At 39.4% G+C, this 72,089-nt stretch overlaps 1 protein-coding gene and 3 pseudogenes across 1 annotated transcript; 1 reads left to right on the top strand and 3 right to left on the bottom strand.

Moving 5' to 3' along the window:
- Positions 1-9,147: 9,147 nt before the first annotated feature.
- LOC137714844 (nucleolar GTP-binding protein 1 pseudogene) lies at positions 9,148-10,819 on the bottom strand (annotated as a pseudogene).
- A 13,112-nt stretch (positions 10,820-23,931) lies between these two features.
- LOC137714426 (uncharacterized) lies at positions 23,932-24,651 on the bottom strand. Its single transcript, XM_068453648.2, has one exon. It carries the CDS (start codon positions 24,649-24,651, stop codon positions 23,932-23,934), a length of 720 nt encoding a protein of 239 aa, XP_068309749.2.
- Positions 24,652-34,520: 9,869 nt separating this feature from the next.
- On the top strand, positions 34,521-35,344 carry LOC137728425 (cinnamoyl-CoA reductase 1 pseudogene; annotated as a pseudogene).
- A 15-nt stretch (positions 35,345-35,359) lies between these two features.
- On the bottom strand, positions 35,360-65,390 carry LOC148697917 (uncharacterized; annotated as a pseudogene).
- Between the last annotated feature and the right edge of the window lie 6,699 nt (positions 65,391-72,089).

Raw genomic sequence — 72,089 nt, 5'->3', positions numbered from 1 at the left:
TTGGGGTTGTATGCTAATAAGCAATATTTGTTTGAGAACAATCTTGTGGGATATCCTTAAATTAACCTTTGGATATCACTTCTATAAACCAACTAACAAATGTTATTTGTTAGGTAGTTCATTGTAATCCTACAATAGGATTTGCCTAAGATAGAGCAAATGAACGAGAGATAGAACTCAAAGAATGGGTTCTTTGAGAGACAAGATGATAATCAACAAATATAACAACCTAGTTCCTACTAGCTCCAAGGTAGTCGAGAAGGATTTATAAACTGTCTCAGTTGAATGGTTTGAATTTTATGACTATGTCATAGAGTTACACCTCTTAATTCAAAAGAAATAAGAATGAAAGTCCTTGTGACTACATTGAGTGTATATACGACATATACTCAAAGAAATGGTACAGTACCATTTGACCTGAAATAGTGAAATCTTCATAGCTAATTGGTAGCTTAAGGTGACTACAATCAACGCGATTGGTTGACTTGGAAGAAACCATCTTTGATGTAGTCTTGGTTTCTATTAATTTGAAGATTGCTAGCTACAACTAAAAAGTGATTCAATGTTTGGACATAATATGGGTTTCTGAAACCATTATCAAGATAGTCTTGATAATATATGTCTAAGACTAGGAATCTCAAGACGTATAAATTGTAAAGATCCATCCGTCATGAATCTTACCAAGCTAGTGGGAGCTATAAGCGTCTTATGAAATCGTTTGATTTCTCATAAAGATGTAAATGAATCTTTTTTTACTAGGTATACAAAAGATTAGTGGGAGTTAATCATATTCCTAAATTTGATCATATATATTATATATTAATTTTAGAAATGAAAGGAATTCTTCTTCGTTACAGTTATGACTTTAAACATTCTATAACGATAGAATGTATATGGGAGACATAGTCTATATACATAGGATGGAAATCTATAATGATAGATTTCAAGATATAATTGGATTATCTCAATCCCTATCGATAAATGATAGATGTAGGAAGTTTCTCGAATGATAAACTTCAAATGAAAAGACAATTCTTGTCAAACTAGGAGTTGCTCTTCTAAAAGGGAATGTACCCTTTTGACTCCCAAAGAAGCATAATGCACAAATAGAATCCTTTATGCATATGTAGAAAGGTGATTTACGTATTTCATATCATATGAAAAACATTGATATGAGTTGTGGCAAGATCAGTACAAGACGATATCAGTGCAAGTCCAGGATTAGAACCATGGCAACTATCAAGAATGAGGAAGAATTACAGTAACGCAATGGAAGTGTAAATGTATTAGATTATGAATCTAATATCGTATCCATCATTGGATGTCTCTTCATTTTGAATGAAGAGATAATAGGATATCTCTTTATTATGACTAAAGAGATATTTGGGTGGAAACGTTAAAAGTAATGACTTTAGTGTGTTCCATCATGAAAAATATATCGCCATATAGAAGCTTACAACAATGTTGTTTGGATGGGAAAGTTCATTTATGAACTCTCCATTTAGTTCCAACCAGAAAGTGTCTTTAGTGTACTGACACTACGACACTAATGGGGCGATAGCTCAAGCCAGGGAATTGATAGTCCGTTAAGATCAGTACGTGCTATGTCTTCTCTTAGGGAGAGTGACTACTCTCAAGTTATTGGTGTGACTAACACCAAGACAAGTATGTAGGTGCTCAATAAAGAATGAGTCCATTGAAGGCGATCAACAAAAAGTTCTCATACTCATGTCACATGAGAACTCATGGTTGAGATAATGCAAAGTAGTCTTTTGACCTGAGGCATCATAGTTGTCTTGTGGTTAGGTCATTGATATTTGACTATGAAAAAGTGACTCCATCAAAGGGTGTCCACAACATAGTTGGGGATAAGCCACTTAGCCATGAAGGCAAAGGAATGGACAACAAATGATCTCTAACTTTCAAACTGTTTGAGGAAGAATACTCTATGATATGATTAAGAATCTCTGGCCAGAGTATGAATGAGTTTTAGGAAGTCGTTCCAAATCACATTCAAGGTACTCAAATAAGTAAAATAATCACATTGGATAATAGACATGAATAAACTATCAAAGCAAACAATGTGGTCAAGAGTATTGTATTAGAGAAAGACCATATTGCATTTTAATCCTAAACTGAATAGGTTTTCCATCTCTTCTGATTAACTTGGGTTGCTATGATATATTGCTAGGTGTCACTTATGGTTTGTGGAAGCCCTAAAGGTGTATAATCACTAAAGCGATAATTGAAAGTATGTTTCGATTCACAATCGATTAGAAGAGTTCTAATCGCCCACTGCCTCGCTAAAAGGAACCTAATGGATCGTACACTGAGTAAGGTAGAGATTGAAGAAACAATAGAGATGAGTAAGGATAACTAAATGGTTTAATTATTTATGGCTAGGATTAATTAATATGTTAATCAATCAAACAAATAAGTTCGTTATAGACCTCGAGTTAGTTTTGGGCAGCAAAGCCCAATGGGATTTGAATGATAAGCCCATTAACTCAAGTTGTAAGACAACTTGAAAACACAAAGGGCCATAAAGCCCAATAAACCCATCAAGGCCAGCCATAGGTGAAGGGTAGGCAAACTTATGTTAATTGCAAGTTTGCCACTCTATTGTGAGGTGGTATAAAGGAAACTTTATAGCCATTTCATCCTTTAGGGTTTTCTAAGGGAAGAAAAGAGAACAAAAAGCTATCTCTTCTCTAATGAAGGCCGGCCAGCCTAGAGGTACATAGCTAGCAATCTTTCTTCCTCTAGGTCACTCATCTCTTCCTCAATGCTCTCCTTGGTGTGGAGACTTAGAGGTTTCCTATTTTGGGAACTTGGAGAATCCATTCTTTCATCTATATCTAAGAAGTCATGGAGTCAAGAAGCAAAGTTCCTCCATCCACATCCATGGAGCGAAGGAGCAAGAAGACTAAAGAAAGAAGGCCCTCACATGGGTGAATATCCTTTGCTAAGCAAAAAGGTGCTTCAAAGGTATAAAAGTTTCTCAACTATTTTCTTTAAGATTTGAGTTAAGTCTTGGTTCACCACAACTACTAGGCCTTCAATTTCATGGGTAAAGGTTTGTTTTTGAGTTCATACAAGCATGATTCCACCTTTTACTTGTTAATTGCATGCATACATGTTGCCTAAATGAACTAGTTTTCAAAAATATTTCCTTCAAAGTTCGCCATGGTGTAGTGCCTAAAATTGTTACAAAACGATGTTGAAATGGGTTTACAAAAGACTCTTGATCGACTCCTATTGGCCTTTTGGTTCAAATTGTCATGCACATGCTACACTTTGTAAAAGTGTGCTACCTCAGTATCTTTTTTTAATTTTTTTATTTTTTATTTTTTACCTTTTTTACTTTGGTCTGAATAACCAAAACTAAGATATTTGTTGAATAATTTGACACAATATTGATGCAACTGTAGCTCCTTAACGTTATATTCAAGTGTGCGGGACATGAGTATTGTACCATACACAGTAGGGTGTGATATAATATTTGTGCTAAAATGAGTTTACCAAGACAGGGGTGCTCATTTACTTAATCTATTATACTCCAACAATTCTTCACTTCTTACCAAATTTAATCTCTTATGTCATGTTTTCATTTTGATATAGTAAGAATAGTAATGCTTAAGAAATACGTTTGTCCATTTACTGCAGCATAATGAAGGCTAGTCGAGTTCATTTTCCTGTTTCTCGTTTCTTTTTCACCCAACGATAGTCCCTAAAATGACATGCGTGTTCTGTTCACGGTTTTCACAACCCTGTTGTAAACCTAAAATGACATGCGTGTTCCGTTCACAGTTTTCACAACCCTGTTGTAATAAACTAGTAAATGAATTAATTTGCAAACAAGTAATATCTGTGTGAACTAAGAAATAGCCATGTGATTTTTTAGATTAAAACAATTTATGGGAACTTGTAAGTTGCGTTTATGGTACCAAAATAAATACCAAATTGTCCTATTTAATACCTCACATCAGTAAATACTTTGCTGGAAAATGCGTTTTTCATTTTTCTAATGACTCGCACATTTGCCTCATCCCTTATAAGTGTAGAACTCCTTGAGTCAAAGTTCAACTGCATCTAAGGGGTCATTTTCCGAGAAGATCAAAAGTTAATCATTCTTTTCACCATTATGGCATGACTAAACATGTTTCTAATTGTGGTCATTTTGCTTTTGGTGAGTTATGCACTTCCAACGTTGGCGCATTTGGATGACTCGTTGGCCGTGATTGAGTGCAAAAAACATTTCAACATAAAGTATGCATTCGCCTTATACAACTATATTTTCAAAGGGAAGAAAATTGGTGACTTTAGTTTTCGGGCCCTTATGGCGTTGGGAAAACCGTGCCATAAATTTTTTCGTCAACAACACCTTTGCTTATGAACACACCGGGAACAAAGCTGCCATTCAAGCTAGGGCTAACCGAGTATTTAGTCATTGTATAATTGTAACTTCTGTCCCATCTCTTTCTTCACTATGTTAAATAGAGAAATAAACTTCTCTAGGGCAAACAAATTTGTGGGATGTTTCATGAGTTAGAATAAAATTTCAATGTATTTGCTCCGGATTCGGGGCTTAGCTTGTCTAGTGTCAGGCTGATTTCTACAAGCTCGGTTATGTAGATCATCTCTTTGGTAGGCCATCTGACTTTGAGTTTGCTAGGAATGACTTCGATACCTTTTCTATTTCTCTTGAAGAATTGCTTGCTTTCACTTTTAATGCTTCCATTGGTGAAGCAGTCGGAGAAGTTGGTGCCCAGGTTAGGGTAGCCAAGAGTGAATGTGGCAGCTGTTGAAGGTGTGGCGGATAAGTAGTCGTGGGATGTCCAAGCTGCTGAAGAGTTATCTTCTAGGTAGCCTTTAGGATTTTCTTTCTTTTCCTTGTTGCTTTTTACTTTGCTTGAACTCCATCGGCCTTTGTGTTTTGTTTATCAATTTTGCTAGAAAATTTAATAAACTTGCTTTCTTCGTTTTTCTTCATCTTTGCTTCTTTTGTTTACGCCTAACCTTTGACTTTTTGACCAGCAGCAGACGTGCTACTTTTCTATAAGTAGACATGGCCATGTAGCCTATACACCCATAGGTTTTGGTGTAGGACTTTTTCAAAGTTGTTAGCCATAGGATCAGCAGCTTGGCACCCTACTTACAAAAGCAAATAAGTTGTGTGACCACTTGGCTGTTGACTTTGGCTTTCTTTAATCTTTTGAGCTATGTGGCTTGCATCACAACATACTAAAGATTTTTGGGGCTTGAAATTCGCTAACGCTTCGTATCAAAAGTACGCGGTTGAATGGAATTTCGTGTGCAAAGGTCCGAGAGAACTCCTTGCACTTTACGTAACCAATTCTTGGGTTGCGTAGCAAGTATCACAACACTTTATAAATTAGTGTAGATCTGAACAACAATTCCACGCTTGGCAGAGATGAAGCTTATCGACTGCGTAGCATGTCGCAAATGGATAGTGCTTTGTATTTGCATGCTAACTGTTTAACCTTTACAAAAATGTACGGTTGTATAAGTTTAGCACAGCTGGAGACTATGGTTGGTCCTTAATGGGGTGCAATTCCTATGAGAGCGCAATCTTTATTTGAAGTGCCAGAATGATCAGTTATTGTAAGCATGCAGTCGTGTTGAGTTGTGAATAACTTCTGAATTCTTCATTGAAAAATGAGTGAAACGTATGAAAACTTAGCTGTAAGGTAGGAACTGCATAACAATTAGATAATCCTCAGCTTGCGAGGGGGTGCCCATTGAGCTGCTTGAGTCTTCGGGCATTAATGTAGTAGGAGGTCACGCATGGTACTTCCTCAAATTGTAGGCATTCCACTGATTTTCGATCTCTTTGTCGTTCATGGCGGCGAAGTTATAACTACCCTTGTTGTCTACTCTGTTGATCTTGTACGGACCCTCCCAGATGGGATCCATATTTTTAGAGCATTTTCTGAAGGCAGTGATGAAGGCTTTTCTTAGGACTAGATCTTCGGGCTGGAACTGTCAGATCTTTGCCCTTTTATTGCTGTTGAAGTGAGCTGCTGGATAGGCTGCGATGCGAGTGATGACCTTTTTGTGTTCCTCCTTTGCCAGAATAAACTAGTTAGTGAATTAATTTGCAAACAAGTAATATTTGTGCAAAATAAAAAATTGCTATGTGATTGTTGAGATTAATTAAACAATTTATGGGAACTTGTTAGTTGCGTTTATGGTACCAAAATAAATATCAAATTAGAAACTCTCGTATTTGATACCTTACATCAGTAAGTACGTTGCTAAAGTAGTTTTATAGGAAAATACGTTTTTCATTTTACGAATGACTCGCACCTTTGCCTCATCTCTCTAAAGCATCATTTTATGAGAAAATCAAAAGTTACTCATTCTTTCCACCATTATAGTCGGACTAAACATGTTTCCAATTGTGGTCATTTTGCTTTTGGCGAGTTGCGCACTTCCAACGTTGGCGCATTTGGATGACTCGTCAACTGTGGTTGAGTGCAAAAACAATTTCAGCATAAAGTATGCATTCAACGTGTACAACTATATTTTCAAGGGGAAGAAAATTGGTGACTTTAGTTGTAGGGCCTTTGTGGCTTTAGGAAGACGATGCCATAAAGTTTTCGTGAACAACACCTTTACTTATGAACACACCGGGAAAAGAACTGTCATTCAAGCCAGGGCTGACCGAGTATTTAATCATTGTATAATTGCAATTTCTATCCCACCTCTATCTTCGCTATCTTAAACAGAGAATTGAACTTCTCTAGGGCTAACAAATTTGTGGGATGTTTCATGAATTAGAGTAATTCTACGTATTTGCTTTGATGTCTTGTTATGACTTCACTTTGTTCCTTTGAGTTGTAAAGCATTTTCTAAATGATTGAGGAATGAACAAAAGTAATAAAAACTACCACGCCAATTTAAAAAACTTTGTGAAACATCATAAGTAGTAGAGATCAATTTTACATTTGTTCGCCTTTTACCCATGCATTACGTTTGGTTATTGCAGCTACATTGCATATTGATGTGTAATGCTTGTTTTTCTAAAAACTTATGTTGCTCGTCCCATTTCTAGCATGTACGGAACTATTGTCCGCTATATGGCTGCTCGTATGCTCGCAATCTTCCTGGTAACAGTCATACGTGTCCTCTTTATTATTTCCGGGTCCAAATTGAGAAAGATGAAAAGTTTGCAATGGCGTATTGCCCAAAATTCTTACAAAACGACGTTGAGATAGGCTTATGAAAGAGTCTTGATCAACTCCTATTGGCCTTTTGGTTCAAGTTGTTATGCACATGCTACATTTTGTAAAAGTGTGTTACCTCTGTATCTTTTATCTTTTTTTATTTGGTCTGAATAACGAAAACTAGGATATTTGTTGAATAATTTGACACTTATTATTGACGTAATTGTAGCTCGTCAATGTTATATTCAGGCGTGCGGGACATAAGTATTGTACCATAAGCAGTAGGGTGTGATATAATATTTGTGCTAAAATGAGTTTACCAAGAAAGGGGTGCTCATTTACTTAATCTATTGTTCTTCAACGATTCTTCGCTTCTTAACAAATTTAATATCTTACGTCATATTTTCATTTTGATATAGTAGTACTAATATACTCGAGAAATACGTTTGTCCATTTGCTGCAGAACAATTAAGGCTTGTCGCGTTCTTTTTTCTTGCTTGTAGTCTCTTTTTCACGCAACGATAGTCATGACATGCAAGTTCAGTTCACGGTTTTCATAACTCTATTGTGATAAACTAGTCAGTGAATTAATTTGCAAACACGTAATATTTGTGCGAAATAATAAATAGCTATGTAATTGTTGATATTAATTAAACAATTTATGGGAACTTCTAAGTTGCATTTATGGTACCAAATAAATACCAAATTAGAAACTCTCATATATGATACCTCACATCAGTAAATACGTTGCTAAAGTAGTTTTAAGGAAAATGCGTTTTTCATTTTACAAATGACTTGCACCTTTGTCTCATCCCTTATAAGTGTAGAACTCCTTGCATCAAAGTTCAACTGCATCTAAGGGATCATTTTATGAAAAAATCAAAAGTTATTCATCCTTTCCACCATTATGGCCAGACTAAACATGTTTCCAATTGTGGTCATTTTGCTTTTGGCGAGTTGCGCACTTCCAATGTTGGCACATTTGGATGACTCGCCGGCCGTGGTTGAGTGCAAAAAACATTTCAGCATAAAGTATGCATTCGACGTGTACAACTATATTTTCAAAGGGAAGAAAATTGGTGACTTTAGTTGTCGGGCCCTTGTGGCATTGGGAAGACCGTGCCATAATATTTTCGTGAACAACACCTTTACTTATGAACACACCGGGAACAGAACTACCATTCAAGCCAGATCTGACCGAGTATTTAATCATTGTATAATTGCAACTTCTGTCCCACCTCCTTCTTAGCTATCTTAAATAGAGAATCGAACTTTTGTAGGGCTAAAAAATTTGTGGGATGTTTCATGAGTTAGAATAAAATTTCGATGTATTTGCTTTGATGCCTTGTTACGACTTCACTTTGTTGCTTTCAGTTGTAAAGCATTTTCTAAATGATTGAGGAATGAACAATAGTAATAAAACATTTACCATGCCAATTTAAAAAACTTCCTGAAACATCGTAAGTAATAGAGATCAGTTTTACATTTGTTCGACCTTTACCCGTGCATTACATTCTGTTATTGCAACTACACTGAATATTGATGTGTAACGCTTGTTTTTCTAAAAACTTATGTTGCTTGTCCTATTTCAAGCATGTATAGAACTATTGTCTGGTATATGGCTACTCGTATAATCGCGATCTTCCATATAATAGTTATACATGTCTTCTTTATTGTTTTCGGGTTTAATTTGAGAGAGATGAAAAGCCATAGCGTTGACCAAAATTTATACAATGAAATAGGCTTATGAAAGACTCTTGATCGACTCATTTTGGCATTTTGGTTCAAGTTGTTATGCACATGCTATACTTCGTAAAAGTGGGTTCATTTTGCACACCTCCGTATCTTTTTTTTTTTATCTTTTTTTCCTTTGGTCTGAATAACCAAAACTAGAATATTTGTTGAATGATTTAAAGCTTATCATTGACACAACTAGCTCTTTTAATTGATTTGAAATTTATATGTCCATAGCAACGCCACCGTCAGTAACACCCCTGTCAACTGATCTCTCCCTTTTCCGACCCCTGGAGACAGATCTGCTTCGGGCGCTCGATAAATTGACATAGTAGGATAAATCCCCAACTTTGTAAGCTGCCTCCCCATTCTCTTTGTTGCGAACTCCCTATCCTTGTCGAATTTCCTTGGTACAGTTGGTCGACTCTCTGCCGTACTTTTCTTCATTCCATGTTGTTGAATGAGAATGCTTTTCTTTTTCCTTATCTCAGCCAACGTCTTCTGCTCTTCTGGAGTCAGTTCCAATCCATCTCAAAATCATCATCACCCTCCTCTTCCTGCCGGAGTCTTTCTTCTCGTTCCAACTCCTCAAGCCTATGCAAAATATCAGGATCAACAAAGTCATACACATTGTGCCCGTCAAGATTTTCTGGCATGACATCCTCTTTCCATTCATCATCAACTAAGATATAGTGCTTCTTCAAACTGGCAGAGTACTCACCAACACCGTCATTCTCATTCTCCAAATCTCTTTCTGTACTCCTCTTTTCCTTCTCCACCGCTTGCTTAGACTTAGCTTCTAAAACTACCTGAGGTATACATAGAGGCCTTTCCTTATTGTCACACGGCTTTCGCATTGCAACATGAAATTTAAGCAGTCATTTATTCTTTTGGATTTCATCTTCAGCTCAACTCTCTGATTCAACAACCTCTCACAAGCTGCATTCTTTACAGACATCACCCCCTCATCGATCAAAGTGCTCATGGTCAAGAGTACCCCCTCATCATTCGTAGCCTCACCTCCTTGACCAACCACTGTCTTCATGGCTTCATTTTTCATCTCTGCGACCAACTTTTTGTCTTCCTCGGATATACCGTCAAATGGCTGCAAATCAGTCTTATTGCAGACTATAATCAGTGGTTTGTTCATAAACAGAGACTTAATGCTGTGAAAAAGAGTTGTCTGTTGGGCATTGTTGTACCCACAAGACCCTGAGATGTCCAAGAAGAACAACGCCGCAGCACTCAAGTGGGCCAGAGCTGTGATGCGGCGCATCTCACTAATATTTGGTGGTGAAAGCATAGGGCTGGACATCCTCATCAGCCCTAGTAATCTGGTTAATGAATGAACTCTTTCCAACATTCGGATAGCCACAAATCAACACTGTCATGGTATTAGGGTCAATTGAAGGTAGCCTAGCCACGTGCTGCCTAATTTGTTCTAGGTAAGCTAAACTAGGATCAATCCTCTTTATAACCATGCACATGCCACCAAGAGCAACAACCTTGAGACATTCATATCAGTAAAGTGAATCCCCATACTTCAACAATTTCAGAGTCTTTAGAAATCTTTCCAATAAGGTTCCTTGCAGTATTGATTTGGCCAAGTGCAAGCTTGTAGTGGTCTTTGTTGTAGAGAACATGAAGAAGGTTGCCATAGAAAGGATGGATGTCATCAAGCCTAGGAAACTCATCGTTGATTCTGGAGAGCTTCTCATGAAAATTTTGCTGGGTATATTTCACCTTGCGCATATAGAGCTGACGAAGGCGGGAAATGGCATATAACCCTTGTGGACAACAGTTGGGGTCTGCCGCTGGGTGCGAGATAAGATAATGTCAATGAAGTCCTTCCCATTTGGCACAACAGTCATCTTCTTGAAGTTATATTGCACCATGTTTACTAATTGGTCTGCTTACAAAAAAGAATAAGATCAAGTTAATACCAAGGTCGATTACCATACACTCAAAGTAAAAGACATAAAGTATCCAATTCAGTCCTAATTCCGAAACTGGTTTTCACAGCACATAATTTGATTCGAAACGTGTAGCATACATTTGCATTAGTCTTTAATAATAAAGAAGCACAAAAATCCAACTGCTCAACCCAAAAATTTATAACCACCCCGCCAACACCATAACATCACCACCAGATAAAGGCTAATTACACGTAGTGAACCTATTCCACCGGAAACAACGAATCACTAATTTCATCACCAAAATCGTAACTTTCATGATGAAAGGGAAATTCATGTCAAAACTCAGCTGAATATTAAAACCTTGCTGCAGGTTTTTGTTTTCGAAATGTTTTGTGGTTAATTTTAAACCATCCTGAACCAAACCGAAGACCTTTATTAGGAGAACCAAAAAACAAAAAAACCAAACGCCTTTAAATTAATTTATATTGCACTTGAAAATCTTTAACCTGACCCGCTCCTACATTATTTCTCAATTTTTCTCAATTCTCTCAACGACACGAAAAATAACTGAAACCCCCTAAATAATATTTGTTGCTCAAATTCTCACCACGAAGTCCTTGAAAATTTTGGTAGAAGTCATATGTAAGCAGTGTTGTACCCCTCATTAGAGGCCCTAAACTTAGACTTCAGTACTAAAACACAAATCGGGTTCGGTATATACTCACCGAAGACCTTTTTAAACTTAATTATTGGAAACATAGCTTACTAACATGGTTAGCCTAATTGGCAAACGCATGGGCCGTATTTTGTACACCTCTTCGAGAGGGTATAGGAGGGCAGAATGAGATCCCTTCCGGATCCAAAGGAACTAAGTCTAATGATCAAATGATTCAAACCATTGAAATTTAATTCAACGACTATAATTATTATAACTTTTCGAGGGGCTCCATGTTTGTAGCCGTTGAATCAAATTTTAATGGCCCGAATTATTTGATCCTTAGGCTCAGATTTTTTGGGTCCGGAGGGAATCCGGTTCCTAGGAGGGGTTCTCTTAGTAATATTTGTGGGACCATTATTTTTTGAAATAGTGATTGTAACTTTGTTTTGAACAATTTAGAAAAATTAATATTACAATTTAGAAAAAAAGAAGATTTTTTTTTTTTTTTTTTTTTTCAGTTTTATAAACAGTGACACACCCCTATCCGGAATGACCACTTGGACTCTTAATCGAGATATGCTGGCGGACACCTGGAAGGTGACGAAACCATAAAATGTAGTGATATGGAAAATGTGAATAAATTTAAACCTAAAAGTGCCTAAATATAAGAGTACGCTTGTGAGCCGGAATGAACCCATTTTACAAGTGATGTCAGAGCATAATTAAAGTACAGTAGAGTAGGATGAGAATTATACCATTGAAGGTAATCTCCAATAATAAGATTTGCCAAGAATCCTCGCCTATACGAAAGTTCAGCTGCTACAACCTAGAGGGGTGAAAAACAAGGGTGAATGGCCTAAAAATAAACTTTTAAAAAAACGTTTTTGAAAACATTGTAACCCCTCGTCGTAAAACAAGTATAGTTTCCAAAATATATATACTACGTATAGTATAAAAATGCTTACTGTAGCTTGCAACACCTCAAGGATTCAATATGTCACAAAATTAGTAAATAGGCATATAACTTCCAGTAATCACAATATCTCGCAGAAATAAATATATCACGTTGAGTGCTCATCGACACATGTTTACACACAAGTTCATGTAGAGTTATTCTGACATGAATATGACTAGCTGTAATAATAATATACACTCTAGTATTACATTCACATGAAGATTGGCGATACGCGCAGCACGTACGAGTCCTAATTGCCTACACTAATCTAGGATAGGACTGGCACCTAGAATGGATCCAAAGTGAGCGTACAGTGCAATGTGTACATACACGTGAAAAACTGGCCCTGGCCCGAGCGAGTACTAACACCGGTGCAGCAACGATGACCAGATAACATAAATATAGTCATGCCACAGTGATTCAATAATTCTAATCAACATAACATTATTCACATCCATAAATATAATTAAGGCATCAATAATAATACGCATACATGTGCATCCCGTAGGATGTAGCATAACGTCATAATTTTTATTAATACGCTAACACTTATAAACGTCATGCTAATCTAGGCGTATTGTAGAAACTTTTTAGCAAATGTATAAATAGAAACTAACAAATATGTATATACTATATAAAATAAAAGACCCACTCACAAATCATGTTGTCGGGTCGAAGCCGTTCGAACTAAGAAAGCTGGAGTCATCGATAATAATCACACCTAAACATAATATTAGGACCCATTAGTAAAACTCCACCAAAACCAATAAATTTGGGAAAACGGAGTGCGAATTTGGAATCATGGTGTTGAAATACACTAAGGAGGTTCCTGACAAAATTTACATAAAGTCAATGGAAAAGTCAACGATCACCCTAAAAGTCAACTGAGACACCTCAATGGTCAACTATGTTAAAACTTCGAAATTTCACTAAATGGATGTCAAAAACGGACTCAGGATGTCAAAATTAGACTAGGAGGGTCTCCAATAAATTTTCGAAAAAGTCAACACCAGAATATTCCAAAGAATATTCTAAGCCCATTTCAAAATTGGGCCCAACTGGAATAGTGGCCCAAGGGTTTGGGCCAAGTTTGGATCAGGTTTTAGGCTGGATCTGGGCTTAAGACCCTTTTTTTTTTTCTCTTCTTTTTCTCCAGCAGGTCACCAGATTCTGGGGAAAATTTTGGACGGGAAACATTTCTGGCTCCAATCGCTTTGAAACTCAACCAAAACTAGCAATCTAATATACCAAATTAAAGCTCGAAAGGAGAGGAAGAGAAATATACTAACATGGGGTCCTGCCGTGGTTGAAATTGGCCGAAAAATGGCTCAAAGTCGCTGGATCTCTCGTTGAAAAACTGGTTACTTCCCCCGCGTCGTTTCTGCACCAAAACTTCTACCAAAATCTTAGAAAAAGCTAGAAACACAAACCAAAACGTGATCCACTAAGTCCTAGGTTGTTTTTTAGACTCACTGTCGACAGAAAAATTCCAACCCAGAATACTGGGCTTGGTATTCTAAGCGTGGTTCCAAATCGAAACTTTGCTCTTTCCTTGTTTTAAAGTCATGGTGAGGGACAAGGTGGTGTCGTTGAAGGTGTTTGGGTGTCAACAGGGTTCACCGGAGAGTGGCGACTAGTGATAGGGGTGTAGTGCACGACTACACTGAGGACTCATTAAAGCACGTTGGTTGTATGGGCTAGCAACGGTGATAGTGGTGTGGTGCGACGGAGGCGATGGAGCTAGCCGGAGCAGCGATATGTTTTGTGGTGGTGGTGTCACGGTGGTTCCCGGAGAATGAGGGTGAGTGAGAGAGGGAGTGATAGAAAGAGAGAGCTGAGAAAGAGAAATAAGGTGAGGTAGCAATCATCAGGTAGAGGAGTGAAATGACGAAGGTTTGAAAAATGAGAGAGTGTGTCCCAAGAGATAAGGAGACATGGAAAAGGTGAAGGAATGGGATGTAGACCCCACATGTCTCACAAAACAAGCCACAAAATATCTCCCAATTGAAATTACCAAATCGCCTTCACATTCGTAAGTCTGTAAAATCTCTATCGTGGCTCCAAATTCGATTATGCTTATGTTGCCACGTTCAAACTGTCGAGTACTACAAGGATACTCTAAAAGAATATTTCGTACGTCTCACTCTACGCTGGTCTATGAAGGTCAACACCCTCGCCTCTAAGGGCATTTTCGTCAATTCACACATTTAAAATTAATAAAGTCTTAAAAGCAGGGTCTGGTTGTCACAATCTACCCACCTTAAAAACTTTCGTCCCCAAAATTTCAAATAAATTGCTATACATAAAATACTCAAAGATAGATAGAAAATATATAAGGAAGAAATCAAGGTAAAGTGATTGCATAAAAGAGGATGTCATTCCGTCGCGATCAGATTGCAGTGATTCCTCTTTCATGCCTCCAAACTCTAACTTCCCTTCTCCTTCAGTATAATACTATAATATAATACCCTTTATCAAAACGTAAAGTTGAAAGTATTTATATATGTATAATAACAACTTATCAAAATACATTATATAATAACGTCAAGTTAAAATTTTTGTTCTGAAATTAAACTGAACATGGAATATTTTTCACCTACGCACTCATTGAGTCACGTACTCCGAAGGTATGTATGTAGTATCTTCAGGTCGAGCCCAAACAATAAATAGGTAAATTTATAATAAATAAGTATACTAACGTAAACGGACCTACCTATCCACTTGTTTAATGAATCCAACAAATAAATTATCAATATTACGGTCTGCAGCTTGTAATACCAACAATGCATTGTTGTCTCTATAAGCAAGTAATAAATCCCCGAGGGTACAATATTACCATCATGCCCCCATTGGGAACTACGCATAAGTCATCTAATTAACGCTTTGATTCGTGTTCACGCACTACCTTTTCAGGCGACAACGCAAATAGTACATAACTTTCTAAATTGTAATCATAATCATTCAAATACTTGTTCATAATACTCATCTGTCAATCACATATTGTGCATAAAATATTTATACCACGTCTCAAATGATGCCATACCCAAAACCAGAAATGTAACCGCAGTTACACATAACTCTAACAAAGGTAAGTGTCTAACATAACTGTCTAAAACTGTAAAACATACAAAAGCACTATGTTCTCTAAGGTCTGATAGTTCATTCAGACTAGCCATTAGTTTGAGGGTGAAATGTGGTATTGGACAAAAACTTAGTACCCATGGTTTTCAAGGAGACCTCCCAAGACTTGGAAGTGAAACGCGCATCACAATGAGATACAGTAGTGACATGCATTCCATGTAGTCGAACAATGTAATTTACCACACCTTAGCAAGTAGATTTACAGTGAATTTCTTTCGAATTGAGTAAAAAACTATGTCGACAAGGCTAAAAGAACAATCAAGAATTTGAGGGTCAAAACAAGTCCATCAATTCTATAATACAAGGTAACTGGAATTAATGCATGGCATCTCGCTACAACGGTAGCTTCTAGAAGATTTAATGACCAACAGTAAAATTCTTTCGGCAGAGTATTTGTTGGGTGATTGAAGCATTAATGGTCAAAACTAAAAATTAGATATCCAAGCGATTTTCCTTAGCGATTATTTGCTTCAAAACAATACAAAGTTCAGTAAGGTAGACATGTATTCAAGGTTGACCAGAAATGCTTTTTGGCACAAAGAGGTGAATATGGAATCATAGTCAGAATAGACACTGATCGAAACGTCAGAAAATCCAATAAATTCAAGAATGAGTAAATTTTACTAAGTGGTCTAAAATGTAGTCCCTCTGGACCAACGAAAGAGTGAGCTGACTTGTCAAGTCGGTCGATAATCAACATAACATCATCATAACTGCACATGTACACGATAGTTCATATAGAGAGCTTATGGCGATATTTCCCCATCTTCATTTGGATACAGGAAGTGATTATAACCACTTGAACGATTTCTTGATAATTAAAAAATAATGTCAAATCGATACTTGTGAACTCCAGCTTGAAAGGGATAGGAAAGGCTAGAAATGTTCAATGGTAGATATACCTTTTGTTTGGTAAATAGTAATTACGTTTGCACAACCGAGGTGATACACGATAGTGCAATCATAGACGTTGATTTGATTCTTCCATTGCTATTATCATAAATTTAGCTCATTATAATTGGAGATGTATTTAAGGGATCTAAGGTTGATAATGATTTTTGACACGTTTCTCCACAAAAAAAGTGTCATTCAATTTTCAAAAGAAGGTGACAACTATTGACTCTAGGTTATGAATAAGATGGTTCATTTCAAACGATTCTACACGTTGGGAAATATAAGCGATACTCCGCCATGCTGCCTCTACACAGCCGAAACATCCAAGGAAAATGTCACTATGGATTTTGAAATGATCAATGTCATCAAAAGGTGTAAAACAGAGGTAAGGTGAGATAACACTTCAGTTGTCAGAAACTTTAGTCATATTCTACATCCCAAACTAAACTAACTTTCCTCAGTCGTAAGTGAGGAAAGACACTATAGCCGAAAAATCGCTAACAAATTGTTGATAAATCGATAAGATCAAAGATATCTTGAATTTCACAACACTTTGTGAGAATTTCAACCTTCTTCCACTAAACCCTTTTTGGAAAAGAAAAGAATATCGTTTACTACGATCATGTCTCCCAAGAAAAATACCAATTTAATCAAGGTTAACATTTAAGGACTTTGGTATAAAGCTGATTGCCGGTGTTTAGAGAATTTGGTCTCACAGTCGAGGTAGATGAGAAAGTTGTCTATAAAACCACTATGAATTCGTTAAGCTATGGAACAAAATTCGGGTTACAAAGTTGGTCAGGTAGACCATTAATTTGAAGTAGGGGTTAACGATTTTTAATCGTCATAAGACTGAGTTGTTAAAATCTAGGTACAATCCTAAGGTTTAGTCTTTCACCTTCACATATAGGTTTGAGATTCCCTAGATAAAGTGTTTGGTTGGGTAAATTCCTAATCGGTAAGCTTTTGTAACCAAGTTCTCTCAATAAAGTATGAGTTGTTCGAAAAATATGAGGAAAATTGGTGTAGTACAAGAAAGTGGATCAGTGGTGTACCTTACTTCACCATTTGGTGATATCCCAGGTAAAATTTTTGAGAAATGACTCCAAAAGTATACGTCCTCAAAACGTACCATACTACATGATTTCACTACGCCACGTGCTAATAGGTCTTCACAGCTTTCTCAATATTTAATTCGCTCTTGCAGCGGAAACTAATTCGTGCTTCAAACTAATATTTGCTTGTGGAAATGATCAAAAAGATGGCTGATCGAAGTGGTTTTGGTTACCTAAGTGGGAAAATATGGTTAAAAAAACTACAAGTTTACAATCCTCCTACAAAGCTTGTTCTTAAGTTTCCATGATTTTACTTTCTTCGGCTCAGGTTGTCACTATTAATCAATCTATAAGTCACACCACTAATTAACACATTTATGATATTTTGATATTGTTCGTTACCTTGAAATCGTAAACCAGCGTTCTGGCATAAGGGTATCACTCTTAGATACTAGTACCTGTGTCTGGTATTAGAAATCATACCGCCTGAATACTAGGTGACAGTTTTTGGATATTGGATAGTATCGTCAATTAGTAGCACCACAACAAACTGATTACAGATTAAAGTCCGCTCAATTGGATGATTTCGAACGACTGGTAAGGAATTGGTCCTAGGAGGTGGTTTCATTAATTCTAGGGAAAATACTTACTACTTCAGGGATTTCTACTGACTATAAGTATAACAACTCATACACCTATGCCTATGCTTATCGAAATGACGAGTACAGCACCACAAGAATTTCTGGAAACTAGTATTGGTTGGCATGTCTAAAGGCCGGAAAAAGGAATTTGCTAATAATCTACTTTAGAATGGACTTAAACAGGAGTCGATCTTCCTCCTGAAGATCCGGAATGGTCGCTAGTGTGTTTGAAAAGATTAGAACTATTGGGGACCAAAAGTGACTGTCCCTCATATGTTCTCTCATCGAGTGCTACTCATTTAGCACCACATTGTCATTCGGGACATTTCTGGAAATTTCGACGAAAACTACAACTTCGTAGGAATTCTAATCGATGGTATACTTACAAATGCTGACAAGGCATCAGAACTATTCTTGGTTTCCTATCTCAGAAGGTTTGATAATGATGACGAGATAAAAATAGTGCAAAATATAAGTAAAGTCTTCAGTGGTACCTAATTCCCAGTATAATAGCCTTGCTTCAAGGCCACAAGCCCATCTCCGAATCAGGATTTTTCCTCGGCAGGCGATGTCTTCATTTAGTGTCTAAAGGTGTCCGCTAAAACAATGTTCTAGAATCTTGATAAGTCGTCTAAGTCACCCAAAACTTAAGAAAAGTGAACACATTTTTCATGCTCGACTATGTGGCAAGATTCAAAAATTAGGCTCAAAGATCGAGAATGTGTACATCATGTGTGTGATGAATGCAATACTGTCCAAACTTATGCTCTGATGCCAAACTAACACACCATGACCGGAATGTCCACTTGGACTCCGAATCGAGATGTATTGGACGACACTCGGAGGGTGACGAAGCCATAAAATGTAGTGATGTGGAAAATATGAATAAATTTAAAGCTAAAAGAGCCTAGATATAAGAGTGTGCTTGTGAGCTAGACTGAACAAATTTCAGGAGTGATGTCAGAGTATAAGTAAAGTACAGTAGAGTAGGATGAGAATTATACTATTAAAGGTACTCTCCAATAATAAGATTTGCCAAGAATCCTCGCCTATACAAAAGTTCAGCTGCTACAACCTGGAGGGGCGAAAAACAAGGGTGAGTGGGCCTAAAAATAAACTTTTATAAAAACCTTTTTGAAAACATTGTAACCCCTCGTCGTAAAACAAGTATAGTTTCCAAAATATACATACTACGTATAGTATAAAAATACTTACCGTAGCTTGCAACACCTCAAGGATTCAATATGTCACAAAATTAGTAAATAGGCATATAACTTCTAGTAATCACAATATCTCGCAGAAATAAATATATCACATCGAGTGCTCATCGACACATGTTGACACACTAGTTCATGCAGAGCTATTCTGACATGAACATGACTAGCTGTAACAATAATATACGCTCTAGTACTACAATGACGAGAAGATTGGCGCTATGTGTAGCACATACGAGTCCTAATTGCCTATAGCAATCTAGGACAGGACTGGCACCTACAATGGATCCAAAGTAAGCGTACGGTGCGATGTGCACATACACATGAAAAACTGGCCCTGGCCTGGGCAAGTACTAACGCCGGTGCAGCAACGATGAACACATAACATAAATATAGTCATGCCACAATGATTCGATAATTCTAATCAACATAACTTTATTCACGTCCATAAATATAATTAAGGCATCAATAATAATACGTATACCTGTGTATCCCGTAGGATGTAGCATAACGTCATAATTTCTATCAATGCGCTAACACTTATAAACGTCACACTAATCTAGGCGTATTGTAGAAACTTTTTTGGAAATGTATAAATGGAAACTAACAAATATGTGTATACTATATAAAAGAAAAGACCCACTCACAGATCATGTCGTCGGGTCGAAGCCGTTCGAACTAAGAAAGCTAGAATCACCGATAATAATCACACCTAAGCATAATATTATGACCCATTAGTAAAACTCCACTAAAACAAATAAATTTAGGAAAACGAAGTGCGAATTTGGAATCAGGGTGTCGAAATACGCTAAGGAAGGTTTCCGGCAAAATTTACAAAATGTCAATGGAAAAGTCAACGATCAACCCTAAAAGTCAATCAAGACACCCCAACGGTCAACTATGTTAAAACTTTGAAATTTCACTAAATAGATGTTAAAAATGGACTCAAGACGTCGAAATTAGCCTAGGAGGGTTTCCGAAAAATTTTCTAAAAAGTCAACACCAGAATTTTCCAAGAATATTCTAGAGAATATTAAGAGCCTTTTTCAGAATTAGGTCGAGCTGGAATAGTGGCCCAAAGGTTTGGGCCAGGTTTGGATCAGGTTTTGGGCTGGATCTAGGCTTAAGGCTTTCTTTTTTTTCTCTCTCTTCTTCTTCTCTAGCGGGTCATGGATTCTGGGTAAAAATTTGACCGAGAAATGTTTCCGGCTCTACTAGCTTCGAAACTCAACCAAAACTAGCAATCTAATATACCAATTTGAAGCTCGAAAGGAGAGGAAGAGAAATATACCAACATGGGGTCCTACTGTGGTAGGAATTGGCCAAAAAAATAGGTCGAAGCCGTCTGATCTCTCGCCAAAAAACCAGGTTATTTCCCCCACGTCGTTTCTGCACCAAAACTTATACCAAAACCTTAGAAAAAGCTAGAAATATAAACCAAAACGTGATCCACTAAGTTTTAGGTTGTTTTTGAGACTCACCGTCAATAGAAAAATTCCAACCTGAAATACTGAGCTCGGGTTTCTTAGAGTGGTTCTAAATCAGAGCTTCGCTCTTTTCCTTGTTTTAAAATCATGGAGAGGGACGAGGTGGTGTGGTTGATTGTGTTTGGGTGTCAACGGGGTTCAGCCAGAGAGTGGTGACTAGTGATGGGGGTGCAGTGCACAGCTGTACTGAGGACTTGTTGAAGCACGTTGGTTGTATGAGTTGGCGACAATGTTGATGGTGTGGTGCAACAGAAGTGATGGAGCTTGCCGAAGCAGCAAGCTGTTTATGTGGTGGTGGTGTCGCAATGGTTCTCGAAGAATGAAGGTGAGTGAGAGAATGAGTGATAGAGAGAGAGAGCTGAGAGAGAGAGAAAGAGAAAAGTGAGGTAAGGTGGCAGTCATCGAGTAGAAGAGTGAAATGAGGAAGGTTTGAAAAATGAGAGAGAGTGTGTGTCCCAAGAGATAAGGAGACACGAGAGAGGTAAAGGAATGGGGCATGGGCCCCACATGTCTCGCAAAACAAGCCATAAAATTTCTCCCAATTGAAATTACCGAATCGCCCCTTCACATTAGTAAGTCTGTAAAATCTTTATCATAGGTCCAAATTCGATTCCGCTTTGCCGACGCATTCATACTATCAAGTACTACAAGGATACTCTAAAAGAATATTTCGTACATTTCACTATATGCTGGTCCATGAAGGTCAACACCCTAGCCTCTAGGGGCATTTTTGTCAATTTGCACATTTAAAATTAATAAAGTCGTAAAAGCTGGGACGGGTTGTCACAAACAATGCCTATTTTAATGTTGAAATAGTGATTTTAACTTTAATTTGGACAATTTTTTTGAATTTGTGTCATGTTATTTGAGTTAAATAATACAATCATCCATCATTAAGAACAAATTAAGTATAATAAGAAAAAATTAAGTATAATATTACAATTCAAAAGAAAACTGTTGTTTTAACTTTAGTTCGGACAAAGTTTTTGAGTTTGTGTCATATCATCTATGTTAAATAATACAACCATTCTTCATTTAGAACTAAGTAATAATATTGCACTAAAATAATTAAGAAAACCTTTTTTTAGTTTTATAAGACTAACTCCAACCCTTGGAGTAAGTCCTATAATTTCCCTTCTATTCCCCCCCCCCCCCCGGGGAAATTCCATTCCAACCCTAGTTCTAATTGAAGTTAGAAGCTAAAATAGGAAGAAAAAAAAAAATGTCAGATTCAGGCCAGGAAACAGCCCAAAGAAACGTGTGAGGCCTACTAGTGAGAATGGAAATGGGCGCTTGAACGCCAGATGCAGAGGACGGACGCGCGCATGTTAGCGACGCGCCAAGGTTAGCTAACGGCATGGCCCCACCCACGCGGGCATGTTAGCCACTTGCGTCCACAGTTAATAAGTTGTAACGGCTGCTTTTTTTATCGAATGGTCAACTGGGCCGTTGGTTGATCCAATGGCCTACATTCAATTTTTTTTTTTAGTTTTATAATTATATATTTATTGAATCCAACGGCTGAGATCAAATATTATCAAATCTAACAGTAAAAGAAAAGATCTAACAACCCAAATTTAAATTCAAAAGCTAAAATAATTAAAAAAAATTATTTAACTCAAAATTCACTCAAAAACTCTATAAATACCTATGTATTTGTTCAAACATCCACACAAAATTCACTTCTCCTACAATTCATCCAATTTTTCTTTCTTCCATTTCTTCCCATTTCCAAAATTTTCAAGATGGCAAAAGATCATATTAGAGCTTGTAATTGGACCTTTGCGAAAGATGTTGCTTTATGCTTGGCATGAGTTTCTATTAGCGAAGATGGTGCCGTTTGCACGAATCAAAATAAAAAGGTTTTGTGGGGTAAAATCGTTGATAAGTTCAATGAAAACCTTTCAAGATGATGATTCATCTCAAGGTTGTGTCCCAAGTCCACCACCAAGTCAAGATGGTGGATATCATTATTAAGTTTATGTAGTTTATTAATTATCGATTGTATTAAGTTTATGTGGTTTATTTATTGTCATTTGTATTAAGTTTATGTAGTTTATTAATTGTTGTTTGTATTAAGTTTATGACTTATTAATTACCGTGTGTATTAAATTTATGGCTTATTAATTATTGTTTCTATTATTCTAGATGCCTTCAATAATTTTTGTACATATTATTGCAGATTTTCATGTACAATAGATGCCTTCAATAATTTTTGTACATATTATTGCAAACTTTTATGTACAATAGATGCCTTCAATAATTCCAACAACCTTTAATAATTTTTTTACAACGTACTAGACAAAAGACTTGTCACAAGAAGACACTTCAATTGATTATAGAAAATACCAACATAGTACACTTAAAATTATTACAAAAAATAACAACATAGCACACTTAAATTTGATACAAGAACACATTATCCATCATCAACGTTCTCCTTCTCGGCACCATATATGCTTAACCAAATCCTTGCAAAGTGTGTCATGACCTTGAGGAGTTTGAATTCTATTTAAACGTTTCATATACTCACTCAGTGTGACCCTATCCTGTCGGGTCTCGTATGTGGTTGTAGCAAAATATTCAACATCTCCTACCATAGCTCTCACATATGTTGGTTGGTCATCATCCACATCTTCATTAGAATCTTCTTCAATTTCTACGTACTCATCTTCCACAATCATGTTGTGCAAAATTATGCATGTCATCATGATTGAATGGGAGGTCTTCCACATTCCACAATCGTGCAGCCCCTCTAATAATTGCCTATCGAGCTTGTAGGATCCTGAACGCTCTCTCCACATCTTTCCTGTAAGACTCTCATTTCTATGAAAATAATTTCTTCTTCGCACTATCTGGATGAGAATAACTTTTCACAAAGGTATACCAACTAAGATAAATATCATCAGTTAAGTAGTAACCTACCTCATGCCTATTACCATGTACCTTGTACCTCCATTTCAATGCTTATCCATTGACAACATCATTGAATACACCAAAGAACGTTGATATCATTGTTTGATCCAGTAGTGCTGAAGAATGCATGTCAAATCCATGTGTCGTAAGACGCCACAACCATGAGCACAATGGTTGGCTTGTTGTGATGGCCTTTGAATTGACCAGCCCAAGCAGTAGGACAATTCTTCCACTCCCAATGCATACAATCGAGACTTCCTATCATAACATGGAAGCCTCTTTTGTCTGCCTTGCATAAAAGCCTTTTCAAGTCTTCATAATTTGGCTTGCAGAGGTATATGGCTTTATATATTGATTCAATTGCCTTACAGAAGTGCTTGAGGTTCTTAATAGTAGTACTCTTTGCAAGTCGACAACATTCGTCAATTGAGTTTACAGAGCACCCATTAGCTAGCATTTGAAATGCAAATGTGAGCTTCTGATAAGGTGATAAACTTTGTCGGCCTACAACATCTATCTTCCTTGCAAAGTAGTGGTTATGATCATTGAAGATGCTTTCAAAAAACTCTATCCTCATCCGATACCACCTCTGAAAATCATGAGGAGGATATCTCGGACGTTCGATGAAATAATCTTTCATCATCCGATCATGACACTCTTTTCTATCACGCTGCACAAATGAACACCCCGTGACAAAACCACGATAGCAGGATTCGGCATGGTGCTCATGTTGCATAAGCAAGTTTGCAAATTTGGCTTCTTCGTTGTTCATTTCTACATCCGCAGTTGCAAGGCTTGCTTGGTATTGTGCCATCTGCATTGCCAAGCTACGCCTTCTTCTAGCACCCATTGATGAGATATTAATTTTGAGGAAACGAAAACACTTTGAAAGTTGGATGATTAGTGAATATGTTGTGTGATGGTTAGATATTCAACCTATGCTTATATAGAGGATGATTGAAGGTTTGCATTTCATGTGTGTAGGTTTGTGTTTCATACGTTTCATGTGTTTTGTATGTATTTGGTATGTGTTTCGTGTATGTCATATGTTTCACATGTTTGGTGTGTTATACATCTCTATCATGTGTTTTGTATGTGCTTCATATGTGTTTTGTGTGTCTTGTGTGTTTTATGTATTTTGTGTATATACATCTTTATTATGTGTTTCATATTCTTCTATAGTGTTTCATGAGTTTCATGTATCGATTTAGTGATTTTTCAATATTTTTCAGAATTTAAATATTTTTAGGTTAAAATGTTCATAAAATTTATTTAGGATGGTCAACATAATTTTTTTTTAAAAAAGGTTAATTTAAAATATAAAAAAAAAAGCCTAAATTCATTCTTTAATAATCTAGGGCTAAAATTTTAGACCAGAAGGGTTGGAGTAGAAAAATTGTTTCTGGGTTAAAACCTAAATTTTCGAGGCTAAAAATTTTAGGTTTTACTCCAAGGGTTGGAGATGGTCTAAACAGTGCTTATTTTAATTTTGAAAAAAATATTTAAAGTTTAGTTTGGACAAATGTTTTGAGTTTGGATCATGTCATATGAGTTAAATAATACAACTATGCATCATTTAGGACAAACTAAGTAATAATATTACAAAGAAAAAAATTTCTTTTTCGTTTTATAAGCCATGCTTATTTTAATTTGCAAACAATGTTTTAGCTTTAGTTTGGAGAAATTTTATGTGTTTGTGTCTTGTCATCTGAGTTAAATAATACAACCATAGTTCATTTTCCAATTCATCAAACATGGCAATGGAAAAAATGTATTTCTTGCAGTGAATAGTCAATAACTTTTTTTTAGCCATTAAATTGAGGAAATGAGACTCAACCTTCTGCACTAACTGGTGGGACAAATAACTGCCAATTTGAATTCAAATCGGCAATCATTCACGGCTTCGACTTCTTTCTCCACCCATTCAATGGTATTCCTTGTATTATGAAAATCATTCCAACGCACATTAGTTTATTTAAGTTAATGTAGTGCCCCATGGACCAATAGGCACTCCCTTTTTTTCTCCTACGCAAAAAACATTTATATTACATATTCTTGCATCTTCTGCACAAAACAGCATAGAGCTGAAACCCAAGGTGATGGGACATGAGAGAAAAACATAAAGAGGAAAAAGAAGGAGAGATGAAGCTGTCTATTTTGGTTTTTCTTTTTTTTTTTGGGGGGGGGGGGGGGGGGTGTGGGTGGTGGAAAGAAAGAAGACAGGCCATGTGAAAGAGAGAAAGAAAGGTGCAGGTGAAGATAAGAGGGAAAGAAAGCTGATGGGAATTGGACACGCGCATGGTGTAGGCTGTGCGTCAGGTGCAAATCAGAGTCGGCCCTAAGGGTAGCCAAAGTAGGCGTCCGCCTAGGATTCTTATTTTGGAAGGGCCTCCAATTTTTAGGCAGAGCTAGGCGGGTCTGGATGGGACGGACATGAGCTATGCGGGCTTATATGTAAACGCTTGAATTTTGGAAATCTTTTGTTGCAGGATCGGCCTCGTGCGAAGAAAAAGACAAACATATTCCCAACATCATTTTAATTGCACAATTTTACTTAAGATGGTCCCAACATCTTTTTTTTATAGCAGCACGTCTTCTCCCTTTTAAATAGTCCCCACCATCTTATTTTTATGGGGTTTTATTACCCTATTTTAAGATCACACCACATATATCTTTATTATGTATCTAAAAGGCTAAAACTCTCACCTTTTTGAAAAATGACACTATTTAATGTTCAAATTAATTTGTTTATATAAATATAATAAATTATTCAAATCCGCTTCGTCCACCTAGGCACGTATACAAAATTTATTATCCTTTTCACTCTAGTATTTTTCCTAATTGTAAGATGTTGTCTTTGTAATCCAACCATTCATTCATTTATAGAATGTAATAAGTAACATTGTAACAATAGAAAAATGATTGGAATTTGGCATACTGGGTAGGGACTTCTCTTTCGGCTTGAATTGGTTGAAAAATTAGATTATGTAAACTTAATAAGTCAATTTGCATCTAAAAACGTGAGACGGGTAATATTGAGTAATGTTTGTACAGCTTTCTTCTTTTGATATTAATTTTTAATGATATTTGATGTAAAAATAGACTTTTCATGTATTTAGTGAATTTTTTTTTTACACATGTCAATGTACAAAGGGTCGAGAGTCAAAGAACTCTAGGGTCCCATTTCGAAGGCTCACCTAAGGCCCACAAATTCTCAAGGTCAACCCTGGCACAAATTCTCATGAGACCTTTGCGAAGGTTTTTTAATATTTTTTTTGTTCAAACTATTAAATAAAGTTAATTCGAATGTTTTGGGTTAAGTTATAAAGTTTTTTTTTTTTTTTTTGAACAAAATTTTTTAAAGTTTAAAAGTCCTTTTCCCTTTGATTCTATGCTTCAATGACAAATTTGATATTTAAGAAATGTTTTGTAAGATTAAAAGTATTTTAGAATTTTTCCTTAGTTTTTCTAAATTTTTAACTTATCAAATACTAAAATTTAAGAGACAATTATGAGATCCCACCTCGCTCGAGGGAGAGGAGGTGATGTACCTTATATGTACATGCTCACCTCCCTATAGCAAGATGAGTTTTGGGTGGAAACCCAAGAACAAATCCATGAGGGCTTGGCCCAAAGTGAACAATATCTTTATATGTGAACTGGGATGTTACAATTTGGTATCAAAACCACTCTCCAGCCGGAAGTGTGCCGACGAGGGCGTTAGGCCCCTAAGGGGGGTGGATTGTGAGATCCAACATCGCCCAGGGGAGAGAAGGTGATGTGCCTTATATGTACATGCTCACCTCCCTATAGCAAGACACGTTTTGGGTGGAAATCCAAGAACAAATCCGTGAAGGCGTAGCCTAAAGCGGACAATATCTTGCTATGCGGATTGGGATGTGACAACAATAGGTACGCATGACATTAAATGAGTGGGAAATAAAGTTGAAAAATGTAAAGAATGATAGGTAGCCCCATCTTTAGGGCTGGTTTGAGATTGTATTGCTTAAAAAAAAAAAAAAAAAAAAAAAAAAAAAAAAAAAAAAGTTGTTGGAGGATTCTTAGGTCAAGGTGGACTTGGGCTTTGAGAACGTCCTTTTGTCTTCCTTGGTTCAGTTTCGTACCAAGTCCTGAAATATCTTGAAAGAATTAGATCGTCTTAGGAAATATATTGGTTAGATTAGTGACTCGAAGATTAGCATGATTAAGCAAATAATGGCTTGCTCAAGTGAGGCATGGTGTGGAAGCTAAAAGTTCATCAGGTTAGCATGAGAGAGAGTTGGCATGGTTGCCTAGGCTGGATAATCTGGGTTTCCTAGGCTAGTAACAAGGTTTATGTTGGTTAGAATACTCAAAGGGAGGTTATGGAAAATACTTAGGTTGCAGAGTGATGCTTTCTAGGATTTGAAGTTGTTTCCACTAAGGGAGAGATTTCCCTAGCTTGGTACAATACAATCCTATGTTCTCCTATCAACCCCTATGTTATGATGTTCTGAGCCTCGTCTAATGGCTTCTGATACCTCTTTAATAGGCAAATGATTCATTTCTAGGGTTCATAAAGAATCTCTAATTATGGCTTGCTCTTCTCTTTCATTTCCCCTAGTTTTTCTGCCACCTCTCTTTTGGTGCAAGGCAGCTAAGCATTATTGGTCACATGAAGCTTGTGTTGGACCTTTTTCCAAAGGCATTGTTTTCCTGGGTCAGTCTTCCATAGACGTTACTTTTAGTAACGCATCATTTGGCTTTCAAGCGTTGATCTTCCGAGTGAGCTAGGAAAGGAAAGTCAGCCTTTCTCTTCATTAAATGCATGCTCTGCTGGGCTTTCATGTGACTTTAAGGCTTAAGGTTTGGTTTATTCCTAACTAAGTTGGTTAGCTTGCTAGGGAAATGAGGAAACTAGACTAGTTCCTTCTCAAACTTGCCTACGTGGAATACAAAGGTTATGGGCTTAGACTTTTGGGCTCCCAAGCAACCCAAACTCTTCCACAATCTTGACTTCACGTAGGCCTAATGAACTTTTGTAACCATCCACACCATAATCCACTTGATAAGCCCTGGACATGTGACTTGGGCTTATGTTAGCATGAATAGTGATTGTAGACATCGAAATTTCGGTGAAATGAATGTTAACCAATAATTAAAATTTCAACGCTCACGTGTCACATAAATTTTACATGTAGCGTGTGACTCAACGAAAAATCGAAATAAATTGGAAAAGTCATCAAATAGGATACGTGTCAATACCTGACAGAAATGATTTATTTCATCTGATTATTTAAATCCAAAAATCAAGTTTTGGAATTCTATAAATAGGAGGCCAAGGCATTCATTTTAAGGGAGAAAGAAGAGGAAGAAAAGAAAGAAAGGAATTTACATCACACCAAAACCTTGAAGCTTTGAAACTCTAAAGCTCTCAAGCAAATCCCGAAGGATCAAGAAAACACTCTTCGTTCTTCGTCAAATCCTCCTTCAAGGTCAAGCCCCGACGGCCCTTGAAGAACTTCCACCGACTCAAGATCAAGCCCCGACGGCCCTTGAAGAAAGTGTTCATCGTTCATCATCCGTTCATCCTAAAGATCAAGCCCCAACGGGCCTTTGGATCAACAACCTCAACAAATTCACACATCCAATCGTTCTTCAAGATTAAGCCCAAAAGCCCTTGAAGATCCGCTCATCCATCAACCTTCAAGATCAAGCCCAAAAGTCCTTGAAGAAATCCATACACCCAGTCTTCAAGATCAAGCCCAAAAGCCCTCGAAGATCCGTTCATCAACTGTTCATCCCTAGATCAAGCCCCGACGGCCCTTTGGATCAACAGCTCATCCACAAACCTACACCCTACGAAGATAGAATCAGATGATCAAATTACAAAGAGATTGTAACCCCAAAATCATTAAACATCAAAATATATTTTGTACACGGTATTCTTGTTTCAGGAATTTTTCGTGTTCACAAATTTGGCACGCCCAGTGGGACTATCTCTACCTCTCATCTCTGTCTCCGTTCAAGATATTCAAGCACAGTCCATGGCTTCAAACAAAGAACAAGTCATGACTATCGGCACTACCTCCATTGAAAAACAGCTGGTTCAGATGAAGGAAACAATTGCAAGGCTGATAAAGACTGCAGAGGAGAAAAACTTGCAAACCGCCGGACTCATCAACCGTCTGGAGGCGCAACATGGTGTCATAGTGAAACCAAGCTCTCTTCCAACTAAGAGGACCGAAGAAGGCTTCAACCCAAATGCCTACGAACTCATGTCAAAGGCTGGGCATGACTTTGCTTCCTCTTCAAATCTTGGAAAGAAGGTTTCAAACACCGTCAACGACAAAGATCGCGACCTCACCGAGACTCAAAAGAAGTTGAAGGAGCATGATTATGGAGTTGACAACAACAAGGCTGGACTTGGCTTCACACCAAATGCACCCGTGAAGATTTCAAGCAAAGTGAAGAAAGCTAGCGCTCAACACATCAGCGTGAGCATTGAACAAGACCAAGAAAAGCCTAAACCCTCCCCTCGGACGTCGGTTTTCGATAGGATGAGCCATTCAAGCTCCAGAACTTCAGTGCTTAATCGCATTGGTGGTCAAGACCGAACCTCTGTCTTCAAGAGGCTTAACGCGCCGACATCCCAAAGCTCTGTTTTTGAAAGGTTGTTAAAGCCTAAGAAACAAAGCAACACAACTATCTCTCTTCTGCGACGATCAGCTTCAGAAAGATTTGAAGATAATGGTAAGCCTTTTGGAAAGAGGAAGACAACACCAAAGGAAGAAAAGCTCGATGGGTTAGGAGAAAAAGACGACGCTCGAAGCTTGATTCCTTCAAGGATGAAGCGCCAAGCAATCCTAGAGGTCGACACAAAAGGACCACTGAAGGTAAGAAGGCGCATCATCGTCCACACTGGCAAATCTTCGTGCCAACAAACCCAAGAGAACGGCACTGAAGAGGAGATCCAAGATGTTTTCTACATCACGGTTCAAGAAGGTAAAGAAGACGAAAGCCCGAGGAAATACTCAGAGTCCCTACTCTCCGACGCTGATTCGAGCGGCAGTACAACCATGCAAGTCATGACCACTGGAGCAACTTCAATCGAGGAGCAGCTAGCTCAGATGAATGAAGCAATCGCAAAGCTCACACGGACTGTGGAAGAGAAGGACTTGCAGATTGCCGCACTTGTCAACCAACTAGATGCGCTGCCCGACGTGAAAGTCGACCCAAATGTTGGCCTATTAAAGAAAGAAGACGACGAAGAAGAGGAGCCACCAGAGGAGAAAGTTGAAGAGAAGCCGAAGCTAGACCAAGCAACGGCATTCATGGGATCTCTCTCTATCCAGCAGCTACAGGAGATGATCGCAAGCACTGTCAAGACACAGTACGAAGGAAGCTCGCATGACTCTGTACTGTACTCAAAGCCTTACTCCAAGAAGATTGATGCTTTGAAGATGCCAAGGGGTTATCAGCCCCCAAAATTCATGCAGTTCGATGGAAAAGGCAACCCGAAGCAACATATCGCCCATTTCATTGAAACTTGCAACAATGCTGGGACAGAGAGAGACTACCTCGTCAAACAGTTCGTGCGTTCGCTGAAAAGTAACGCTTTTGACTGGTACACTGACCTCGAACCTGAGTCTATCAATAGTTGGGACCAGCTAGAAAGGGAATTCCTCAACCGTTTCTACAGCACTCGTCGTACTGTAAGCATGCTAGAGCTGACCAGTACGAAACAGTGGAGAGATGAACCTGTCATCGACTACATAAATAGATGGCGTTCATTAAGCCTGGATTGCAAAGATCGACTTTCTGAAACCTCCGCCATTGAGATGTGCGTTCAAGGCATGCAGTGGGGACTACACTACATCCTTCAAGGCATCAAACCACGAACATTTGAGGAGTTAGCCACCCGCGCCCATGATATGGAGTTAAGCATCACCCGTCATGGGAAGAAAGAACAGATCGCCGACTACAAGAATGACAAAGTTTTGGGGCCAAAGGTGGATAAGGCTGCGTGGAAACCCACCAAGGAAGCAATGACGGTCAACACAACTCCAGTCAAAATCCATACACGAAGCAAGGCGATTCAAACCGAAGCTTTTCGTGATCAAGAGATACGTAGACGCACTTTGAAGGAGCTTAAGGAGAAGACTTATCCATTCCCCGACTCTGACGTGGTTGCCATGTTAGATGACTTGCTGGAAAAAAAGGTGATCGACCTACCTGAGTGTAAACGGCCGGAAGATATGAACCGTATTGACAGTCCAAGGTACTGTAAATTCCACCGCTTCATTAGTCATCCGACGGAAAAGTGCTTTGTGCTAAAAGATCTCATCATGAAGTTGGCTCAGAAAGGGATCATCGAGCTAGATCTTAATGATGTGGTGAAATCAAACTATACCTCCGTCACTTCTGGCTCTTTGAATTCAAAATCTTCGCCTCAACCGCTGGGGGCATGCTCCAAAACCATGTCAGTTAAGTCAAGTGAAGATGAAGGATGGACTTATATCACTCCAAAGAAAATGCACAAGAAACATAGGTCTCCTCCACAAGTTCACCAATCGGAAAGGGGGCAAAACAGCTACCGTCAACCTTCAAAGCTACATGAAAGTGTTGAGGATGATGAAATTATGACACAAAGATAGCCCGTTCATCACGATGCGCGATTTCTTCCCCAAAGACTTCTTCAATCACTCAGTCAAGACTCCTTGCTATGAAGATTGCAAGGAATGCCTCTCTAGGATCGTTTGACAAATTCAAAAGCTCCTTGTTCGCATGAGCCTAAAAGGCGACAACCAAAAGCTCCTTGTTCACACGAGCCTAAAAGGTGACAACAAACGCTCCTTGCCTGCACGAGCTGAAACTGCAAACGGCACCAAACGCTCCTGGCCCGCAAGAGCATAAACTGTGTACGGCAAAATCATCACCAAAATCATCACCAAAATCATCATCAAAACCATCATTCATTTGAACTACGTTATGACTTGATCTCTTCTTTGGAAGAGTACGTAGGCAACTTGAAACTTCAAAACTTCAAGTACAGTCACATCAAAATAAATAAATAAATGTTTCATTAAAGAAGGTTAATTTTATTACAAAAGAAAAGAAAAAAAAATACATATGTTACTATGTATTAGAAAAAAATATATATATATTCACATCATCAAAAAAAAAAAAAATATATATATATATATATATATATATATACATGTTAAAGTGGGTTTGCCTACACTTAAGACCCATGCCAACTCAAAGAAACAGAAGTTGGAGTCCACAAGAAGGAGCAACCCAAATGCCAGGCCCGAGCCCGGCTCTCAAAGCCCAAACTGCGCTTTTCCTATATGCGCTGAAAAAGCCTTAAGCTTTAAGCTCTTCTCCCTCCCATCAATCGATGGAATCCATGGCCATTCTCCCCAAATCCGAAATCCCATTCAAAACCCTAGATGGACCTGCTGAAGGAAGAAATCGCCAAGAAACGGCAGAGGCTCAAAGAAGACACCGGTGGCAAGCGATTCTTTAAGCGCTCCGAGATCGAGCAGAAGCAAACCCAGAAGCTTCGGGAGCAAGAGAAGCGCGAATTAGAAGCCATCCCTTCTGTCACCGACGCCAGCTTCTGGAGGTTCAACTTGACAACAGTATCAGCGAAGAGACGCGTGTCCTCCTCGGAATTCCCCTCGGGTACATCGTCGATATACTCTCTCGTCTGCCCGTCGCCCGCCTCCTCCGCTTCCGGTCGATTGCAAAACCATGGCGGTCGCTCATCGACAGCTCATACTTCGTCAATCTCCACCTCACGCAATCGGCAGAGTCCAAATCGCATCTCAGTTCGATTCTCAGAAAGGAATCTGACCTCTACTGCATCAGTTTCGACTCCTTAAATGACGCCGTCGAGCTCAATTATTCACTCGGTACTGCAGGTTTTTGCTTTTCGGTTTCGAAGAAGACGAGGTTGAATTGGGGATTGGGAACAATCAGAGAAAGCCCCGAAAAGGGTTGATTGCTCAGGAGATTGCGGAGACTTTTATAACGATTCCGAAGGACTTTTGCTGCCCCATATCATTGGATTTGATGAGAGAGCCAGTGATCATTTCGACAGGACAGCACTTTGATAATGCAACTTCTCCGTGATAACCTCACCCTGTGGACCTCTGACATGCAGGACGATGGGGCTGATGACATTAAAGAAGCAGCACTGAGCCCACCTCTGTTCTCGACACCAGAAGAAGCCCAAGCCCGCCTCACACACCGTCAAACACGGTGGTGTCCCCGACCTTGTCTATTCAGGAAGCACAGAGATTCACAGCATCGATTAGTGGAGCTTCAGCTTGTCGTCCGATTCCCCTGCTTCACCATGACTGGTACTCCGCCGTCTCTGTCCGCCATGGTTTCCCTGTGCAGGGGGAGTTGGGTGTCTTGATAAGTTCTCCTCGATCTCATCCTAAGTCGCCGTCTCACCACCTTCGTTGTAGCCAACTGAAAGGACCGGCGAGATTCAGGGATGTGTCGCGCCTCCATCGCCAAATCCATCATCAAATTTGCTAAAACGCCGCGTTTCTCACCATGTTCCTCATCACCGACGCCATTTGCTCCATTCGTATAATGTTTGGTCGGAATAAAGGGTAACAATTTCCTCTTTTCTTCGAGACCACCATCCGCTTCTCGCATCAGTTCCCAATTCATCTCTGGAATGAGTGATCGATGCTGACGGCGTGAGATTGAAGCCATAGCTTTGATCTGCGTTTATGGCGATTGAATTCGTTGATCGTATGATGGATGATGATTGATAAGGGAACACAGCGCCCTGCTCAAACCTTGCTTCTCCAACTTCAGTTTCTGGATCTCCTCCGTCTCTTCCAGGTCGACCTCTTCGACTACGACTCCATACTCGCCGCCGTCAATGGTTGCTCCGGCGTCTTCCACCTCGCCTCTCCCTGCATCGTCGATCAAGTCTACAACCCCGAGAAGGAGCTCCTGGACCCAGCGATCAAAGGAACGCTCAATGTTCTGACGGCGGCGAAGCAGGCTGGGGTCAGCCGTGTGGTGCTGACGTCATCCATCTCCGCCATCACTCCCAGCCCAAGCTGGCCGTCCGATAAGATCAAGGACGAGGATTGCTGGACAGACATTGACTACTGCAAGCAGAAGGGATTGTGGTATCCATTATCGAAAACACCAGTGGAGAAAGCTGCGTGGGAATTTGCCAAGGAGAAGGGGCTGGATGTGGTTATGGTGAATCCGGGCACGGTGATGGGCCCTGTTATCTCGCCCAGGCTCAATGCTAGCATGTTGATGCTCCTTCGCATTCTTGAGGGCTGCACTGAAACATATGAGGACCAGATCTGTGCGATGACTGAAACTATAGCCCGAATCAACGAGTTCGATGAAAGGTTGAAGTTGTCTGAGCTTGTGTGACTCGGTTGAATTGCTGAATGCGTTGAAGCTGTCGGAGGAATGGCATGCATAACGATGGCATGGGCTCGGTAAGAATTCACGAGGGGGAGTCCATTGGCTGTGCTTAGTGGCTGTGATCTGCCCTCTGCTCATCACTTAGCGCCACTGCAATTCCTTCACTTCAAACTCGACGCTTTACACTCTGCCTCAAGATCTGGCTGTTTCTGCACCTCCGCCATGGCTGCTGCCTTTGAATGTGATTGACAAAATCAAAGTTTGTCAACTCACACCCAAAGATCTCATCCGTCTGCTTGCCTCTGCTGCTGCCTTTGAATGTGATTGACAAAATCAAAGTTTGTCAACTCACACCCAAAGATCTCCTCCGTCTTCTCTCGGACTCGGCCTGGGTTTTCACCCACAAACTCAGCCTTGCAGATCACCATATAAAGAAAAAAAAATGATGGAATCCAGATGGACAGCACCATTCCAAAAAATAAAAAAATAAAAAAAAAAAAAAATATATATATATATATATATATATATAATAAAAGCAATGATGGTGCTTCTGGAACCATGTGCAAAAAGAAAAAAAATATATATATAATAAAAAGAAAGAAAAAAAAAATGATGGTGCTTCTGGTACCATCTGAAATATATATATATATATATATATATATATATATATATATATAAATAAATGGTGGATCAGTGCCACCGAAAGCAAAGAAAAGTAAAAAAAAAAAAAAAAAAAAAAAAAATATATATATATATATAATAATAAATAATAAAATAAAATAAAAAAGGAATGATGATGGACGGTGATGTATATGTTTTATCTGTATTTAGCACAATACACTGAATAAAATAAAGCATGTCCATTAATTTCCAAGAAATTACAAGTGTGTACAAAAAAAAAAAAAAAAAAAAAAAAAAAAAAAAAAGATGGAGCTTTCACAAAGGATGTTCACGTGAAGCCCCATTACTTGGCAAAACTCTAGAAGCGGAAGACATCGGAGCAGAAGGCATCGGAGCGGGAGGCATTGAAGCTAGAGCATTCCAGGCCTCAATACTGGGTGGAACGCTAGATGACCCAGGAAAAAGGTGCCTCTGGAAGAAAGTCGCAAGCCTGTGACGGTCACTTTGACGGTCACTTTGCATTCGACCATTGGATTCTTGCAGCTCATCAAGCTTCCTCTTCATGCCCGACGAATAGTTATTTGCAAGCACATGCAAACTTCTATTCTCGTACTTAAGCAGTTTGATCTCTTGCTTAAGACTTTCCACCTCCGCCATCAAGGATTCAACTTGGCGGGAGCGAGCAAGTAGGCGTTGGCCCATGTTGGACACAGAGCCTGCACACTGAACACTGAGAGCGAGGGACTCTTGAACGGCCAACTCATCGGACCGTCCTGAAAGCAGTCGACTATCTTCAGGAGTGAGGAGGTTCCTAGCTACTATCGTAGCTGTAGTTGCGTCCTTCATCACAGAGTCTTCACCTGTAAGAGGACCGTTAGAAGATAAAAAAGAAGGGCGCCATACATTACCTTGATGGGGCACAACCGGATCGCTGCTGAGACTCAAATCTAAGCAAAGGTTCGATGAGTTAGTCATTTTTCAAAGGTGTTCAAAGAGAAGGGATGGAGTAAAATTTCAAAGGGTCGGAGACGATTTTTCAAGAATGGGCAATCTTCAGAGTGTGAATGTTGGGGTGATCAATACCGCTATAAAAAGCCAAGGCGACACGACCACCGATTCAAAAATCCGGATTTTCCTGCGTGAAGTTTGGCGACGCGTTCGCGGCTTTTCAGAAAACGCGTTCAACTTTGTCAAAAGATATCTGACAAAGTCGAAAACACGTGGAAGCCATCATCGCAACTACACATCTTTAGCCGACAAGCGCAAAGTTCGGCGACGCTTTCTCTGCTTTTCAGAAAACGCGTGCAACTTTGTCAAAAGTGGCGCTCGTTCAGAAATCGAAGAGGCGTCGTTCAGAAATCGAAGAGGCGTCGTTCAGATATCGAAGAGACGTTTGTCGACAAGGGTAAAAGAACGGTACCACCACTTGCTATTAAGAAATCCCTATATACGTCGACCTTCATCTTTTATGGCAAGGCAGACCTCAAGAAAATGCCCAACTCTTCCTCACCTCTGAGGGCGCACTCCCAGCAAAGCCTCTCGAAATACACAATTCTTCTTCTTCCTTTGAGAAACCCTATTCAACCTTTGAAGATACCAGATGCCTGGAGTACAGATGACCCAGGAGGAAACGATAGATTGAAGCATGTGCTGATTCATTCACCACTTCTTCAAAAGCAAAGGTATCTCATATCATCAAGGGCGAAAGCATAGGTATCTCATATCATGCTTTTTCCCTATCTTTTCCTTTGCCCTTGTTCTCACCTGCCAAGACAAGGACAGAGGAAGCAATATGTCGGAACCTCCACTCAAACCAGTTGCCACCAAGAAGTGAAGCACCATTTAAATGCAAAGGTTGCATTCAACTCCTGCATCAGAGGACAAATACTACAAGAGAATATGCTAAACCTGCATAAGGAAATACCACTTCTGCAAATGGAGCAAGTAAGGCAAGTGAAAATTATACATCGAAGCATGTGGAGACAAACACAACAAATATATGTGCTGATTCATTCGCTGCTTCTTCGAAAGCAAAGGTATCTCATATCATGTTTTTTCCCTGTCTTTTCCTTTGTCTTTGTTATTACTCGCATGGCAAAGTGAAAGAGAGCAGTCAGCGGCACTTGGAGTCAGTCTTCCAATCTGGAACCGACTACCTGGAATCTATTCCTGATTGCTTACCTAGTATTGCTCTCGAGTAGTCATCTTCAACGGTTGATACACTGCCAGAGAAGGGACAAGGAAACTTCAATCTTTCCAACCCTCTTCAATACGAATTGGAAAGATTGAACAAAGAAACAGGTCAGCACCTCCACCTCGTACTTGCCTGCCATATCCTGAAACCGCTCGTAGACCTTCGGGGGGAGACCAAAAGAATCCTGCTACCCAGTTCAAGAGTAGCACAAAGGAAAATCAACGAGCGGAGGAGACCAGAAGAATCCTCCAGCCCAGTTCAAGATCAAGCCTCAATGGCCCTTGAAGAAATCACAAGTCCAATTCAAAATCAAGTGTTTACCACCCTTGAAACAAATTCAACTCCAGATAAAAGGAGCAGGTTCAGACCTTCGGAGGAGACCAAAAGAATCCTCCAGCCCAGTTCAAGATTAAGCTTGTGGAAAATCAACGATTGGAGGAAACCAGAAAATCTTCCAGTCGAACTCAAGATCAAGCCTCGATGGCCCTTGAAGAAATTTCCAGCTCAATTCAAGATCAAGCCTCGACGGCCCTTGGGTTGACATCTACATTAAGGGACTTCAAAACGCATCTTCTACACGTGACAAGCACATGTCAACGACGCGCCTTGAAGTGGGGGCATTTGTAGACATCGAAATTTCGGTGAAATGAATGTTAACCAATAATTAAAATTTCAACGCTCACGTGTCACATAAATTTTACATGTAGCGTGTGACTCAACGAAAAATCGAAATAAATTGGAAAAGTCATCAAATAGGATACGTGTCAATACCTGACAGAAATGATTTATTTCATCTGATTATTTAAATCCAAAAATCAAGTTTTGGAATTCTATAAATAGGAGGCCAAGGCATTCATTTTAAGGGAGAAAGAAGAGGAAGAAAAGAAAGAAAGGAATTTACATCACACCAAAACCTTGAAGCTTTGAAACTCTAAAGCTCTCAAGCAAATCCCGAAGGATCAAGAAAACACTCTTCGTTCTTCGTCAAATCCTCCTTCAAGGTCAAGCCCCGACGGCCCTTGAAGAACTTCCACCGACTCAAGATCAAGCCCCGACGGCCCTTGAAGAAAGTGTTCATCGTTCATCATCCGTTCATCCTAAAGATCAAGCCCCAACGGCCCTTTGGATCAACAACCTCAACAAATTCACACATCCAATCGTTCTTCAAGATTAAGCCCAAAAGCCCTTGAAGATCCGCTCATCCATCAACCTTCAAGATCAAGCCCAAAAGTCCTTGAAGAAATCCATACACCCAGTCTTCAAGATCAAGCCCAAAAGCCCTCGAAGATCCGTTCATCAACTGTTCATCCCTAGATCAAGCCCCGATGGCCCTTTGGATCAACAGCTCATCCACAAACCTACACCCTACGAAGATAGAATCAGAGGATCAAATTACAAAGAGATTGTAACCCCAAAATCATTAAACATCAAAATATATTTTGTACACGGTATTCTTGTTTCAGGAATTTTTCGTGTTCACAGTGATTAAGTGATAAAATTTGACATGACGAATATGCATGAGTTTGCACGAGTGTGATCTAATTTTACACAAATGTGTGGCCTGATTAACATAGCATGATATGATTTTGAATATAATCCTTTCTTGATTCCGCACCTTTTCATCTATTTGGCATCGGCTGAAGCTTGTATAACAATTAAGCCTTGAGACTTGGTTGGGCTTACATGTGATATTTTTAGGCCTTAACAGCAGATTATTAAAATATCTAGAGCATTAAATGTGTTTGGTAAAACAAATTTTAAAAAAAAAAATGTTGTTAAATACAGTAGAAAAACATGGTTTACCAAACATGGTTTACCAAAAGTTTTTTTTTTCAAAATATAGTAAGCATTGCCCATTAGAGAGAGATGATACAGATGGGCGAAAGAGAAGAGAGATGGAATTATGGTAGGGATTGAGAATACGGGTAAGCTTTTTAAGTTTTTCTTTTTATTTTTTTATTATATTAAAAAATTATTAAATAAAGTTATTAGGTGATTTTTGTTTAAAAACAGTTTGAGGAAGCCTTTCCATTAGCTACCTTTAACATATTTAAAACAATTTATACAAAAGTTTACCAAACAATCAGACAATATTTTTTTTTGTTAAAAGCACCTTTACAAAAAAAATAAAATTTACGAAATGCTCAGCAACTCTATTTTACATCTGTTTATTCTCACAACACATTAAAAACTGTTGTAGGCCTAATTGACTGAATGATGCGAGATTTATACGCACACAAATTAACCCTATTTGTGACAATTGTAGTAATGATGTAAGTAGGGATCGTTCTAGACCGGGGATTAACTACGGGTGCTAAACACTTGACTCAAATAAATAAAACTAACTTTTAAAACACTTAACTTACTTAACAAGAACTCAAAATAAGTACACAAGACTCCAAATACTTAAAAACACAAACTAAGATAGATTGTAATGACTAAGACTTAGCAAAATATGGGGGTATTGTGGTTGGACGAGATTAAATTAAATGGACAGATTATAATTTAAAACAGATAGTAAAGATGAATGTGATGAAAATATTGGTGATGGAATAGCTAAAGGGTTCTTCTCCACATATGTTACACTTGCATACAAGATTGATTTTTAGTTGGTCTTTCGATAAATTATGAAACTCAATACCCCGGGTTAATTAGGTCCTCTTAAATTAAACGTCAAGTTCTCCTTAAGTTAATGAATTGGATGGGTTCGCGCAACGCAATTCACAACATTCTCCAAAAGTCCTTTACGTGAACAGCACAATAAAGATACAATCAAAGATCATTAAGCATCATGAAAACTATAAGTGTGTGATAGGAGCATATTCATGCGACTTAAATGGCTTGTTCTCGTGCATTTACGTTATGTTTCTTTAGTTATTTTAGTACTTTAAGCTATTTTCGTGTGTTTATAGGTCCAAAGGGCTAAAGGAGCAAAAAGATGCATTTTGGAGACTTTTGGAGCACTTTTGGGCTAAGGATGGATAGCTTATGCTTGGAGCCAAAGTGTTGGACGAAATTGAAGACCTAATTGAAGACCAAAGTGTTGGAACCTTGTTCTCTTTAGTTTTAGGACATTTAAAACCTTTCCTAATCCCAATCATGCCATGCATAACACACATCCATTCTAACACATTGTCATTGCACATGCATTTCCTTCATTAGTTAATTCACATGCTCCATACTTATCATCACCACTCATTACTTATCACATATCATCACCACTTATCACTTATCATTCACCACTTATCATATCATACATTCATTTATCACTTATCATAATCATTCACTTATCACTTAACATATCATACACTTATCACTTATCACCTACTTCACCTACAACATCCACCTACTTCACCTACAACATCCACCTACTCACCTACAACATCCACCTACTTCACCTACAACATCCACCTACTCACCTACAACATCCACCTACTTCACCTACAAATGATATAGCCATATGTTCCCTCCACTACTCCTATAAATACCCTTGCATTCATTCATTCATGACATCTCATTTTCATACACAACACACCACAAACACTTCCATTCCTTCTTTGCCGTGAGTCCCACTTCATTTCTAGCATCATTCCCTTCTATTTCCACCACTTCCCAACCCTCCAAACCACTCCTCATCCATTTCCATAATCCCCCAAACCTCACCTTAGACCTTGTGCTACAACAACGAGGAAGATAAGAGGGCCTAAACGTTCATACAATTCAAGTTGAGTTGTTGGAATGTTTGGGTGTTTCTTTGATTTCAAAGTTTAAATTCAATTCTCTTTGTTTTGTACGTATAAGGATTGGAAGAGAAGAGTGCCTAAACGTTCATACAATTCAAGTTGAGTTGTTGGAATGTTTAGGTGTTTCTTTGATTTCAAAGTTATGAGGAACTAAACCCTTTTTGGCTAGGGGTGATTTCAATACCATGATTATTTATGTGATATGAATTGATGAATTCCGGTTATGAACTCTTGATTCGTGAATGCAATTGGCTTAACTATTTGATGATTAACTTATTTGTGTTTGTTGATTGAGGGTCGACACTTAATTAGCATGCATGAATATGTGGCTAAAGTTTAAGAAGGTTTCACATAATCGTTACTAACTTATACTTGAAAGTAGTGAAGGTCGCTTGTCACGATCGCGTTAAGTTTAATTCTTAGCATGAGTAACATGATGTCATAGTTGCAAATGCTTTGTCAATGCTTATGGTTTTCATTATTCTTAATGATCTTCGATTGTATCTCTATTATGATGACATGTAGGGAACTTTTGAGACTGTTTTGGGTTGTCGAATGATGCCATCCAATCCAATAATATAAGGAAAATCTGAGGGTTAACTAGTGATGTCACGGTTAATTTGGGACATTGTCGTTCATAATTCAATGAAGGAATAACTGGAAATTGATTCATATGCATAAATATCATGTGTGGAGAAAGAACCTCTAGCTAATTCACCAACCATCTTGTTTCACAACACTTGTTTACAATCTGTCCATTTTTGCATTTTGTTTGTTTATTTCAACTTCGTCAAAACTAAAACCCCCTTTTTTATTTTTCCTTGTTCCCAAGTGTCTTAAATCTGTTTTAATTTAGTTTTTATGTTTTTAAGTCAATTTAGAAGGTTTTAGCAAGCCCTCCTAATCCCCGGTCTAGAACGATCCCTCACTTATCCATTCTACTACAATTGTCAAACGAGGGTTTAATTTATGCGCGTATAATTCTCGCATCAAATTTTGGCGCCGTTGCCGGGGATTAGCAACTTTGCTAATCCTTTGTCTTTATTTTTATTATTTTTTTTGTTTTTCGTGCATTCTTATTTTAGATTCTTAGTTTGTTTGTTTCCTTGTTTTTTAGGTACTGTGTATGACTCGTAGCTCTCGGCCTATTATAGAGAACATCTCCGACTTTGACGGTGATTTTGAACGCACTTTGAGGAGAACGAGGAGTCAACAAGAGCCACCACAACCTCCACCACAACCTGGGCTTGAAGAAGACGAAGTAGGTGTAGAAGAAAAGCCCACGGATCAGATTTTTGAAGAAGAACAAGCCATGGCAGCAGATAATAGAACCATCAAGGAGCTTTCGGCCTCGGGTTTGGATAATGCATTGCCTCTTTGTATCCAATACCCCACGGCTGCCCAAGGCAAGACCGATGAATTTGAACTCAAATCCAGTTTGTTACACCATATTCCGAAGTTCCATGGATTGTCTATGGAAGACCCCAACAAACACTTGAAGGAGTTCGAGGTGGTTTGTTCGAGCATGACCCCCGTCAATATGGATGGGAGTATATTGAAGATGAAGGCCTTTCCATTTTCACTTATGGACAAGGCCAAAGATTGGCTCTACGAACTAGCCCCGGGAACTGTGACTTCGTGGGAGAGTATGAAGCGTGCTTTCTTGGAGAAATTCTTCCCTACTTCGAGAGTGATTCTCCTACGGAAGAAAATTAGTGGTATTCAACAGAATCATGGTGAGACATTCTCGGCTTATTATGAGCGCTTCAAGGGCCTTGTAGCTTCATGTCCTCAACATCAAATGAAGGAGGAACTTCTCCTTCAATATTTCTATGAGGGCCTCCTTCCTATCGAACGTCAAATGCTTGATGCATCAGCGGGAGGAGCATTGGTGGACAAAACACCAAGGGATGCCAAGGTTCTCATAGCCAACCGAGCGCTCAACGCTCAACAATATGAAGGAGTGGGCCAAAGGGAAGCCCCACGGCAACAAAGTGTAAATGAGGTGAGTGCTATTTCTGAAATTCAATCACAACTTGCTAATCTTACTTCTCTTGTTTCTCAGGTTGTGATTGGTCCAAAAGCACAAGAACACCAAGTCTGTGGCGTGTGCTCAATTCAAGGGCATCCATCCGACAAGTGCCCTCAACTAATCGAGAATGGTGGGTGGGAATCTGCCAATGCAATTGGTTTCCAAGGACAAAATCAAAACAACCCATACTCGAACACTTACAATGCCGGATGGAGGGACCATCCAAACTTCAAATGGACGGAGCCACAACAAGCTGCCCAACAAGGAGGATTTAGGCCAAACCCCCCTGGTTTTTATTCCAAGCCGTATGCACCCCAACAATCCCAACAACCTTCGGCATCATCTCATTCAGGTACGTCTTTGGAAAGTAATCAAGCTATGCAATTACTAACCTCTATTTCGCAGGGGTTGCAAAATCAAAACAACCGGATAGAAAATAACGAGAAGGAGATGATGGATATGAAGAAACAAATAGGGCAGATTTCTGAGTTCCTTGGACAGATTAGAGAGCAAGGAAAGCTTCCTAGCTCAACCACAGTCAATCCAAAGGGAGGATTCGAATCCGCCAAGGCCATCACCCTAAGGGGTGGAAAAGAAGTTGGGACCGAGCCAAACAATCCCAAATCTGCCCAGAAAGTAGATGAAGAGACGACACAACCTGAGGAAGTGTCTAGCTCACCCACGGTAAGGGTGAAAAACCCAATGCCGCAAGCCCCCAATCACCCTAACTCGGCCAAATCAGGTAATTTAAGTTCAAATTCATGTACTTCACGTCCTAATCTGCCCAATGTACCTTTTCCTCGCAGGTTCATGCAAGAAAAAAAGGAAGAAAGCGAGAAGGACATTCTTGAAACGTTCCGGAAGGTGCAAGTGAACATACCGCTTCTCGATGCAATCAAACAGGTTCCAAAGTATGCTAAATTCCTCAAGGACCTATGCAATACAAAGAGAAGAAGGGCAAACAAAGAGGTAGTGAAGGTAAGCGAGAATGTGTCCGCTGTTTTGCAACGTAAACTGCCTACCAAGTGCAAAGACCCCGGTAGTTTCACGATTCCTTGTGTGATTGGACATAATCGTTTTGAACATGCCATGCTTGATTTAGGTGCATCCATAAATGTCATGCCTTATTCTATTTATGCATCTATGAATTTGGGTGAATTAAAGCAAGATGGTGTAATTATACAATTGGCCGATCGTTCTAACGCGTATCCAAAAGGAGTTTTGGAAGATGTGCTTGTGCAGGTGAACCATTTAATTTTTCCGGCTGATTTCTACGTCTTAGACATGGAGGATTCAGCCCATTCTACATCTTTGCCGATTCTCCTTGGTAGGCCATTCATGAAGACGGCCCGAACGAAGATTGATGTATACAAAGGCACCTTGACAATGGAATTCGATGGGGAAGTGATTGATTTTAATATTTCTGAAACTATGAGATATCCCGTTGATGACCATTCTTGTTTTTCCATTGATGTTATCGATTCTTTGGCGCAGGTATACCTTGAAGAATTGAACGAGGACGCCCTGGAAACAACCATCACTAAGGCCATAGAGTGCAAAAATGAAGGATTTTGGCCAATGCAAGGCCACGGCAAGGAGGAGGAATTCTTTGCCATGGGTTCTAGTGAAGAAATAATTGAGGTTGTGGCAGCCCTTGAGTCATTGCCACAACAATATGGTAAGGTTCCACTCTCACTTTCAAATTCAGTTTCCACTAAGATGCTACCTTCTGTTGTTCAGGCACCATCGCTTGAACTTAAGCCGTTGCCGGACCATTTGAAGTATGTGTTTTTGGGAGAAGGTGAAACATTGCCCGTCATCATTTCATCAAGTCTCACGGCAATGGAGGAGGAGAAGCTTGTGAAGGTGCTGCGAGAACACAAAACGGCCATAGGGTGGACTTTGGCCGACATTAAAGGAATAAGCCCTACCACATGCATGCACCGTATACTTCTTGAGGAGGGGACTAAGCCATCCCGAGAGGCTCAACGCCGTCTCAACCCTCCGATGATGGAAGTAGTGAAGAAGGAAATAATCAAGCTTTTGGATTGCGGAGTGATCTACCCTATCTCCGATAGCCGTTGGGTCTCTCCAGTTCAAGTCGTTCCCAAGAAGTCCGGAGTAACTGTTATCAAGAATGATGAGAATGAGCTCGTACCTACACGCATTCAGACTGGATGGCGAGTATGTATCGATTACCGGAAGCTAAATGCCATGACTAGGAAAGATCACTTTCCTTTGCCATTCATCGACCAGATGCTCGAAAGGTTAGCCGGTCATGCCTTTTACTGTTTTCTTGATGGATACTCTGGATATAACCAAATTGTGATAGCCCCGGATGATCAAGAGAAGACCACATTCACATGTCCCTTTGGAACATTTGCTTATCGTCGCATGCCATTTGGCTTATGCAATGCACCGGCCACTTTCCAAAGGTGTATGGTAAGTATATTTTCCGATTTTGTTGAAAAGATCATTGAGGTTTTCATGGATGATTTCAGTGTGTTTGGGAGTTCATTTGATAATTGCTTGGATAATCTAACCTTAATTTTGAAACGATGTGTTGAAACTAACCTTGTCTTGAATTGGGAGAAATGTCACTTTATGGTGAAACAAGGTATAGTTTTAGGACATATTGTTTCAGAAAAAGGAATTGAAGTAGATAAATCGAAAATAGACCTTGTACGTCACTTACCCTCTCCTACTTCGGTTAGAGAGGTACGTTCGTTTCTTGGCCATGCAGGGTTCTATAGGCGTTTTATCAAGGACTTCTCCAAGATGTCCAACCCTCTTTGCCGATTGCTTCAAAAAGATGTGCCATTCAAGTTTGATGAAGAGTGTAATTCGGCATTTAACCAACTCAAGGAGAAGCTAGTCTCGGCCCCCATTATTGTACCTCCAGATTGGAGCCTTCCGTTCGAGCTCATGTGCGATGCATCCGACTATGCATTAGGAGCTGTTCTAGGACAAAGAAGAGACAAGCGGCCGCATGTCATATATTATGCCTCTCGGACTCTCAATGATGCCCAATTGAACTACTCCACGACGGAAAAAGAACTTCTAGCTGTGGTTTTTGCTTTAGATAAATTCCGTTCATATTTAATTGGTACTAAAGTAATCGTTTATTCTGATCATGCAGCTTTGAGGTACTTGATCACGAAAAAGGAGGCAAAGCCGAGGCTTATCCGTTGGATTCTTCTTCTTCAAGAATTTGATATTGAAATCCGGGATAAGAAAGGAAGCGAGAATGTAGTGGCTGACCATTTAAGCCGAATGATCCACGAGGAGCATGAACATGCTGTACCTATCCCTGAAACTTTTCCCGATGAGCAGCTGCTATCCATTGAGGTAAGTGAACCATGGTATGCAGATTTAGTGAATTACTTGGTGGCTAAACAATTTCCAAATGAACTAAACAAGCACCAACGTGATAAGCTTAAAAATGATGCACGTTTCTATGTTTGGGATGACCCTTATTTGTGGAAGTATTGCTCAGATCAAATTGTACGTAGATGTGTGCATGATTCTGAATTTCACTCAATTCTAAGCTTTTGTCACACATATGCATGTGGTGGTCATTTTGGCACACAACGCACTGCCCTCAAGGTTCTAGAGTGTGGTTTTTATTGGCCGACTATATTTAGGGATGCTAGAACCTTTTGTATGTCTTATGATCGTTGCCAACGAATGGGTAACATAGGTACCAAGGACCAAATGCCGCAAACCCCTGTCTTTAATGTTGAAATTTTTGATGTTTGGGGCATTGATTTCATGGGCCCTTTCCCTCCATCTTATGGTTTCACTTATATCTTGCTAGCCGTTGATTATGTTTCTAAATGGGTGGAAGCAAAAGCCACCCGTACTAACGATTCTAAGGTGGTTGCAGATTTCGTGAAAACTAACATTTTTGCTAGGTTTGGGATGCCGAGAGTAATCATAAGTGATGGAGGGTCTCACTTTTGCAATCGGACCATTGAGGCGTTGCTAAGAAAGTACCATGTCAACCATAAGGTCTCCACACCTTACCATCCTCAAACAAATGGCCAAGCCGAGGTGTCTAACCGAGAAATCAAACAAATTTTGGAGAAGACCGTTGGACCAACAAGGAGGGATTGGAGCTTACGTTTAGATGATGCACTGTGGGCATATCGTACGGCGTACAAAACACCCATTGGGATGTCACCTTTTCGGCTCGTCTATGGTAAGCCATGTCATTTGCCCGTAGAGTTAGAGCATAAGGCACATTGGGTCGTGAAGACTTTCAACATGGACATAGATGCAGCGGGAGTTCATAGGAAGCTCCAATTGAATGAACTTGAGGAGATTCGGAATGAAGCCTATGAGAATGCCCGGATGTACAAAGCCAAGACCAAAGCATTCCATTATAAAATGATTCGAACCAAGACCTTCACAGTTGGGCAGAAAGTGTTACTTTTCAACTCTCGCCTACGTTTGTTTCCTGGTAAGTTGCGTTCTAAATGGATTGGCCCGTTTGTTGTTACTAACGTTTTACCTTATGGTGCAGTCCACATAAAAAGCTTAAGGAATGGCGTAGAATTCAAGGTGAACGGGCATCGGTTGAAGCCATATTACGAGCAAAGTATGGGGCAAGTGGTGGAAGACATTCCTTTCCATTCCGTGGGCTCAAATGAAGATTAAAAGAGGGTACTCGTCCGGCTGAAAGACGTAAAAGATAGCGCTTCGTGGGAGGCAACCCATGCATCCGAATAGAGAAGAACTTGGAAACCCCTTTAAGAGACTTATTTTTATTCCTTTCTTTTTCTTTACTGCCTTTACTTTGCTTTCTTTCTTGTATTTGTTTATTTGCTTGCTCTGTTGTGACTTTCTACTTAAAACATTGAGGACAAAGTTTGATTTAAGTGTGGGGGGGGTAAACAATTTGTATTTGCATGAATTTCGTGGGATTTATTCACCTATCACTTAGAATGTTGTTTCTTGCTGTTTTAAGCGTTTTTAGAGTGTTTTAGTGTGTTTTATAGTGTCTTGGTATAAAACTCCGAAAATTTGATAAAAATTTAAAAAAAAAAAAATTTCTTTTGAAAAACCCAAAAATATGTGTTTTTAGAGTCATTTGAGTCATTTTGGTGTTTGTTTGTGTCTTAGCGCTACTTGGGAGGCAACCCATGCATTCAACAAAGGAAGACTTAGAAAGCACTCCAATTCCAGATTCCTAAAAACTCTTCTCTTTGTTGCTATTTCGTTTCTGCCTTATTAGGTTGTTTAGTTGTTATTGTTTGTTTGTTTATTAATTGTGCGAGTCTATGATTGTAACATTGAGAAAATGTTTGGTTTATTGATAGGCACTGCTAAACAAGGAAAGATGGAGCCTTCACAAAGGGCGTTTACTTGAAGCCCCACTACTGGGCAAAATTCTAGAAGCAGGAGGCGTCGAAGCGGAAGGCATAGATGCTGGAGGCATCGGAGCAGGAGGCATCGGAGCTAGAGCATTCCAGGCCCCAATACTTGGCCAAACGCTGGACGAGCCAGGAAAAATATGCCTCTGGAAGTAAGCCGAAAGCCTTTGACGGTCAGTTTGACGGTCACTTTGCATCCGACCATTGGCTTCTTGTAGCTCATCAAGCTTCCTCTTCATACCCGTCGAATAGTTGTTGGCAAGCACGTGCAAACTTCTATTCTCGTACTTAAGCAGTTTGATCTCCTGCTTGAGACTTTCCACCTCTGCCATCAATGATTCCACCTGACGGGAGCGGGCAAGCAGGCGTTGGCCCATGTTGGACACAGAACTCGCACACTGAACACTAAGTGCGAGGGACTCTTGAACGGCCAACTCATCGGACCGTCCTGACAGCAGCCTACTATCTTTTGGTGTGAGGAGGTTCCTAGCTACTATTGTAGCTGTTGTGGCGTCCTGCATCACAGAGTCTTCACCTGAAAGAGGACCGTTAGAAGAAAAAAAAGAAGGGCGCCATACATTACCTTGACGGGGCGCAACCGGATCGCTGCTGAGACTCAAATCTAAGCTAAGGTTCGATGAGTTTGCCATTTTTTTCAAAAGTGTTCAAAGAGAATGGGTGGATGGAGTTAAATTTCGAAGGGCCGGAGACGATTTTCAAGAATGGGAAATCTTCAGAGTGTGTTTGTGGTGGTGATCGATACCTCAATAAGAAGCCAAGGCGACGCGTCCACCGATTCAAAAAGCCGGAATTTCCGGCGTAATTTAGGCGACGCTTTCTCAGCTTTTCAGAAGACGTGTTCAACTTTGTCAAAAGAGTTCTTCTTTTCAGACAACACGTGGAGGCCATCATCGCAACTACACATCTTTAGCCGACAAGCGCAAAGTTCGGCGACGCTTTCTCAGCTTTTCAGAAGACGCGTGCAGCTTTGTCAAAAGGAGCCGCATCTGCACTACCACGTGTCGTTCAGAAAGCGAAGGGGCGTCGTTCAGAAATCGAAGGGGCGCCTGCTCAGAAATCGAAAAGGCGTGTTCAGAGATCGAAGAGGCGCCATTATTTCAAAAAGCCGGATTTGCGGGATCAAAACGTCTGTCGACAAGGGTAAAAGAGCAGTACCACCACTTGTTATTATCTCTATATATGTCGACCTTCGTTTTTATGGCAAGGAAAACCTGAAGAAAATGTCCAACCCTCCCTCACCTCTGAGGGCGCACTCCCAGCAAAGCCTCTTGAAATACTCAATTTTTTCTCCCCCAAAGAAGATACCAGAAACCTGGAGTACAAATGAGGCAGAAGGAAACGGTCGATCGAAGCATGTGGAGACAACCACAACAAATACATATGCTGCTTCATTCGCCGTTTCTTCAAAAGCAAAGGTATCTCATATCAAGAAGGTCTAAAGCAAAAGTATCTCATATCATGCTCTTTCCCTGTCCTTTTCTTTGTCCTTGTTCTTACTCGCATGGCAAAGTGAAAGAAGCAATCAGCCGGCACTTGGAGTCAGTCTTCCGATCTGGAGCCAACTGCCTAGAATCTATTCCTGATTGCTTACCTAGCGTTGCTCTCGAGTAGTCATCTTCAACGGTTGATACACTTCCAGAGAAGGGACCACTTCTGCAAAAGGGAGCGAGTAAGGCAAGTGAAAATGATACATTGAAGCATGTGGAGACAAACTTAGGCTGAGTTATCCTCCAACCCTTTTCAATACGAATTGGAAAGATTGAACAAAGAAACAGACCAAAGGAGTAAGCTCAGACCTTCGGGGAAGACCAAAAGAATCCTGCTGCCCAGATCAAGAGTAGCACAAAGGAAAGTCAACGATGGGCGGCAACCAGTTCGAGAGTAAGCTTATGGAATCATCCAGATCAAGCCTCAATGCAATCAACAAAGAGAAGACGGAATTTACACTCCATAACCAGATTTGCGTCCCTAAACTCTTCTCTTTGTTAATTACATTCTGCCATGTTTAGTATGTTTAAATGTTTTTTGTGTGTTTACTTATGTTTTGTGTGAATCTATGCGTAAACCATTGAGGACAATGTTTGATTTAAGTGTGGGGGGGGTAACTAAGTATATTTAATGCAAATTCGTGGGATTTTATCACCCATAACTTAAAATGTTGTTCCTTGCTGTTTTAAGGTGTTTTTAAGTTGTTTTAGAGTGTTTTAGTATGTTTTGTTTTTATAACTCCGAAAATCACATAAAAATTTGAAAAACGTGTTTTAAAAAGCCTAAAAAGAGTGTTTTGAGTCGTTTTTGTGTGTTTGTGTCTTAGGATACCTTCCAACACAATGATAAGGATTTGGTTTGTAATTGCATGACTGTTAAAAAGAGTTATAAACATAGAGAAAAGTTTGATTTACTCTTGGTATATGCTTGGTTATGGTTATAATGTATGACTTCACATGCAATCATAAAAGAAAAAAATTCGTTTTTGTAACATGCTTGAAGGAAGGAACTCAAACAAACGCTACAACCCTGAGAGACTTGAACCTATAACGTTCTTTGGAGAGTATAATTTGTGATTTCTTGTTTTCTAAAGTCGTTGCATGATCTCATTATTCTTTGCTTGGTTACTACTTAGAAGGCGTTTCATCATATAGTTCCAAATGCTAGAACTCATGCCCTTTTCATTCAAAGCATGTTATTGATTTGCATAACACATATTCAAGAAGAAGTTGTGTAGTGACCACCACCATAGCCAAATAAACTTACTTCCCATACTTCGTATTTGTTGTAAGTTTTAACCCCGTTGAGCCTTATTTAGCTTTTATTCTTTGTTTTCCCACATTTCCCTTACCTAGCTTAGTGTAGGACTTTCCTATACCCTTGTTCTTAAAGTATAGTGAGCATGACTTAAATGAATTCCTTTTGAGTTACATTATGCAAGAAAATGAGTGTGGGGGAGTAAAAGTTTGTTCTTACGTTTATATGTATGTTTCGAGATTCAAAAGAAAAAGAAAAAAAAAAAAGAAAAAAAAAAAAAAAAAAAAAAAGAAAGGAGTGAAAATAAGTAAGAATGAACTCACGAGCGTTGATGGTTGAAGAAAGGGTCCAAAAAGTTGAATATGGCCCTAAGTTTTGTGTGACTTTCCCTTGGGTGTTCAAAGTTGATTTTTGCGTTCTAAAGGGAATTCTAAGTGCCTAATTCAAATACTTTGCTCACTATTGCTTTAAGAATGTTTGTTTATCCTTCACCTTTCTTTGTTAGCCAAACACCTTTAGCCCCGTTACAACCCTTGACTTCTATCTTGAGTGTTATGTATTTCAATTGTGGAGTTTGAACTTGGTATGAGCTTATGGTGTCACTGGTTCTCGCGTCTAAGTAGTAGCATTCCATTCATGAGATCATATCTAAACATGCTTATTAACTCTAGAAAATGCTTTCCTTATTATAACATATGTGAGTGTTCGTCTACATGTTTACATCAATCTCTCACATATAACTAGTGTAGGGTGTGTAGTCAGAAAATCTGTGTGAAAATAGAGTGCATTCTAGTAAGGAATTGAGGAAATTCTCTAAAGGCATGTTACTACTTTCGAAATGTGTTTTAAATGCTTAATTGTGAACTAGTATGTGGTGACTATGATTAAGAATGTACTTAACTGTAAAGATGGCTAAAAATCTATGGGACTAATGATTTTTAACTTGTCATGTGCATTGGAAATCTGAGACGATTGTTGGAAGGTGTAGGTTGTGTTTTGTTCGTTTTGTTTTGTTTTTGGTTTCTTTTGTTTTGTTTTGCTCGAGGACTAGCAAAAGCTAAGTGTGGGGGTATTTGATAGGAGCATATTCATGCGACTTAAATGGCTTGTTCTCGTGCATTTACGTTATGTTTCTTTAGTTATTTTAGTACTTTAAGCTATTTTCGTGTGTTTATAGGTCCAAAGGGCTAAAGGAGCAAAAAGATGCATTTTGGAGACTTTTGGAGCACTTTTGGGCTAAGGATGGATAGCTTATGCTTGGAGCCAAAGTGTTGGACGAAATTGAAGACCTAATTGAAGACCAAAGTGTTGGAACCTTGTTCTCTTTAGTTTTAGGACATTTAAAACCTTTCCTAATCCCAATCATGCCATGCATAACACACATCCATTCTAACACATTGTCATTGCACATGCATTTCCTTCATTAGTTAATTCACATGCTCCATACTTATCATCACCACTCATTACTTATCACATATCATCACCACTTATCACTTATCATTCACCACTTATCATATCATACATTCATTTATCACTTATCATAATCATTCACTTATCACTTAACATATCATACACTTATCACTTATCACCTACTTCACCTACAACATCCACCTACTTCACCTACAACATCCACCTACTCACCTACAACATCCACCTACTTCACCTACAACATCCACCTACTCACCTACAACATCCACCTACTTCACCTACAACATCCACCTACTTCACCTACAAATGACATAGCCATATGTTCCCTCCACTACTCCTATAAATACCCTTGCATTCATTCATTCATGACATCTCATTTTCATACACAACACACCACAAACACTTCCATTCCTTCTTTGCCGTGAGTCCCACTTCATTTCCAGCATCATTCCCTTCTATTTCCACCACTTCCCAACCCTCCAAACCACTCCTCATCCATTTCCATAATCCCCCAAACCTCACCTTAGACCTTATGCTACAACAACGAGGAAGATAAGAGGGCATAAACGTTCATACAATTCAAGTTGAGTTGTTGGAATGTTTGGGTGTTTCTTTGATTTCAAAGTTTAAATTCAATTCTCTTTGTTTTGTACGTATAAGGATTGGAAGAGAAGAGTGCCTAAACGTTCATACAATTCAAGTTGAGTTGTTGGAATGTTTAGGTGTTTCTTTGATTTCAAAGTTATGAGGAACTAAACCCTTTTTGGCTAGGGGTGATTTCAATACCATGATTATTTATGTGATATGAATTGATGAATTCCGGTTATGAACTCTTGATTCGTGAATGCAATTGGCTTAACTATTTGATGATTAACTTATTTGTGTTTGTTGATTGAGGGTCGACACTTAATTAGCATGCATGAATATGTGGCTAAAGTTTAAGAAGGTTTCACATAATCGTTACTAACTTATACTTGAAAGTAGTGAAGGTCGCTTGTCACGATCGCGTTAAGTTTAATTCTTAGCATGAGTAACATGATGTCATAGTTGCAAATGCTTTGTCAATGCTTATGGTTTTCATTATTCTTAATGATCTTCGATTGTATCTCTATTATGATGACATGTAGGGAACTTTTGAGAATGTTTTGGGTTGTCGAATGATGCCATCCAATCCAATAATATAAGGAAAATCTGAGGGTTAACTAGTGATGTCACGGTTAATTTGGGGCATTGTCGTTCATAATTCAATGAAGGAATAACTGGAAATTGATTCATATGCATAAATATCATGTGTGGAGAAAGAACCTCTAGCTAATTCACCAACCATCTTGTTTCACAACACTTGTTTACAATCTGTCCATTTTTGCATTTTGTTTGTTTATTTCAACTTCGTCAAAACTAAAACCCCCTTTTTTATTTTTCCTTGTTCCCAAGTGTCTTAAATCTGTTTTAATTTAGTTTTTATGTTTTTAAGTCAATTTAGAAGGTTTTAGCAAGCCCTCCTAATCCCCGGTCTAGAACGATCCCTCACTTATCCATTCTACTACAATTGTCAAACGAGGGTTTAATTTATGCGCGTATAATTCTCGCATCAGTGTGGACAAGGCCTTCGTTACTATGAACAGCATGAAACGAGTGCCAAGAATTCATTTAACGCGATTGTTTATAAGCAACCTCCACTACTTGTGAATATAAGTTCATAACTATTAGGTGAAACTCACTTATATTCTAGCGTCATATTCATGCATGAAAATTAAGCGTGCACTCTCAATAAACATACATAAATAAGTTATCAATCAAACGGTTAAACAAATTGAATCCACAACTTATGAAATTCCAACCAAAGGTAATCAATTCATATTGCAAGCATAAACATAGTTTCGAATCACCCCCTAGCTAAAGGGGGTTTAGTTCCTCATACGTACAAGATAAAGAGAAGTAAATTTAAACATTGAAATCAAAGAAACACCTAAACATTCCAACAACTCAAACTTGAATTGTATGAACGTTTAGGCCCTCTTCTCTTCCTCTTTGTTGTAGCACAAGGTCTAAGGAAATGTTTAGGGCTTTAGGTGTATGTGGAATGGAGTGGGGAGTGGTTGGAATGGCTGCAATGGAGGAGAGAATGCTGGAAAACTGGAGTGAATATGCACGGCACAAAATGGTTGTTTTGTGTTGGTGTGTTGTGTGATTGATTTGTGGTGAATGGCATGAATTGTATGAATGCATTGCATGGTTTTATAGGGAGAGAATGGATGGGAGAACATGTGAATGGCAGCTAGGAATGATTAAAGAAGGGAATGCATGTGAAATGACAACTAGATTGGTTGGTGGAAATCTGAAAATGCAAATGGGAATGCTGGAAATGCTAGGTACCCCATGGCAAGGAATGGTTTGGTGTACATGTGGCTGCAATGTTTGTTGGGAAAGCATGTGGATACAAGCTAGGGTGAATGATTAAGAATACATGTGGATTAAAGAGGGAATATGGAAGTGAATGTGCAGAAAATGATAGGATGAATGCATGTGGCTGCAAGGTTGTGCAATGATGGAGGAAAATGGGATGGATTTTGCACGGCAAGGGTGTGTGTGTGTGCATGTGGCTGAAATTGGTGGGTTATGCATGGGTTAGGCCCTTTGTTTTATGTCCTAAGGTGCATACAAGGCCTTCAATTTCATCCAACACTTGGGCTTCAAGCATAAGCTATCCATCCTTAGCCCAATAGTGCTCCAAAAGGCCCCAAAACACTCCACAATGCATCCTTTCGTCAAACACGTCTTATGATCCTGAAAACACACAAAAGAAACATAAAGGACTAAAATAACTAAAGAAACATAACGTAAATGTACGAGAACAAGCCATTTAAGTCGCATGAATATGCTCCTATCAAATACCCCCACACTTAGCTTTTGCTAGTCCTCGAGCAAAACAGAAAAACAAAACAAAACGAAACGAAACAAACCAAAGACAATCTTAAACCTTCCAACGTTGCCTCAGGGATTTCCAATGCACATGACATGTCAAAAATCATCATTCCCACAGATTTTGGTTATCTTGACACTTAAGTACATTCTTAATCATAGTTACCACATACTAATTCACAATTAAGCATTTAAAACCATGTTTTGAATGTAGTAACATGCCTTAGAGAATTTGCTCCATTCCTTACAAGATATGCACTCAATTTTCTCTCAGATTTTCTGACTACACACCCTAAACTAGTTACATGTGAGAAGATTGATGTAAACATGAAAACGAACACTCACATATATGTATCATAAAGAAAGCAATTTCTGGAGTTAATAAGCATGTTTAGGTATGATCTCATGAATGGAATGCTACTACTTAGATGCGAGAACCAGTGACACCATATACTCATACCAAGTTCAAACTCCACAAATTGAAACACATAACACTCAAGATTGAAGTCACGGGTTATAATGGGGCTTGGGGTGTTTGGATAACAAAGAAGGAATATGGAAAACAAAGGTTCTTAAAGCAATAGTGAGCAAATTAATGAATTAGGCACTTAGAATTTCCTTTAGAGCGCAGAAAACAACTTTTAGACAAATAGGGGAGATTCAAACAACTCTTATTTTTCTTTTCTTTTTCATGCCTTTTTTTTTTTTTTTTTTTTTTTTTTTCTAGCCGTGCCTATGGCACAACAACTCTCATCAATAATCCTTCCCCCACACTTATTTTCTGCAACATATTAATCAAAAGGAATTCATTTTCCGTCATGCTTACTATGCTTCAAGAACAACGGTACGGATGGTCCTAATCTAGGCTAGGTGAGAATGATATGGGTTAACAAAGAACATGGGCTAAACAAGGCTCAACGGGGTTAAAACTTACAACATATACGAAATATGGGAAGTAAGGCTATTTGGCTATGGTGGCAACTACACAACTTCATCTTGATATATGTTATGCAATTCAATATCATGCTTTGAATGAAACGGATATAAGTTCTAGCATTTAGTTCTATCATGATACAATTGCAATCTAAGTAGCAACCAAGCAAGGAATAATAAGATCATGCAACAACTTTTAGAAAACAAAGAATCACAGATTATAACTCTCCAAAGAAGGTAATGGCTCGAGTCTCACAAGGTTGTAGCGTTTGTTTGAGTTCCTTCCTTCAAGCATGTTACAAAAACGAATTTTCCTTTTATGATTGCATGTGAAGTCATAGATTATAACCATAACCAAGCATATACCAAGAGTAAATCAAACTTTCATCCATGTTTATAACTCTTTTTAACAGTCATGCAATTACAAACCAAATCCTCATTATTGTGTTGGAAGGTACCCTAAGACACAAACACACAAAAACGACTCAAAACACTCTTTTTTAGGTTTTTCAAAACATGTTTTTTAAATTTTTTATGTGATTTTGGGAGTTATAAAACAAAAAATACTAAAACACTCTGAAACAATTTAAAGACACCTTAAAACAGCAAGGAATAACGCTTGAAGTTATGGGTGATAAAATCCCACGAATTTGCATCAACAACATTAGTTATCCCCCCACACCTGAATCAAACATTGTCCTCAATGTTTTAAGCATAAATTCACACAAAACAAAAGTAAACATAAAAACAGCAAATAAATAACAAAGAGAAGAGTTTAGGGACGCAAATCTGGTTATGGAATGTAGATTCCATCTTCTCCTTGGTGACTTCATGGGTTGATCTTGGTGATTCCACAGGCTTATTCTTGAACTGGCTGGAGGATTCTTTTGGTCTCCCCCAAAGGTCTATGAGCGGCTTAAGGATTCAGACACATGGCAGGCAAGTACGAGGTGGAGGTGCTGACCTGTTTCTTTGTTCAATCTTTCCAATTTGTATTGAATACGAATTGGAAAGATTGATGTTTCATTGTCACCCGTCTTAGCTGTCCCTTCTCTGGCAGTGTATCAACCGTTGAAGATGACTACTCGAGAGCAATACTAGGTAAGCAACCAGGAATAGATTCCAGGTAGTCGGTTCCAGATCAGAAGGCTGACTCCAAGTGCCTCTAATTGCTCTCTTTCACTTTGCCATGCGAGTAATAACAAGGACAAAGGAAAAGACAGGGAAAGAGCATGATATGAGATACCTTTGCTTTCGCCCTTGATGATATGAGATACCTTTGCTTTTGAAGAGGCAGCGAATGAATCAGCACATTGGGGAAGAAGAAAAATTGAGTATTTCGAGAGGCTTTGCTGGGAGTTCGCCCTCAGAGGGAAGGAAGAGTTGGGCATTTTCTTCAGGTCTGCCTTGCCATAAAAGATGAAGGTCGACATATATAGGGATTTCCCAATAGCAAGTGGTGGTACTGTTCTTTTACCCTTGTCGATAAACGTCTCTTCGATTTCTGAACAAACGCCTCTTCGATTTCTGAACAAACGCCTCTTCGATTTCTGAATGGCAAGTAGAAGTCACGGGTGCGGCTCTGTCACCACGCTTGTTGGCAAAAGTGCGTAGTTGGGATGATAACCTTCACGTGTTTTCAACTTTGTCAGAGATCTTTTGACAAAGTTGAACGCGTTATCTGAAAAGCCGCGAAAGCGTCTGAAAAGTGTGGCGAGCTTTACGCAGGAAAATCCGGCTGTTTGAATCGGTGGTCGTGTCGCCTTTCCTTTTTATAGAGGTAACGATCACCTCCAACATGCACACTTTGAAGATTGCTCATTTGTGAAAATCGTCTTCGGCCCTTTCAGATTTTTCTCCATCCACCCCTTCTCTTTGAACCCTTTGAAAAATGGCAAACCCATCTAACCTTTGCTTGGATTTGAGTCTCAGCAGCGATCCGAGTGCGCCGCGTCAGGTAAATGTATGGTGCCCTTCTTTCTTATCTTCTAACGGCCCTCTTACAGGTGAAGACTCCATGATGACGGATGCAACAACAGCTACGATAGTAGCTAGGAACCTCCTCACTCCAAAAGATAGTAGGTTGCTTTCAGGACGGTCCGATGAGGTGGCCGTTCAAGAGTCCTTAGCTCTCAGTGTTCAGTGTGCAGGCTCTGTGTCCAACATGGGCCAACGCCTACTTGCTTGCTCCCGTCAGGTTGAATCGTTGATGGCAGAGGTGGAAAGTCTTAAGCAAGAGATTAAACAGCTTAAGTATGAGAATAGAAGTTTGCACGTGCTTGCAAATAACTATTCGACGGGCATGAAGAGGAAGCTTGATGAGCTGCAAGAATCCAATGGTCGAATTCAAAGTGACCGTCAAAGTGACCGTCAAAGGCTTGCGGCTTTCTTCCAGAAGCACATTTTTCCTGGCTCATCTAGCGTTCCACCAAGTATTGAGGCCTCTTCTTTGATGCCTCCCGCTTCGATGCCTTCCGCTCCTAGAGTTTTGCCCAGTAGAGGGGCTTCAAGCAAACGACCTTTGTGAAGGCTCCAACCTATCTTTATTTTTTTTATTTTTTTATTTTTTTATTTTTTTTTTATTTTTGAAAGAAATCAATGAACAAGCTTTGTTTTATTCAGTGTATTGGGTTGCCTCCCAAGTAGCACTTTCTTTTACGTCTTGCAGCCGGACGGTACCTCCGTTTAAGCTTGACTAGGTTCCACGGCATGGAGGGGTACCTCCTCCACGACATGTTCCTCAAACGTCTCGTAATAGGGCTTCAATCGATGCCCATTCACTTTGAATTCTTGCTGCGTCCTTGAACTTTTGATTTGTACTGCACCATGAGGGAAAACATTAGTGACAATAAAAGGACCAACCCATTTGGAACGCAACTTACCCGGAAACAACCGAAGGCGAGAATTGAACAACAACACTTTCTGCCCAATAGAGAACGTCTTGGCACGAATCATCTTGTCATGGAATGCCTTTGTTTTCTCCTTGTAAATCCGGGCATTCTCATATGCTTCATTTCGGATTTCATCAAGCTCACACAATTGAAGCTTCCTATGTAAACCTGTGGCATCAAGGTCCATATTGAACGTTTTGACGGCCCAATGTGCACGATGCTCTAATTCGACGGGAAGATGGCATGGCTTCCCATAGATGAGCCGAAAAGGTGACATCCCAATGGGGGTTTTGTAGGCAGTGCGATACGCCCACAATGCATCGTTTAAGCGCAAACTCCAATCCTTCCTTGTAGGCCCCACGGTCTTCTCAAGAATCTGCTTGATTTCCCTATTCGAAACCTCGGCTTGCCCGCTCGTTTGAGGATGATAAGGTGTGGCCACCTTATGCATGACATTGTATTTCTTGAGCAACGCCTCGATGGTTCGATTACAAAAATGGGAACCTCCATCACTGATTAGCACTCGTGGCATTCCAAACCTTGCAAAAATGTTAGTTTTCACAAAATCTGCAACCACTCGAGAATCATTAGTTCGGGTGGCTTTTGCTTCCACCCATTTCGACACATAGTCCACAGCAAGCAATATATAAAGAAACCCATGTGATGAAGGAAAGGGACCCATAAAATCAATACCCCAAACATCAAAGATTTCAACACTAAAAATGGGGGTTTGCGGCATTTGTTGTTTAGGACCAATATTGCCCGTTCTTTGGCATCTATCACAAGACATGCAAAATGTTTTAGCATCCCTAAAGATGGCAGGCCAATAGAAACCACATTCTAACACCTTAAGTGCTGTTCTTTGAGTACCAAAGTGTCCCCCACAAGCATAAGTGTGACAAAAGGTTAGAATAGCATTAAACTCAGAATCGTGCACACACCTACGTATAACTTGGTCAGGGCAATATTTTCATAAATACGGGTCATCCCACACATAAAACCGTGCCTCTTTCTTCAATTTATCACATTGGTGTTTAAGTAATTCACTAGGAACATGTTTAGACACCAAATAATTCACCAAATCAGCATACCATGGTTCACTTACCTTGACGGACATCAGTTGCTCATCTGGGAATGTCTCTATGATAGGCACGGCATCCTCCTCATGCACCATACGGCTCAAGTGGTCAGCCACCACGTTTTCACTTCCCTTCTTATCCCGGATTTCGATATCGAATTCTTGGAGAAGAAGCATCCAACGAATGAGTCGTGGTTTGGCCTCCTTCTTGGTGAACAAATACTTCAATGCTGCATGGTCAGTATAAATAATAACTTTAGTACCAAGCAAATAAGAACGGAATTTATCTAAAGCAAATACAACAGCAAGAAGTTCTTTTTCAGTGGTAGAATAATTCAATTGTGCATCATTTAAAGTCCGAGAGGCATAATAGATAACATGCGGCCTCTTTTCCTTCCTTTGCCCCAAAACAGCTCCTAATGCATAATCGGAAGCATCGCACATAAGCTCAAAAGGAAGGCTCCAATCCGGTGGAACTATGATAGGGGCCGAAGCTAGCATTTCTTTGAGGTGATTGAACGCCTTCTCACACTCTTCGTTGAAGTCAAATGTCACATCTTTCTGGAGGAGACGGCAAAGAGGGTTTGAGATCTTGGAGAAGTCCTTGATAAATCGCCTATAAAATCTTGCATGACCAAGAAACGAACGAACCTCTCGAACCGAAGTAGGAGAGGGTAAGTAGCGCACAAGATCTATTTTCAATTTATCCACTTCAATTCCTCTTTCAGAAACAATATGCCCTAGAACTATGCCTTGTCTAACCATAAAGTGACATTTTTCCCAATTAAGCACAAGGTTAGTTTCTACACATCGTTTCAAAATTATTGTGAGATTTTCCAAACAACCATCAAATGAATCACCAAACACACTGAAATCATCCATAAATACCTCAATAATTTTTTCCACAAAATCCGAAAAGATACTTACCATACACCTTTGAAACGTGGCCGGAGCATTGCATAAACCAAAAGGCATGCGACGATAAGCAAAAGTACCAAAGGGGCACGTGAAAGTTGTCTTTTCTTAGTCATCCGGCGCTATGACAATCTGATTATATCCAGAATAACCATCAAGGAAACAATAAAAAGAATGTCCGGCTAACCTTTCAAGCATTTGATCAATGAACGGCAAAGGGAAGTGATCATTCCTTGTGGTGGCGTTGAGCTTCCTATAATCAATGCACACTCGCCAACCTGTTTGGATACAGGTTGGCACAAGCTCATTCTCGGCATTCTTCACCACTGTCACTCCGGACTTCTTTGGAACACATTGCACCGGTGACACCCAACGACTATCAGAGATCGGATAAATCACTCCACAATCAAGAAGTTTGATAATCTCCTTTTTCACAACTTCCATCATTGGAGGGTTGAGACGGTGCTGAGCCTCTCGAGTTGGTTTAGCCCCCTCCTCTAGAAGTATGCGATGCATGCACGTAGTCGGGCTAATTCCCCTAATATCGGCCAAAGTCCACCCAATGGCCGTCTTGTGCTCTTTCAACACTCGGATCAACTTCTCCTCCTCTATGGTGGTGAGTGATGAGGAGACAATGACGGGCAATGTCTCGTTGTCTCCCAGATAGACGTACTTTAAATGATCGGGCAACGGTTTAAGCTCAAGTACGGGTGCCTGAATCACTGAGGGTAACAACTTATTAGTGGAAACTAAAATTGAAATTGGGTTAGAAGGCTTACCATGGTGTTGAGGTAGTGACTCAAGGGCAGCCACTATCTCGGCCTCCTCCACACTTCTAGGCACGGCAAAACCAGATTTTTGCCCAATTCCTTGTGAAATTGTTGTTTCAAGTGTATCCCTCTCCAAAGAATCGAGAAAATCCTGCACCAAATCATCAATTATATCAATAGAAAAGCAAGAATGATCATCCTTAGGATCAGAAAGATTGAAATCAATGACTTCCCCATCAAATTCCATCGTTAAAGTTCCTTTAAACACATCTATCTTGGTGCGGGCTGTTTTCATGAAGGGCCTCCCTAATAGAATCAGCAATGGGGTGGAATGGGGTGAATCCTCCATGTCAAGCACGTAGAAATCCACTGGAAAAATCAAGTTACCAACCTGTACCAAAACATCTTCCAAAACACCCTTTGGATATGCATTAGAACGATCGGCTAATTGAATTATCACACCATCATTTTTAAGCTCACCTAAGTTCATAGATGCATAAATAGAGTATGACATAACATTAATCGAAGCCCCTAAGTCTAACATGCATTGTTCAAACTTAGTATTACCAATAACGCACGGAATTGTAAAACTACCCGGATCTTTGCATTTAGGGGGTAATTTCCTTTGTAACACAGCAGAGACATTTTCACTTACTTGAACCACCTCTTTGTTTGAAATCCTTCTCCTTGTTGTACAAAGTTCTTTTAAAAACTTAGCATACCTCAGGACTTGCTTAATCGCATCAAGGAGCGGGATATTGACTTGAACTTTCCGAAAGGTCTCTAGAATGTCCTTCTCGGCTTCTTCCTTCTTTGATTGCCTAAACCTGCCAGGAAAGGGCACATTTAGTGGAATAGAACTAGAAAAAGTCGAATTGGGACTTACCTTGGTGGTTTATAATGGTTTAGGAGGACTAGATGAATTCGGCAAGGTTTGGTCATCCTTGGTCGTGGGCTTTGCTCCCTGTGCTTTTTCTTGCAGCAACTTGTCCTCCTCGTCTTGACTTGATTTGGATGTATTTGAGTCCGTTCCAACCTGTTTACCACTTCTCAACATGATGGCCTTAGCGGTTTCAAATCCTTCCTTCGGGTTCATAACGGTTGAACTAGGCAATCTGCCTTGTTCTCTAATTTGCCCCATAAACTCGGCAATTTGACCCATTTGTTTATCCAAATTATCCACCCGTTTGTCTTGGATTTGTCTCTCCTTATTTTGAGTTTGTACTTCCTGCGTCAAAGTAGTAAGTAACTTAACAACTTGATCATTATCCAAAGACATACCTGAGGTTGTTGGGGCAGATTGCACTTGGTTTTGATTGGGGATGAATGGCTTTGTATAAAAGCCCGGTGGTTGCTGCCTAAATCCTCCTTGTTGTTGGGGTTGTTGAGGATCCCGCCATTTGAAATTTGGATGGTCCCTCCACCCCAGATTGTAGGTATTAGAGTATGGATCATGGCGTGGTTGATTTTGGTTCCCAAAACCCACGGCATTGGCAGATTCCCAACCTCCATTCTCTATTAACTGAGGGCACGTCTCCGATGGATGCCCTTGCATTGAACACACGCCACACACTTGGTTTTCTTGTGGTTTTGACCCCTTGACAACCTGAGACACGAGAGAAGTAAGATTAGCCAATTGTGACTGAATATCAGAAATTGTACTTACCTCATTCACACTTTGTTGTCGTGGCCCCTCTCTTTGTCCAACACCTTCATATTGTTGAGCGTTGTGTGCTCGATTGGCAATTAGAGCTTTGGCATCCACTATAGTCTTGTCCACTAATGCCCCACCCGCCGAAGCATCTAGCATTTGACGTTCCATGGGAAGGAGTCCCTCGTAGAAATATTGAATGAGTAGCTCCTCCTTCATTTGGTGTTGTGGACATGAAGCAACAAGTGATTTAAAACGTTCATAATAAGATGGAAACGACTCACCTTGATTTTGTTGGATGCCACTAATTCGTTTCCTCAAGAGAATGATCTTTGCAGTGGGAAAGAATTTCTCTAAGAATGCACGTTTCATACTTTCCCAAGAATTGACAGTTCCAGGGGACAATTCAAACAACCAATCTTTGGCCTTGTCCATAAGTGAGAATGGAAAGGCCTTCATCTTCAAAATACTCCCATCAACGTTGATGGGTGTCATACATGAGCAAACTACCTCAAATTCCTTAAGATGTTTGTTAGGATCTTCCATGGATAACCCATGGAATTTAGGAATATGATGTAATAAACTAGACTTAAGTTCAAATTCTTCCGTCTTACCTTCAGCTGCCGTAGGGTATTGTATGCATAAAGGAACGGCATTGCCCATACCTGAGGCAGAGAGCTCCTTGATGGTTCAATTGTCCACTGCCATGGTTGGTACTTCCTCTTTAACCCAATATGTGGCTTCCTCTTCTACTTCAGGTTCGGGACTAGGAGGATTAGACTCTTGCAATTTCTTTTTCCTTCTCAAAGTCCTCTCGAAATCACCGTCAAAGTTGGAGATATGCTCACGAACAGGTTGTGAGCTATGGGTCATAAACTAGTACCTACACACAAGAGTAAACAAGATAAGTAACCAACTTAACAGACTCGGCACAAGTAAGAAAAAAAGTTGCCACACACGGCACAAAAACAAAACACATACACACGGTGCAAAAATTAAAACAAAACAGAAACTAAACAATTTAAACAAGACTCAAGACAAGGGATTAGCAACTTTGCCAATCCCCGGCAACGGCGCCAAAATTTGACGCGAGATTTATACGCACACAAATTAACCCTATTTGTGACAATTGTAGTAATGATGTAAGTAGGGATCGTTCTAGACCGGGGATTAACTACGGGTGCTAAACACTTGACTCAAATAAATAAAACTAACTTTTAAAACACTTAACTTACTGAACAAGAACTCAAAATAAGTACACAAGACTCCAAATACTTAAAAACACAAACTAAGATAGATTGTAATGACTAAGACTTAGCAAAATATGGGGGTATTGTGGTTGGACGAGATTAAATTAAATGGACAGATTATAATTTAAAACAGATAGTAAAGATGAATGTCATGAAAATATTGGTGATGGAATAGCTAAAAGGTTCTTCTCCACATATGTTACACTTGCATACAAGATTGATTTTTAGTTGGTCTTTCGATAAATTATGAAACTCAATACCCCGGGTTAATTAGGTCCTCTTAAATTAACCGTCAAGTTCTCCTTAAGTTAATGAATTGGATGGGTTCGCGCAACGCAATTCACAACATTCTCCAAAAGTCCTTTACGTGAACAGCACAATAAAGATACAATCAAAGATCATTAAGCATCATGAAAACTATAAGTGTTGACAAGGCCTTCGTTACTATGAACAGCATGAAACGAGTGCCAAGAATTCATTTAACGCGATTGTTTATAAGCAACCTCCACTACTTGTGAATATAAGTTCATAACTATTAGGTGAAACTCACTTATATTCTAGCGTCATATTCATTCATGAAAATTAAGCGTGCACTCTCAATAAACATACATAAATAAGTTATCAATCAAACGGTTAAGCAAATTGAATCCACAACTTATGAAATTCCAACCAAAGGTAATCAATTCATATTGCAAGCATAAACATAGTTTCGAATCACCCCCTAGCTAAAGGGGGTTTAGTTCCTCATACGTACAAGATAAAGAGAAGTAAATTTAAACATTGAAATCAAAGAAACACCTAAACATTCCAACAACTCAAACTTGAATTGTATGAACGTTTAGGCCCTCTTCTCTTCCTCTTTGTTGTAGCACAAGGTCTAAGGAAATGTTTAGGGCTTTAGGTGTATGTGGAATGGAGTGGGGAGTGGTTGGAATGGCTGCAATGGAGGAGAGAATGCTGGAAAACTTGAGTGAATATGCACAGCACAAAATGGCTGTTTTGTGTTGGTGTGTTGTGTGATTGATTTGTGGTGAATGGCATGAATTGTATGAATGCATTGCATGGTTTTATAGGGAGAGAATGGATGGGAGAACATGTGAATGGCAGCTAGGAATGATTAAAGAAGGGAATGCATGTGAAATGACAACTAGATTGGTTGGTGGAAATCTGAAAATGCAAATGGGAATGCTGGAAATGCTAGGTACCCCACGGCAAGGAATGGTTTGGTGTGCATGTGGCTGCAATGTTTGTTGGGAAAGCATGTGGATACAAGCTAGGGTGAATGATTAAGAATGCATGTGGATTAAAGAGGGAATATGGAAGTGAATGTGCAGAAAATGATAGGATGAATGCATGTGGCTACAAGGTTGTGCAATGATGGAGGAAAATGGGATGGATTTTGCACGGCAAGGGTGTGTGTGTGTGCATGTGGCTGAAATTGGTGGGTTATGCATGGGTTAGGCCCTTTGTTTTATGTCCTAAGGTGCATACAAGGCCTTCAATTTCATCCAACACTTGGGCTCCAAGCATAAGCTATCCATCCTTAGCCCAATAGTGCTCCAAAAGGCCCCAAAACACTCCACAATGCATCCTTTCGTCAAACACGTCTTATGATCCTGAAAACACACAAAATAAACATAAAGGACTAAAATAACTAAAGAAACATAACGTAAATGTACGAGAACAAGCCATTTAAGTCGCATGAATATGCTCCTATCACTGAACTGTATTTAGGACTAGAGAGGGAGAAAGGTCGGCGACAAGAGAGAAAGAACAGAGAGATTTAATTGTGAGATGTGTGTTGTGTCACTTCATTGTGCCTTTATTTATAGTAGTAGGATAGGTTAAATCCTTACCCTAATAAGATTACAACTCTAATAAGATAATATCTACTAAGGAGAATATTCCAAGATATCCTTAGATACACTAGGATTTACACAATCACATTTCTATTCTAAATATGATTGCAATACTCCCCCTTGAGTATGGAAATACTTAAACAAAACATCGCATCAAATCTTTAGCAGTTGATGAAGTCGGCGGCACAACAGGCGAATGCAAGTTTCTAATATAAAGAAAGTAGGCAATGGTAGTAAAACTCACAAAACCTCGCTATGGTAAAACCTAAGGCAGGTGAAAACCCATAGACTAAGGTAAAACGTGAGAAGTATGCATAATGTCTAAAACAAAAGTCAAACAAGGCGAAAGTAGTGAATTCAGTGGAGTATGATCATCCTAGAATGGGTGCGTCATCAAAACCTCGTTAAGTAGCAAAAACCCTGTGGGAAAAATGCTCCAAATCGTAGGAAAAAAGTACATAAAGATCAAGTGAGTATGCTTCAAGATACTCCCCCTAAGTTAGACATAACTTCCAAATAAGAGAAATACAAGCAATTCAACTTAGATAATTTACGCATATTGATTCATCATATGAGCTTCTGAAAAGTAGACTTGGGCAATGACTTTGTAAAAAGATCGGCCAGGTTGTCCTGGGAACGGATTTGCTTAACTTCAATGTTCTAATGCTGCTGTTGCTGGTGAGAATGAAATAACTTCGGTGCTATGTGTTTGGTGTTGTCTCCTTTGATGTATCCCTTCTTTAACTGCTCAATATATACTGCATTCTTTAAAGATCGTCGTAGGAAGGTCAACGACGATAGTAAAACCACTAGTGCTTCAAATATGTTCCATGATTACTCCCAACCAAAAGCACTCACGCGATGCTTCATGCAAGGCGAGGATCTCAGCATGGTTCGAAAAAGTCGTAACTAGCATTTGCTTGGTATGCCTCCAAGATATAGCGGTGTCTCCAATGGTAAAGACATAGCCCGTTTGAGAAAGTGCCCTATGTAGGTCAAACAGATAACCAGTATCTGCGTAATCAACAAAGTGAGAACTTAAGGACCGAAGGGGGCGACGGCTCTTCTCGAGGATTTATGGGTGTTGAACAAACCCAAATCTATCATACCCTTGAGGTAGCAAAAAATGTCTTTTAACACACCATTCCAATGTCTGTGTGTAGGCGCATTGTTGTGTCTAGCCAAAAGATTAACAGGGAAGGAGATGTCAGGTCTAGTGCATTAACCCAAGTACAATAAAGCACCAATTACACTTAGGTATGGAACTTTAGGCTCCAAAATCTCTTCCTCATCCTCCTTGGGACAAAAAGGATCTTGTTTAGCATCTAGATCCAAACGACCAAAAGAATACTCGAGGTTTCGCTTTATCCTCATTAAAACGTTGCAACACCTTTTGGGTGTAGTTCGACTGATGTACTAGGATTCCATCTGAACAATGCTCGATCTCCAGGCCGAGACAATATCGAGTTTTCCAAAAATCTTTCATCTCAAATTCTGATTTCAAGTGAACAGCAATTTCCTCAAGCTTTGCTGGTGTTCCGATGAGGTTCATGTCATTGACATAAATGACAACGATCGTAAATCCGAAATGCGACTTCTTTATAAACACGTATGGGCATAGTTCATTATTCACATAACCCTGACTTGTCAAATATCCACTCAAACGGTTATACCATATCTGCCCAGATTGTTTCAATTCGTGGAGTGATATCCTCAATCTAATAGAGAGAGTGTTCCGTGGTTTAGAACTATTTGAACTAGTCCATGGAAGTCCTTTTGAAACTTTCATGCAGATTTTTGAATCTAGATCCCCATAAATATATGCGGTTACCACGTCCATAAGCTGCATATTCAATTTTTTGGAAACTACCAAACTGATAGGGTAGCGGAACGTTAAGACGTCCATTATGAGGGAATACGTCTCCTCATAATCAATCCCAGGGCGTTGAGATAAGCCTTGCGCTACGAGGCGAGCTTTGTATCGTACTATTTCACTATTCTCATTACGTTTTCTTACAAAAACCCACTTGTAGCCCACGAGCTTCACATGTGATGGAGTTGGAGCTACAGACTCAAACACCTTACGTTTCGCAAGCGAATCGAGTTCGACCTAGATTGCTTGTTTCCAATTTGACCAATTCTTTCTACATCAGCATTCATCGACAGAATGTGGTTCAATATCATCGCTAAGCATGATGTCAGTAGCTACTATATACACAAATGCATCATCGACGATCATCTCATTCTGATTCCAAACCTCATCCAATATTGTGTAGTGGACCGAAATCTCACGATTCTTGGAAGGCCAAGTTATCTCATCTAAGACATCACCACAATCTAGAATAACTTCATGCGTTGGAACAGATGAGTAAATGATGGTTAGATTCAGACAAGGGTCACTAGTTTGTGCTGTTTTCCTATTCTGAGGTTGTGAATCCTTTGAACCAAGGGGTATGCCACGCTTCAGGGTAGGAGCAGATGATTGGCTAGCCGTCAATGTACTAGGCCGCATGGAAGGTGCGACATTTCTAGGCGGTATTACGGCGTACTCTAGGTACGTCGATCCTTGTAGATGCTTTTATAGCGAGTATATGTGATCTCGTTACCTTTGCCAGATTAGTAAAAACATCCGGCATACTTTAAGCAATGCTCTAAAGATCTAGAATACGTCGCACTTTAGTTTCAGACTGGGCCGTGCAGGGATCTAAATGAGACATAGTGGGAGCACACCACGACAATTCTTAGCATTCTACAGGAACATTAATATTCTTATCTCCCCCTACGATTGAAAAACTGTCTCATCAAAGTGACAATCCGCAAAACGTGCGGTAAAGAGATCTTCTATCAAGGGCTCTAAGTAACAAATAATTGATGACAAATCATAACCCACATAGATTCACATTTTTCTCTAATGACCCATTTTGGTACGTAGTAGTAGCTCTATTAGCACATAGACTGCACACATAAACACACATAAATGCAAGACGTCAAGCTCGTATCCAGTAACCAACTATAGCGGTGGGTCTCAGAATGACCAACATAGCTACATGCAATATTGCATTGCCACAGGCAGATACCGACAGTTTAGTTCGCATAACTAAAGTCTGAGCTATCAATTGAAGGCGCTTTATGAAAACTTCTACCAGGGCGTTTTGGGTGTGAACATAGGGTACATGATGTTCAACTTCAATCCCAACTGACAAGCAATAGTGATCAAAAGTCTATGACGTAAACTCTCCAGCATTATCCAATTGAATTGACTTAATTGGATAATCAAGATGGTGAGCCCTAAGTTTAATAATTTGTGCTAGGAGTTTCACAAAAGCAGTGTTGCATGTGGACAATAAATAAACATATGACCAACATGTCGACACATCAACCAACACCATAAAGTATTTAAATGGTCTACATGATGGTTGGATAGGTCCACAAATATCCCCTTGAATCCTCTGAAGAAACTTAGGAGGGTTGTGAATAATCCTTGTAATTGAGGGTTGAGTATTCAACTTCCCCAATGAACAAGCTTTGCATTGCAGGAATCCAACATAAGGAGGTAAATGATGTTCATGTGATGATTTAAGGATATGGTGCATCATGTCACGTTCGGGATGTCCCATACAATCATGCCACAGTAGCAAAGTGCCCTCGTACTTGGGCTCAAGGCTGGCCACATGGTAGGTCTCTATGTTGGGAATGGTTGTGATGTACAATCCACTCGGGAGACGTTCTAGCTTTTCGTGAATAAGCTTCTGGCCATACTCATAAGAAGTGATATGAAGAAATTCAGAACCATTCTCTTCAGTGGTTTCAACATGATATTGATTATCTTAAATGTCTGTAAAACTCAGCAACGTTCTTCCAGAACGTGAAGAATAGAGGGCCTCTTTAATGGTTAAGACAGTACCATTAGACAACATTATATGGGCATTTCCATATCCTTCAATCATGTTGGATGAGCCTGAGAGGGTTGTCAAATGTGCATTCTTAGGTACGAAGTTAGTAAAATAGTGTCGCCCACGCAATATGGTGCGCGTAATAGCACTATCAGCCAAACAACTAACTTTCCTACTAGTCATACCTAGAAATAAATTAATTGAATTGGCCATATGCATAAATTTAATTCCATTCATTCAATTAATCAATTCAGAAATAATATCCATAAAATAATTATCCATAATTCAAAACCAAAACCGAACAAATTATTTCAAAGACTTAGAAAAATTGTCCAAAAATTAAACCATAAACCTAAAAATAGAGGGGGTCCGACAACTTCTAGTGGGTTCGGCCACTATGGGTAAAAACTTATTCGTCCATAGGAGCTTATGCCCCCTAAAAATCTAATATCTCCATGGATGTAGTAACATCTTCGGGATGTTCCACATGAGCAAAGTTAGACTTATGATGGAAATGATACTTAGCAATAGCCTCAGGGGTAGCTCTGCATACGCGTGACCAATGATCAT

The sequence above is a fragment of the Pyrus communis genome, chromosome 3, assembly GCF_041283825.1.
Source record: "Pyrus communis isolate YQ-2024b chromosome 3, ASM4128382v1, whole genome shotgun sequence".
NCBI classification, from domain to species: Eukaryota; Viridiplantae; Streptophyta; class Magnoliopsida; order Rosales; family Rosaceae; genus Pyrus; species Pyrus communis.
This window is presented reverse-complemented; position numbering and strand designations above follow the sequence as displayed.

Bases quoted from the DNA above. Each gene is read 5' to 3' on its own strand.
- LOC137714426 (XM_068453648.2), bottom strand. From the start codon at position 24,651: ATGGGTGCTAGAAGAAGGCGTAGCTTGGCAATGCAGATGGCACAATAC.